Genomic DNA, 72,089 nt, shown 5'->3' with positions numbered 1-72,089 from the left:
CAGCTGGGGCGACCATGTATTCTGTATAATGGAAATACGTCATCAATAAAGAGAGATTTCAGAGATACTCGGCTCGTTTACGATTGACTTGCATTCTTACTTAACTCGGGGTGACCACTATGCCCTACAAACGGAGCAATCGACTTAAGTCGACAACGACTTAAGGCGGTGCAACATGCTCACGCTTACTTAATTCGGGGTGACCACTATGCCCTACAAACGGAGCAATCGACTTAAGTCGGCAACGACTTAAGGCGGTGCGACATGCTCACGCTTACTTAACTCGGGGTGACCACTATGCCCTACAAACGGAGCAATCGACTTAAGTCGACAACGACTTAAGGCGGTGCAACATGCTCACGCTTACTTAACTCGGGGTGACCACTATGCCCTACAAACGGAGCAATCGACTTAAGTCGGCAACGACTTAAGGCGGTGCGACATGCTCACGCTTACTTAACTCGGGGTGACCACTATGCCCTACAAACGGAGCAATCGACTTAAGTCGGCAACGACTTAAGGCGGTGCGACATGCTCACGCTTACTTAACTTAGGGTGATCACTATGCCCTACAAACGGAGCAATCGACTTAAGTCGGCAACGACTTAAGGCGGTGCAACATGCTCACGCTTACTTAACCCAGGGTGACCACTATACCCTACTAACGGAGCTATCGGCTAAAGTCAGTGGTGGCTCAAGCCGGTGCAGCTTACTCGCGCTTACGCAACTCAGGGGATGACTTCCATATCCCGAAAACAAACTTCATAATCATCATGCAGCGTACCACAAATTTGCAAATTAATAAATTCTGTGATCATGTCATTCGAATGATAAGCCGATAACCCCTAACAAGTACCTGATCATGCTAACCGCGCACTCATAGCACGCGAAATGTTTCTCTATCTTAAAATGTCTTTCTCAGGAACGACTGACGAAGAAGGGCGATTCGAAGAATCGGGGGCAGCATTCACATCGGCTCTTATGTCTTCAGGGACAACCACGCCGGGTCTTCTCATCAAGATTCGTCCTGCCCGAATAGCCTTGTCCAGGGCTTTATCACGCTGAGCTTTGAGAGTAATAGCAGTTTCCTCGACAACTTTAGCAGCCAGCTGAGCAGTTTCTAACTCCTGAGCAATGGATTTCTTAGAAGTTCGGAGTCCCTTGATGGTGGCATCCTTTGCTGATATCAATTGCGTGAGGCGGGTCACTTCATCTGTAGATTCTTGCAGCCTGCAACGCTGATTGTCCAGTTCTTCCATCGTAAAACGGTGGCTCCTCTCCAAGATGGTTAGCGAGTTGCTAGAGTCTCGATACAATCTATCCAGATTGTCACGAGAGGCAGCAAGGATACGTTTTTCTTCCTACAAACAAAAATCAACTCATTCAGAATCCAAGCATGTAATAAGGCAAAGCACGGTTTTGTAAGTTACCTTTTCAGAGTCAAGCCGAGCATGAAGAGAAGAACTCAGAGCGTTGGCGTCATCCAAAGCAGCGGAGACCTGATTCAGTTCAGTCTGGCTCTGAGAATACTTCTCTTCGAAGTCAGCACACCGTTGAGCCATTTTAGCTTGATCTCGGGAATGTTTTTCCTCAAGAACTGCAATCTGTCGAGTCACTCCTATCAAGAGGTAATCAAACGAAATGAGGTCAGAAGGTAAAACAATCCACGAATAAAGGCAAGGAAGAAGAGGAAGAGCACCAACCCGCATTAGTCGCCTCCAACTCGGATACACGACGATGAAGCGACGCCGGATTCCAACGCTCAAGAGATGAAGCCACTTCTGGGATGGAAGCACCCTGCGATTTCAGCTGGCTGGCCATCCCATCCACCAAAGCCTGATGAGAAGAAGCGGATGAGCATAATGACAAAAATTCATGCAACGTAAAGAACAAGCTAAAGTACAGCACAGTACCTGGAGATTGGAAAAGAACGAAGGGATCCCTAAGTCAGGAGAAATCAGCTGATAACCAGGTGCCAGACCACCACCCGAAGCAGCTTGCAGCGGACCAGCAGGAACGAGCTCAATACATTCAACAGAGCCTAACGCCAGACCAGTGGGGATGATACCCTCTAAAGCGACCCCCTGATCCAGAGTTTGGGCCACCACTATACCGCCAGAGTGTGGAGGTGAACCCGCATGAACATCCATGGAAGTGCAGGAAGGAGACTTTGCTCGGACACCCTCGGGGGCTGGGTCACAGTTGGCACTACCCACTTGAGCCGGATCATCCCCGGCAACACCCTCGGGGGCTGGGCAGTGGCTTATACTCTTCACCCAAGCTAAGTCTTCCCCAGCGACATCCTCGGGGGCTGGGCGCGTGTCAGCACTATTCAAGGGGTCCAAGCTCTCTGCCGTAACCACCTCTAAGGTTGACGGGCCTTCAGCTACTTCCATGGGACCAGGACAATCCAAGTCAGCATCCCGACCCTCGAGATCATGCTCTAAGGTCGACGAGGCACGAGATGACCTCAACCCAGCATCGGGCACGACAGCACAAGTCTCTGTTGCATCAACATCCACAGGCTCTGATAGCAAATCCTCTGGGACCATATCCTCTAGAGTTTGATCAAAGTTGGCCATGGACAGTTCTTGCAGACCAATAAGGGCAGACAAAGCAGGAGAAGGAACTCCACTACTTCCACCGCTGGCGATGAACTGCCGACTGTTTTTCCGAGTTAAGGGAGCTTCATCTTCTTCCTCTTCATCCTCCACAGCGGCAACACAAGCAGCACACCCATTGGGATCAGCAATAGTTTGGGCACACCCATCGGGATTAGCGTCAGTAAGACCAGTTGCAGGCACTTCTTCAGCAGCAGGAGCTAAGGCACCGGCGTCCTCATCAAAACTGGATACTCGCCGGAGGCGTCTTCTCTTTTTCTTTTGCTCATCAGCAGAAGGCTCATTCTGACTGGTTCGGCTAGGGCGCCTCGGGCGAGTGCTGATAGGTTTTGGGACATCCAAAGTTGTATCAACCTCTGGAAGGGGCACCACTGCCAACGTACCATCAGGAGCAGCATCGGATGAATCCTCAGCTAACAGATCAAGCATATCATTTATGTCGGCATCACTAGGGTTCAGAGGCACTTCAAAATAAACCTGTCGTTCATCATCAGGGATTGTCCCGAGCGAAGCGACCAAAGTATTGACTTCTTCAGCAGAGGGTCACACTCTAAGGCCCAAATTGCTGTCAGTCACAGGCGGATTTGACACAAAAAGGGTGAAAGCTTTGGGAGGGGGTAGGTTCCAAGCCGAGTATGCCACTGGAGCACCAACATTTGAAACTTTACCCCTGAGGATCATTTCAAGTCGGCTTACCAAATCAACAGAAGGAATTCTCCTATTGGTAACCCGAGTTGAGTCGGCCAGCCCTCGATACAGATATGCCGGGTAGGCCCTGTCTTTCAGTGGCTGAATGTTCTTGAAAACAAAATCAGTGACCACAGCTTCGGCAGTCAGACCTCTCTCTTTCAGTAATCCGACTTCAGTAAGCAGCACGCCTGCCTCGGCCACTTCCTGATCTGTGGGAGACTCAGTCCAACTCGGAGTACGAACGTCTGGCTGTCTTCCTGACCGAGAGGGGAGAGAATTTCCATAATTATCAACTATAAACCACTCCAGACGCCACCCTTTAATGCTATCTTTGAGGGGAATCTCAAGATACTCGGTTTTCCGCCCACGGCGCATCTCCAAACTGGCACCTCCGACCAGCTGGTGTTGCCCCCCGGCCATCCCAGGGCGACAATGATACAGATACTTCCACAAACCGAAATGCGGCAGCACACCGAGGTAGGCTTCGCATAGGTGAACGAAGATGGAGATTTGGAGAATGGAATTAGGGTTCAAATGGGTCAAGTTGATATGATAAAAGTCAAGAAGGCCACAGAAAAAAGGAGAGATGGGAAGGCCGAGGCCGCGGAGAAGAAAAGGAGCATAAACTACTGACTCGTGGGTATCTTCGGTTGGGACAGTAGTCCCGTGGCAAATCCGCCAAGAACAGAGTTCCTGCGGAGGAAGAACCCCGATGGAGACGAGGCGGAGAAGCTCAGCTTCGGAAATAACAGACATGTGGTTACCTGCGAAGGGTAACTGACTGTTGGGGTCGATTGCGGGGATCACTGCAGCAGACGAGTTCGCAGTTTTCCTCTTGGGCGCCATCTTGCTTCTCACTGGCGAACAGAGTAGGGGGCGAGTGGCAGAGAAGATTCAGATGTGGGAATGCAAGAACTAGGGCACGGAAAGCAAAGGCGGCTAAAAGCGCAACTCTTATGGGATATTCTTGAGCCAGATACCCTTTCAAAAAGTGCCCAGTCATCACCCGACGGTTATTTCCAAAATCCCAGCATGCCATGTGGACATCCGACAGTTATTTCCAAAAAAGCCGGCGCGCCACTTCATCACTCGGCGTTATCTCTAAAACGCTGACCTCGCGTTCAGTCGCTCGGCATTACTTCTAAAATGCCGACGCCGACCTTCAATCACTCGGCGTTATCTCTAAAACGCTGACCTCGCGTTCAGTCGCTCGGCATTACTTCTAAAATGCCGACGCCGACCTTCAATCACTCAGCGTTGCCTCTATAACGCCGACCTCGTGTTCAAATCGCTTGGCATTACTTCTAAAATGCCGACGTCGACCTTCAAGTCACTCGGCGTTGCCTCCAAAACGACGAACTTGTATTCTATTGCTCGGCATTATCTCTAAAATGCCGACGCCGACCTTCAATCACTCGGCGTTGCCTCTAAAACGCCGACCTCGTGTTCAAATCGCTTGGCATTACTTCTAAAATGCCGATGTCGATCTTCACTGACTCGGCATTGCCTCTAGAACGTTGATTTCGTGTTCGATTGCTCGGTGTTGCCTCTAAAAACACTGATGTCAACCTTCAATCGCTCGGCGTTGCTTCTAAAACGCCGAAACCGACTAAAATATCACTCGACAGCTACTTCTGGAGGCGTCAATGTGATGTGCAAGTTATTCATCAACTATATCAAAAGAATCAGTTCAACATCCAGAGAAAGCGAGTCATCGAAAAGGGGGTCAACGACAGTTCTTCATTAAGGGGAAGTTAATAAGTTTACAAACCAACTCTTCGCGAGTTGGTGCTTCCCTACTTCTACTCTACATTACTACCACTACTAAACTACACTATGCTACTCTACATTACTACTACATTATTTTAACTACACTATACTAATATCTAAAGACCAGTGGCGTTTAGCCACTGGCCTTGCCGCTGCTGCCTGTGCTGCTGCCGCCTCTGGTGCTGCCCTTGTCGCCGCCGCCTCCGCCGCCGTTGCCGCCGTCACCGTCGCCGTCTCCACCGTCGTCGTCGTCGCCGCCGTCGTCGTCGTCATCTTTGTCCTCGCCGCCGTCCGAGTCCTCCTCGTCCGAGGGGAACTCAGACTCATCCGAGCCCTCGAGCCCGGAGCGCTCGACGGCCCGGATGTACGTCCAGACCTCCGCCGCAAGCCCCTGGGAGTCGTCTGAGTCATCAGACGACGCCGGGGGAGAGGCGGGAGCCGGAGATCCCTCGGACTCGGAGGAGAACTCCTCCTCCGAGTATTCCGAGTCACCGAAATCCTCCGACGGAGGAGTCGGCTCACGCTTGCGTTTGTGACCCTTGCCCATGGCGAAAGCAGATAGAAGGGAGGAGAAGGATGCAGTAAAGAACAGCGAAGAGATGTGAAAAAACCAGAGGAGCAAGGGCGTTATTTATAGAAGGGAAAGGCAACCGCTCACTTCCAACCGCGGTCACTGAACAGTCGCAAAGCATTCAATAAGCACTCCCACCCATCTGAAGACACGTCAGACGGCTGACGCCGTTTCATGCAACACTACACCCATTGGGACTCCAGTCAACAGCGCAAAGGATATGATTACACTAGCCGTCCCATCACATTACTACTCAGAAGCAGCCGGCTAAAACACTCAGCGTACCAAGCCGTCCCTTGCCCACACCCATTGGGGGGGGGACGCCCAGGAATTATCAGTATATTTTTCAAAACGGTCACATCCGTGCAGGGCATGCAGTAAATACCTCAAGACAAAAATGAGATACCAGTAAGGATCAGAGGAAAGCCAAATATAGCCAGCAAAGTACAAGATATGACCGACAGAAGCGATGTGAGGACTAGACAGAGAACGTCCATCAAACGTCCAATCAAGTCGCAGAAGCAAATAAATTGCAAGATATGGATGGATTGCAAACTCGGCTGCTAAAGACAAGATATATGCTGACCTCTGCAGCAAAATGTTGATGACATAATGCTGACCTCCAAAGCATAATGCAAATAGCTTTATGCCAGTTTTTACAAGCAAAAGGAAGACCTTCGAATGGATTATCTTTAAAAAAATCCATTTGAAGGTCGGGGGCTACACCCATTGGGTGCACCTCCGGTGCACCCCATGGACTATCATTCCAAACCGAGATAATGCCGACTTCTAAGGCGTGGGACAAGATTAAAAAGACCAATCCTCAACCGAGATGCAGGAGCGCGAATGGAGATAATTTCTGGTGAAGACCTTCGAGTAGATTATCTTCTAAAAAAATCCACTCAAAGGTCGGGGGCTACACCCATTGGGTGCACTTTCGGTGCACCCAATGAAGTTCAGAATCCTACAAACCAAAATGCCGACTTCTAAGGCACAAGCACAAAACTAAACTTCGGTCGAACGAGTGATCGGAGCAAAAGAAGACAGCAGGAAGCCATTTTCTGGACCTTGGATCTTTGGGTTGATTACCTCTAAATCAACCCAAAGATCGGGGGCTTGTGGGGGATAGATATCCCCTAGGTCCACTAAAGGAGTAAAAGACCTCGCGGAAGGCCCAAGGGCCTAATAAATCGCAAGGTCATTCCTTCGTGGGCCTGAGGAGAAACGACCAACAAAGCAGAGAAGACGTAAGACCGGATTGATGCAAACCCGGACGGCCCACAACATCGAGCGAGTAAATCACAACGGAGACCCGACTTTCCCGCGCTGGAGCCCTCATGCTACGGAGCCATGCGAGGATAAGTCGGCGAAGGTTATGTAGGGATAAACTCGGGAGGTTCACTACCTTTTAGCTACTTGTTGTTATCATATCCACGTGTACTGCCCCACGGTCGAGTATATAAGGCCTAGGGGGCACCCCTTCAGATCGATCGACCCTACTTTACTTAGCCCCCCACGTAAACTCTCTGTGCCTCCGTTCCAGAGAGCCCTCTTGTAACCGCCCTCAAATACTCATCAGGACGTAGGGTGTTGCGCATCTCTAAGCGGCCCGAACCTGCAAATCTTGTCCACTGTCCCTCGTGCAATCGGCACGAACCATTTTGCTACAGTCGTTGACACCGTCCTACTCCTAAAAACACCTTGAGGGGTAACCCCAGGTGTGCGGTCGGACCCAAAACACCGACATATTTAGACACACAAAATTTAGACTATATATATATATAGGGCAGGTATAACGGGAGCCCTGGGCTTCGGATATTAAAGGAAGCCCAGGTCGGTTCCCGAGGTCTGGCCGATGGAACAGGCGCGCCTGTGTTTTAACGTGGGGCTGAGAGCAGGCATGCAGGACAGACGGCGCCGTGACGCGGTTGTTTGAATGGTAAGGAAATTGCGCGGAATTAAAGGGAATATATGTCACATGCAAACGTGATTACTGGGATACGTGGGCGCGTAAATTATGGATCTTGCATGGTAAGTAATGTGCGGAAGGTAAAAAAACATGAAGCATAAGATGTTGAAAGATATGGCATAAAACCGAAGCGGCATAATAGATGCATAAACATTATATACCGAATGGCGTAAAATGTTGTGTTATTGTGCGTAAATTTTATATTATGAATTTTAGTTTGACAAAGACGTCGCCATAATATCGGGACGGTTTCCGAAAATAATGGGGAGACCCTGTAAACGTGGATGCGGTTACTTTTATAGTATCCGAGATTTGCTTTCATTCAGAAAAAAAGACCACTAAGACTGCATAACTAATCGGAGTTGGAGATGGCCGGCTCTGGAGGGTCGCCGACGATGGAAGGAGATGGCGTTCGTCTTGATCCAGAGACAGAGGGAGGAGTTGGTGGTAACTCACTGGTGACACCACCGCCTGCTCTAATGGGTCCTGCGATCGCCGAGATGAGCATAGGGGAAGAAGGAGAACAAAGGGTTCGACCTCCTATGTCCAATATTAGCTCCAGGGAGATGGATACGCCACAGATACTGCGTTCACATGTAAGTCCAGTCGTTGTATTTGATTATCGATTGATTATATTGTTGTGAACATATTCAATGGTACAAACAACAATGACAATGAAATAGCAGGCAAAAAACATTGATCCAACTATAGTGCCAACGGTAGGGATGACTTTCAAGGATGTTGATGATGCATATAAATTCTATAAAAGGTATGCATATGAAGTTGGATTTCCACTGAAGAAATACAGAGAGAAGACATTCAGTAAGTGGATAAATTGTTCACGTGAAGGTAAAAGTGCAGCAAAATCAAATGATACACCTAGGATGAGGAATAGATCATCGGGGCGTACACAATGCAAAGCTGGAATAAAATTAAAAAAAATATATGATGATGAAAACAAAATGGTTGTAGCTACAAAAATTGAACTGGTAAACTTGGAGCATAACCATGAGTTCATAACTGACGAAGCAGAGAAACAACATTTACGTTGCAACAAAATTAGGGATGCTGAGTTCATAAATTTTGTGGATGCAATGCATGATAGCCGAGTGCCGCAGCATTGCATAGTTGATTTCATATCAGAAATGCATGATGGGCCGGAGAACGTACCGGTAACTGCTCAAGATCTGAAAAATATGTAAGCAATACTTTTTTGTTACATGTGTATATATCAATAGCCAGGAATTTTACTATAGTAAATGTTTGTGTAACAATTTTTTGTTCAAACAAATGTAGGAGGGCAGCCAGGAGAAGAGAAAACTGCTCAAATGATGTAGCCAAACTTTTGGCTTTCTTTAGAGAATGCAAAAAACAGAATCCACAATTTTTTTGTGATTTCCAGCTAGACGATGATGGGAAAATAGTTAGTATTTTTTGGTCACACGCAAGCATGCAGGGGGAATACGCAGATTATGGTGATGCTGTGACATTTGATACAACACACAAGACAAATATATATGATAAACCACTGGGCATGTTTGTTGGAGCTAACAGCCATCTGCAGTGTACAGTGTTTGGATTTGTTTTGTTGGGAGATGAAACAGTACAGACTTTTGAATGGGCTTTCAATTCATTCAAAACATGTATGGGAGGCGAGGGTCCAAGAGTTATGCTTACAGGTATGTGATATATAAATTTGTTATGCAAAACAATGAATTAATTTATTGTGAAAATAACTGAATAATCTGTGAACAATTACAGATCAAGATCCTGCAATGCCAATTGCTCTGAGAACTGTATTTCCAAAAACAATTCACAGACTGTGCTTATGGCATGTACAGAACAGATTTATGCCATTCCTGAATGAGATATATGCCAGGTTTGCTGTTAAGGATTTTAAAACAACATTCCAGTCTATTATACATCATCCATTAACTCCTCATGAGTTTGAATGTGCCTGGGAAATGATGCTAGAGGAGTTCAATCTTCATGAAGATATAACTCTACGCAAATTATATGAAATAAGAAAAGAATGGATACCTGCATTTTTTAAAAATGACTTCTGTGGGGTAATGGTATCTACACAACGAAGTGAGAGCATGAACAGATTAGTGAAGCAATCACATGTAGATGCGAACACCCCACTGCATGAGTTCGCTAAACAAATGATGAAAATGTTGCACAGCAGGAAAATGAAAGAATCAAAGGAGGCATTGGTGAGCAAGGTATGTCGTGCTTGTTAGCAATAACAGTTTGCATATAATTATGTAAATAATTTGTTTAATTATGATAATAATGTGTTATAGGCACCAAGGACAACAGATACATTATATAGGTTCGAAGTGAGAGTCTCTAGAGCATACACCAGAGCTGTTATGAATAGATTCGAGGAATCAATGAAATACGCCACTGCATACAAAATATTAAAGGACCCAGACGGATGTGATAATGAATGGATCGTACAGCATACAAAATGGTCTAATAAAATTGTGTGGGGACAACATCAATTCAAGATATCAGCAGACATAGAAGCTGGGGAGTATACATGCGAGTGCAAACAGTGGGAACATACAGGTTTGTACGTATTATGTTGGTTAGCATAAAAAATTTGCATACTAGAGAATTTGATGATTGTAGTACAATTAATGTATATTTTTGAAATAATGGTTCGTTTTCATGTTTTCAGGTCTATTGTGTGTTCATCTTTTAAGAGCCTTCATGCATCTTCAAGTTGAAAAGATACCTTCAAAGTATATATTGCAAAGGTACACTGTCTCATCAAGAAAAGATGTTCCGTTTGAAAGAATTGATAAGAGCTTCAGGGGGGGACGATGGAGTTACTAAATCATACAGACAGAAAATGTTGTTAACGAAAACTATGAAAGTAGTTCGTCAGGCGTGTATGTCAAAAGCAGGGTACGATAAGGCGATGGATGTGTTGGATGAGCTCGATGTCGTTCTAAGCCGATTGGAGCTAGATATTGGATGTAATGAGTCAACAGATGTTAGTGATAATGAGGAAGACAAGGTAATAATATTGCAGATGTTTTAGTGTTATACTATTTGTAACATAAATTATGCATAAGTAACATGTTATTTTGTACCAGGAAGAAGAGTTGAATAAAATTAATGCTAGCGATGGGATGGAAGATGACAATACAATTACATGTCATAATAAGGTATGTAAAAGATATATATATATAAGCTTGCATGAAGTATTGTATATAATGAATATATAATATCAATGTAATAAGCAAATAATATTTTGTAGGATTCGCATAACACCAGGACTGGATGTGAACATGCATTAACAATAATAACAACTGGTAACCAGGTACATATTAAAATAATATTGTTTATTTGTCTAAAATGAAAATATAATTTTATGCTGCATGTAAATGTTGATGTATTTGGGTTGGGCTTTAAAGGAGGACAACATGAGATTTTCACATGAGGTTGGTGATACAAGTTCTCCGTGTCACGTAGCACATGAACAAATGGAAAATATTGCTGCATCGTCAGAAGCTAAAAAGGTGAGCATTGATAAATGATTTTACTGATTGGTATAAATATATGTAAATATGCATATACTAAATAGTAACGTCTATTATTATGCAGAGGTTGAATTTTAATGTGGATGTTATAAATCTGAGTATGCCGGATCGTGCAAGACCAAAGGGACGGACAATCAAAAATTCAGAAGATAGGATTATGAGACTAGGTGCGAAAGGAGAGAAAAAGAAGAATAGGAGATGCCATTTGTGTGGAATAGCAGATGGGCATAACAGCAGAACATGTCTGTCTGTGGAAGAGAACAGGGCAAGGCTAGCAAAACTGTCTAATCGAAAGAGAGGACGGCCAGCCAGATCAAGACTAAACAATAAAACAACTGCTCCACAGTGGAATGAAACATCGACTGCAAAAAAACATCGTATTGATGAAGAAGTGGAAAATGAAGAAGCCGATGAGCATATGGATTTGGGCGAATAATTTGAAGTGTGACTAACGAGTGGTCGATTTAGAAGAAACTTGTAATATCACAATGACTTATGCTTTATTTTGTTCGAAATTCAGTAGTTTGCATGAAAGGGTTATATAATGCTGTAACACCCTGAATTTGGGGGTATAAAATTTCTTTTCTAATATCCACCAAATTCAGGTGTTACTCTCTCAGTTCTTCGCTTTCCTTTCTATTTTCCCTAAAAATGGAGAATCATTTTGTTTTATATTAGCGTAAACCTAGTGGAATGAGCCCTAGAGGCCCTTTGGTTGTTGCATTCATGTCGTTGCATGGTGTTTCTAAGTGCAAAATGTGTTTGAAACATGTTAACATATCTTATAGAAGCGCTCGGTAAATTTTCATATTTTTCGGAATATTTTTCTATTTTCCGGAAACCAAAATCCATTTATTTGTGGAACCTAAAAATGTTTTTAGAAACTCTAATTATGTTTTTTGAGTTCATTAGGTGCCAAAACATTTATAGGAATTTTTCTGGAATTTTTGAAAGTATCTATAATATTTTGAGCACAAAATATGGATTTCTAGGCTTTTTCGAATTTTAAAAATAGTAAAATCCGAATTTTAACTGAATTTTTATCTCGTCCAAACCCTAGGTATATATACATGTCCGGCTTCATCTCGTCGAGCCCGTTCCAGAACACCAAACGTTTCCCCCAAATCCAATCCCTAGCTCCCGGTATTGCTCGCCGAAGTTCGGGGCGGTTCCAACTCCGGCGAGCAATTACTCCCAATCCGTGCATCGTCTGCGGAATCCGAGGGTACCGCTGCGTTCGTCTCGTCGAAGGCTTCGTCGCAGCGCGTTCGGTTCATCGATTGGATCCCCAAATCTCCGGCAATCGACGGATTTCTCCTCGGCTCCGGCGAGGGTCTTCTTCCCCGGTGAGAAACCTCCATTGTTGCACCTAGGGTTTCTTCGTTTCTTCGTTTTCCCGTCCGTGCAGAGCCTCTCCCACTCTCCCCTCACCTTCCCCGGTGGCGACGCCCCTCCCCCGTCCGTTTCCCCTCCTCGACGGCGCCCCTTTCTCCCTCCCCGGCGGCGGCGGCGGTGGCCGGCGGTGGCGCCCGCGTCACGTGCTCCCGCGCCCGCGCGCACCCCTCCCCGGCGGCTGTGGCCGCGCCCCGCGCGCCCGGTGCGGCCGCACCCGCCCCCGGCCGGCCCGGTCTCGTCCTCCCCTGCGCAGCCTCCTTCCCCTCCTCTCTCTTCCATGGATGGGAGGAAGAAGATGAGGAGAGGAAGAAGAAGATGACAGTTCTGTAAATTAGGACGCGCGAATTACAGTATGGTTTAAAACATTCATAACTTTTGCGTTTTAAATCCGATTCGATCCATTCAAGTTGCGTTAGATTCGTATTAAAATAATCTTAATTTAGAAATATTTATCCTATTTTTGCACATTTTATTTAATTTAGTTAGACATTTGTTTAATCAGTGGCTACTAGAACGACATTTTAATTTAAAAATCTAATTTAGGAATTCGATTTGTGCATTTATAATTAGTCACCAATATGATTAACCTTAACTGAAATATTAGTTATTAATAATTATTTAGTTTAATCACGTTGTTTAATTATTAGTTTCGCATATCGGTCCGCGTGTGTCGCGGTGCTGTTTCGCGCACGTCGTCGCGTGTCGTTCGCGAGTGTTGCGCGTGTTGTTCGCACGCGTTGTCGTGTGCCGTTCGCGTGTGTCGCGCGCCTTGCCGCGTGCCGTTCGCGCGTATCACGCGTTGTCCGCGCGCTAAGTCGTTTGTGTCCACGCGTTGCGCACATCGTGTTTGCACGTCGTGCGTCCTTAATTCGTCTCGCTTAGAATCGCTCATATTCATTAAGTTACTTACTTAACTGTCAACTATTAAAATAGTAAGTTAGTCAAAACTAAGTAGTAGTATTAATTTATATTTGATTAATATCAATTAATATAATTATGTTGAATTAGATGTTCTAATTAGTACTTGTTTAACGTAAACGTACTAACCCCTCGACCATAGCTTCGTCTATCATGGTTCTTTTTCTCGCGTAACCGTAGAAGCGCTCTCTATTTTATATTGCTCGCTTTTATAACATTTTATCTTGTATGGTGTAATGTTCTTATGCATATATATGTTTGTTTGCTTGTGTCTGTTTGTCTTCGCTTCGCGTTGCGATTGGATCGCGATTCGTTTCCGAACTTTGAGGAATCGACGGTCAAGCTTCGGCGACCAAGTGATCTAGCTCTTTGGGTTCCACGAAGTTGAAGACTCTGAGCATCTGTTTGGTGAAGGCAAGTGTCCTCTGACCCATTATGTCCCATTTACTTTATAATACACTGTCCCGCATACTATGAACAACCTAAGGATTTACTAGCTTTCTATTTACCTGGTCCTTGATTACCTTTTGGGCTACTATGGTTAGCTTCATGCTAGCGCTTTACTTTAATCAATGAACATGATGAGATACAATGAAGATACTATGGTTTTATTCTGGATATGATGATTTACTTGTGACATTTAAGGGGGCTCGGGCTGTTTCCCGAGTACCTCTCCGTAAGGACCTGTTCGTTGAGAGACCACCCGGGATAACAGTGCAACCATGAGGGTGAAATGGGATGCCCTTAGCTAATTAATTAGAGGAACTAGAGGTGTAGTTGCTTCGCCGTCGTGCCGTTAATGGGGTCCAGGCACAGTGCTTGCTCTGCCGAGGCGGGGTGCCGAGGTCCTTTCGTTTTGCTTTTGTTAGTCACCCTCCTGCGGGGAGGAGTACTGTGTTTATCAAACTGGAGAAACCTAACGGGCGACTATGACCTCTAGGGAATCTTTGTAAAAGCTACGTAGTGATACCCTGCCGGACCACCTAGGAAGTGATCAATGGGGAGTCATGATCCCCAGGCAAAACGGGAATCACGACTCATGGGTAAAGTGTGCGACCTCTGCAGAGGGTAGTGAAACTGATATATCAGTCGTGCTCACGGTTAAGAGCGGCCTTGGGATCCTCTTTGATTAGAGATACAGATGGTTCAATATACAATGGTTCTATTTATGGTTTTGGCTCGATGATGATAATGATGTTCCTCGAGGAGGAAATGGTTCACGGGTTGGCTATTACTAAAACTTGGCTTCCACTAATAATAAATATCTGACCAACTAAAAGCAACTGCTTGAGCTTAACCCCACATAAAGCTAGTCCACTACAGCCAAACGGGACATTTGCTGAGTACGTTGATGTGTACTCACCCTTGCTTTCACAAAACACCAGGTTGCCTTTGGTGTAATCTATGCTCAGGTAAAGAAGAAGTCGTCGAGGCGGATCTCCAGGAGTTCTAGGACTTCGATGAGTTCGAGGATTAGGCTAGCGACCTCCCCCAGTCAGCTGCCTGTGGTGGGTTGTTTACGTTGGCTACGTTTCGATTCTGTGTACTTTGATTTATATTATGTAAATGGCTCTAGTCTGTAATATTATTACTTACTCTTTATTGTAATCCGAAGCATTGTGCTATGATGAGTCATTTATGTAATCGCTGTGTACGTGAATTACTGATCCTGGCACGTACATGGTTCGCATTCGGTTTACCTTCAAAACCGGGTGTGACATAAGTGGTATCAAAGCCATGCTGACTGTAGGACCGCTGACCTAGAGTAGCATTGGCCGTTTTAAGGACTTATTGATTATTACTTCACCCCATCCTTGATTCTGCTTCAAAATATTAGTCAGCTTGACTAATTCTATGTTGTTCTCCTATATGCCCCCTTGCCAAAAGTATTTTATTCTAGTATGGTCTATACTTCTCTCAATCTATTAGATCTGATCTCACTCTTATGCTTGCGACATCTTTGTTGATGCCCCCTGACCATGGCCTTAGTCTTTTGGGACTCTTTCCTCATCCATTATTAAATTGCTACAATTTGACCATCTCTATTCCATTTTGTTATTGACATGCTCGTATCCTTGCATTTTTAATACCCTTATCCCTTAATCTAAAGCACTTACCCTTGTACCTCTACTGCCTATTTAAACATTTCAGTTATATGTCCATGATCTTACTGTCTTTTGAGACCCTTTCCTATTCTCTTGTTAAGTCTCTATCTTTTTGGCAAATTGTACTTTCTTGGTCTTGGTATGCTCGTACCATTGGAATCTTGCATACTCCTATTTTTATATATGCTTACCTTTATATCCCAATATCTGTTTGAAATATTTCGGTTAACATGCCCTTGACCACCCTTGTTTCCTAATGATCCATGAGTGATCATTTTATTTTGCGCACCTGTGGTAATCTCGTTGTTTCCTTGTAACTTCCTTCGGTAATGAATTTTTACTTCAACTCTTCTGTCGGAACCTCACTTATCTTATCCTTGATTGTTTTCTCCACCTTGCCATTTGGTGAGTCTTGCCTTGACTCTGTCCATGGATTATGCTTTTCATCATTATCACATTTACCCTTATCGCCTCTACATCTTACCTTGATGTTTATATTATACCCGGCCTTTAAAACCTTCTCTCTTCCATCTCAATTTTATAGTTGTATTTTACCTATTTTCCCTTGGTCGTATGCTATTCCTTGTCGCTTGCAAGTTTTAACTCCATCCTTGGTCGTGCTCCAGTTGAGTATTACCTTTACCTTTCTCATCTTTTAATCTTACCTTGGAGATCAAACTATGTCCGTTCTCTAAGATCTTCAATCTCCTATCCCAGTTTGGGAGCTGTGAGTTACCTATCTCTCCCTTGATTTCTTTTCACTTCTTGTCGCCTTACAAGTTTTGTGTTAATTCCATCTCTTGCTATGTTTTTATTTGCTATCACCCTCACCTTGTCGTCCATCGATCTTGCCTGGATACTCATCTTTATTCCTACTTCTTAAAAACCCCCTCTCTTCCACCTCAATTTCAGAGTGATAGTTTACCTATCGGGCCCTTGGACGTATCCTCTTCTTTTCCACTTGCAGATCTTGTCTGAACTTCATCCTTTGTGGTACTTATATCCTTGGTTCTTATGCACATTTACTTCCTCTCTTACATTCTTGTTCGGTACCACCTTTAGCCCTTGTAATATTCATACCCTTACCTTCATGCTTACTTTGAACCTCCCTTTAAAAGCCTTCTCTTTTCCATCCTTGTTCGAGGATAATGTCTTACCTATTTCGCCATTGACCGCTCCCCCTTCTTTGACGCCTTGCAAGTCTTGTCTAAAATACATTCTTTATTGTGTGTTTGTCCATTATCACCTTAACACTTGTCATCCCTCGATTTTTACCTTGATGCTTATCTTGCACCTGCATTTTAAAGCCTCCTCTCTCATTTCATTTCAAGAGTGACGTCTTGCCTATCCCGCTCTTGTTCATTCCCTTTTTCCTCTGTCGCGTTGCAAGTCTTGTCCTAACTCTATCTTTTGGTGTGTTTTTGCCTTTCACCTCCCTTACCTTTGTAATCTCTAGATCTTTCCATGATGTTATCTTATGCCTACCTTTTGAAATATCATCTTTTCCATCTCGATTTGAGAATGGTGTTTTACCTATCCTGACCTTGGTTGCATTCTCTCCCTTGTCAGTTACAATCATTGCTTTAGCTCCATCCTTTATTATGCTCATGCCCCTACCCTCCATGTCTCATTATTCCCCTTGCCTTTTGTTGGCCTTAGAGTAGTTTCCCTTTTCAAGGAAAGACCACCATTTAATTAAAAGGAACGTATAGCAATGAGATGTTTGTTGATGTGTGCTCATGATGTTTGTCCTTCTGCTATGACTGATTTGCTTCTTTGGAATGAGTGTTGATGTGTTGTGGCCCTTGGACCGTAATGGAATCTGTTTACTAGGTGAGTGCCATAGAGTTAAGTAGTTGGGTTCTCCCCCTCCTCTCTCTAATCTGTATATACTTACCTTTTCTCGTTATTCTTTCCTCTTGCACCTGTCCTTTTGGCAACCTCAACTCCTCCAAATCAGTCAAGATCAGAGTCGGCAACATCTTCATCAAGTGTGTATCAATGCTCTTGTTAAGGGGGTTAGCCGCTAACCCCAATGAAGACAATGCAATCAACATCAACCAACAAGATCAGATTGGCGCAGCGAAAGCGTGTGTGGGTCCTAACCCACAGGTCCATGAGATCCTCAAGAATTGCATCAATCGGTCTCAAGCATCTGATGGTCAAAGCAACCAATCCACAAGTCAAGCTGGCGGAGTCAAAGTTGAGTTAGAAAAAGCTATGAAAGACTAATGAACCAATCTCATTTTCCTGCTAGCCTCTTCTTGAATCTCGAGGACGAGATTCTGTTAAGAGGGTTAGATTTGTAACACCCTGAATTTGAGGGTATAAAATTTCTTTTCTAATATCCACCAAATTCAGGTGTTACTCTCTCAGTTCTTCGCTTTCCTTTCTCTTTTCCCTAAAAATGGAGAATCATTTTGTTTTATATTAGCGTAAACCTAGTGGAATGAGCCCTAGAGGCCCTTTGGTTGTTGCATTCATGCCGTTGCATGGTGTTTCTAAGTGCAAAATGTGTTTGAAACATGTTAACATATCTTATAGAAGCGCTCGGTAAATTTTCATATTTTTCGGAATATTTTTCTATTTTCCGGAAACCAAAATCCATTTATTTGTGGAACCTAAAAATGTTTTTAGAAACTCTAATTATGTTTTTTGAGTTCATTAGGTGCCAAAACATTTATAGGAATTTTTCTGGAATTTTTGAAAGTATCTATAATATTTTGAGCACAAAATATGGATTTCTAGGCTTTTTCGAATTTTAAAAATAGTAAAATCCGAATTTTAACTGAATTTTTATCTCGTCCAAACCCTAGGTATATATACATGTCCGGCTTCATCTCGTCGAGCCCGTTCCAGAACACCAAACGTTTCCCCCAAATCCAATCCCTAGCTCCCGGTATTGCTCGCCGAAGTTCGGGGCGGTTCCAACTCCGGCGAGCAATTACTCCCAATCCGTGCATCGTCTGCGGAATCCGAGGGTACCGCTGCGTTCGTCTCGTCGAAGGCTTCGTCGCAGCGTGTTCGGTTCATCGATTGGATCCCCAAATCTCCGGCAATCGACGGATTTCTCCTCGGCTCCGGCGAGGGTCTTCTTCCCCGGTGAGAAACCTCCATTGTTGCATTTAGGGTTTCTTCGTTTCTTCGTTTTCCCGTCCGTGCAGAGCCTCTCCCACTCTCCCCTCACCTTCCCCGGTAGCGGCGCCCCTCCCCCGTCCGTTTCCCCTCCTCGACGGCGCCCCTTTCTCCCTCCCCGGCGGCGGCGGCGGTGGCCGGTGGTGGCGCCCGCGTCACGTGCTCCCGCGCCAGCGCGCACCCCTCCCCGGCGGCTGTGGCCGCGCCCCGCGCGCCCGGTGCGGCCGCACCCGCCCCCGGCCGGCCCGGTCTCGTCCTCCCCTGCGCAGCCTCCTTCCCCTCCTCTCTCTTCCATGGATGGGAGGAAGAAGATGAGGAGAGGAAAAAGAAGATGGCAGTTCTGTAAATTAGGACGCGCGAATTACAGTATGGTTTAAAAGATTCATAACTTTTGCGTTTTAAATCCGATTCGATCCATTCAAGTTGCGTTAGATTCGTATTAAAATAATCTTAATTTAGAAATATTATCCTAATTTTTGCACATTTTATTTAATTTAGTTAGACATTTGTTTAATAAGTGGCTACTAGAACGACATTTTAATTTAAAAATCTAATTTAGGAATTCGATTTGTGCATTTATAATTAGTCACCAATATGATTAACCTTAACTGAAATATTAGTTATTAATAATTATTTAGTTTAATCACGTTGTTTAATTATTAGTTTCGCATATCGGTCCGCGTGTGTCGCGGTGCTGTTTCGCGCACGTCGTCGCGTGTCGTTCGCGAGTGTTGCGCGTGTTGTTCGCACGCGTTGTCGTGTGCCGTTCGCGTGTGTCGCGCGCCTTGCCGCGTGCCGTTCACGCGTATCACGCGTTGTCCGCGCGCTAAGTCGTTTGTGTCCACGCGTTGCGCACATCGTGTTTGCACGTCGTGCGTCCTTAATTCGTCTCGCTTAGAATCGCTCATATTCATTAAGTTACTTGCTTAACTGTCAACTATTAAAATAGTAAGTTAGTCAAAACTAAGTAGTAGTATTAATTTATATTTGATTAATATCAATTAATATAATTATGTTGAATTAGATGTTCTAATTAGTACTTGTTTAACGTAAACGTACTAACCCCTCGACCATAGCTTCGTCTATCATGGTTCTTTTTCTCGCGTAACCGTAGAAGCGCTCTCTATTTTATATTGCTCGCTTTTATAACATTTTATCTTGTATGGTGTAATGTTCTTATGCATATATATGTTTGTTTGCTTGTGTCTGTTTGTCTTCGCTTCGCGTTGCGATTGGATCGCGATTCGTTTCCGAACTTTGAGGAATCGACGGTCAAGCTTCGGCGACCAAGTGATCTAGCTCTTTGGGTTCCACGAAGTTGAAGACTCTGAGCATCTGTTTGGTGAAGGCAAGTGTCCTCTGACCCATTATGTCCCATTTACTTTATAATACACTGTCCCGCATACTATGAACAACCTAAGGATTTACTAGCTTTCTATTTACCTGGTCCTTGATTACCTTTTGGGCTACTATGGTTAGCTTCATGCTAGCGCTTTACTTTAATCAATGAACATGATGAGATACAATGAAGATACTATGGTTTTATTCTGGATATGATGATTTACTTGTGACATTTAAGGGGGCTCGGGCTGTTTCCCGAGTACCTCTCCGTAAGGACCTGTTCGTTGAGAGACCACCCGGGATAACAGTGCAACCATGAGGGTGAAATGGGATGCCCTTAGCTAATTAATTAGAGGAACTAGAGGTGTAGTTGCTTCGCCGTCGTGCCGTTAATGGGGTCCAGGCACAGTGCTTGCTCTGCCGAGGCGGGGTGCCGAGGTCCTTTCGTTTTGCTTTTGTTAGTCACCCTCCTGCGGGGAGGAGTACTGTGTTTATCAAACTGGAGAAACCTAACGGGCGACTATGACCTCTAGGGAATCTTTGTAAAAGCTACGTAGTGATACCCTGCCGGACCACCTAGGAAGTGATCAATGGGGAGTCATGATCCCCAGGCAAAACGGGAATCACGACTCATGGGTAAAGTGTGCGACCTCTGCAGAGGGTAGTGAAACTGATATATCAGTCGTGCTCACGGTTAAGAGCGGCCTTGGGATCCTCTTTGATTAGAGATACAGATGGTTCAATATACAATGGTTCTATTTATGGTTTTGGCTCGATGATGATAATGATGTTCCTCGAGGAGGAAATGGTTCACGGGTTGGCTATTACTAAAACTTGGCTTCCACTAATAATAAATATCTGACCAACTAAAAGCAACTGCTTGAGCTTAACCCCACATAAAGCTAGTCCACTACAGCCAAACGGGACATTTGCTGAGTACGTTGATGTGTACTCACCCTTGCTTTCACAAAACACCAGGTTGCCTTTGGTGTAATCTATGCTCAGGTAAAGAAGAAGTCGTCGAGGCGGATCTCCAGGAGTTCTAGGACTTCGATGAGTTCGAGGATTAGGCTAGCGACCTCCCCCAGTCAGCTGCCTGTGGTGGGTTGTTTACGTTGGCTACGTTTCGATTCTGTGTACTTTGATTTATATTATGTAAATGGCTCTAGTCTGTAATATTATTACTTACTCTTTATTGTAATCCGAAGCATTGTGCTATGATGAGTCATTTATGTAATCGCTGTGTACGTGAATTACTGATCCTGGCACGTACATGGTTCGCATTCGGTTTACCTTCAAAACCGGGTGTGACATAAGTGGTATCAAAGCCATGCTGACTGTAGGACCGCTGACCTAGAGTAGCATTGGCCGTTTTAAGGACTTATTGATTATTACTTCACCCCATCCTTGATTCTGCTTCAAAATATTAGTCAGCTTGACTAATTCTATGTTGTTCTCCTATATGCCCCCTTGCCAAAAGTATTTTATTCTAGTATGGTCTATACTTCTCTCAATCTATTAGATCTGATCTCACTCTTATGCTTGCGACATCTTTGTTGATGCCCCCTGACCATGGCCTTAGTCTTTTGGGACTCTTTCCTCATCCATTATTAAATTGCTACAATTTGACCATCTCTATTCCATTTTGTTATTGACATGCTCGTATCCTTGCATTTTTAATACCCTTATCCCTTAATCTAAAGCACTTACCCTTGTACCTCTACTGCCTATTTAAACATTTCAGTTATATGTCCATGATCTTACTGTCTTTTGAGACCCTTTCCTATTCTCTTGTTAAGTCTCTATCTTTTTGGCAAATTGTACTTTCTTGGTCTTGGTATGCTCGTACCATTGGAATCTTGCATACTCCTATTTTTATATATGCTTACCTTTATATCCCAATATCTGTTTGAAATATTTCGGTTAACATGCCCTTGACCACCCTTGTTTCCTAATGATCCATGAGTGATCATTTTATTTTGCGCACCTGTGGTAATCTCGTTGTTTCCTTGTAACTTCCTTCGGTAATGAATTTTTACTTCAACTCTTCTGTCGGAACCTCACTTATCTTATCCTTGATTGTTTTCTCCACCTTGCCATTTGGTGAGTCTTGCCTTGACTCTGTCCATGGATTATGCTTTTCATCATTATCACATTTACCCTTATCGCCTCTACATCTTACCTTGATGTTTATATTATACCCGGCCTTTAAAACCTTCTCTCTTCCATCTCAATTTTATAGTTGTATTTTACCTATTTTCCCTTGGTCGTATGCTATTCCTTGTCGCTTGCAAGTTTTAACTCCATCCTTGGTCGTGCTCCAGTTGAGTATTACCTTTACCTTTCTCATCTTTTAATCTTACCTTGGAGATCAAACTATGTCCGTTCTCTAAGATCTTCAATCTCCTATCCCAGTTTGGGAGCTGTGAGTTACCTATCTCTCCCTTGATTTCTTTTCACTTCTTGTCGCCTTACAAGTTTTGTGTTAATTCCATCTCTTGCTATGTTTTTATTTGCTATCACCCTCACCTTGTCGTCCATCGATCTTGCCTGGATACTCATCTTTATTCCTACTTCTTAAAAACCCCCTCTCTTCCACCTCAATTTCAGAGTGATAGTTTACCTATCGGGCCCTTGGACGTATCCTCTTCTTTTCCACTTGCAGATCTTGTCTGAACTTCATCCTTTGTGGTACTTATATCCTTGGTTCTTATGCACATTTACTTCCTCTCTTACATTCTTGTTCGGTACCACCTTTAGCCCTTGTAATATTCATACCCTTACCTTCATGCTTACTTTGAACCTCCCTTTAAAAGCCTTCTCTTTTCCATCCTTGTTCGAGGATAATGTCTTACCTATTTCGCCATTGACCGCTCCCCCTTCTTTGACGCCTTGCAAGTCTTGTCTAAAATACATTCTTTATTGTGTGTTTGTCCATTATCACCTTAACACTTGTCATCCCTCGATTTTTACCTTGATGCTTATCTTGCACCTGCATTTTAAAGCCTCCTCTCTCATTTCATTTCAAGAGTGACGTCTTGCCTATCCCGCTCTTGTTCATTCCCTTTTTCCTCTGTCGCGTTGCAAGTCTTGTCCTAACTCTATCTTTTGGTGTGTTTTTGCCTTTCACCTCCCTTACCTTTGTAATCTCTAGATCTTTCCATGATGTTATCTTATGCCTACCTTTTGAAATATCATCTTTTCCATCTCGATTTGAGAATGGTGTTTTACCTATCCTGACCTTGGTTGCATTCTCTCCCTTGTCAGTTACAATCATTGCTTTAGCTCCATCCTTTATTATGCTCATGCCCCTACCCTCCATGTCTCATTATTCCCCTTGCCTTTTGTTGGCCTTAGAGTAGTTTCCCTTTTCAAGGAAAGACCACCATTTAATTAAAAGGAACGTATAGCAATGAGATGTTTGTTGATGTGTGCTCATGATGTTTGTCCTTCTGCTATGACTGATTTGCTTCTTTGGAATGAGTGTTGATGTGTTGTGGCCCTTGGACCGTAATGGAATCTGTTTACTAGGTGAGTGCCATAGAGTTAAGTAGTTGGGTTCTCCCCCTCCTCTCTCTAATCTGTATATACTTACCTTTTCTCGTTATTCTTTCCTCTTGCACCTGTCCTTTTGGCAACCTCAACTCCTCCAAATCAGTCAAGATCAGAGTCGGCAACATCTTCATCAAGTGTGTATCAATGCTCTTGTTAAGGGGGTTAGCCGCTAACCCCAATGAAGACAATGCAATCAACATCAACCAACAAGATCAGATTGGCGCAGCGAAAGCGTGTGTGGGTCCTAACCCACAGGTCCATGAGATCCTCAAGAATTGCATCAATCGGTCTCAAGCATCTGATGGTCAAAGCAACCAATCCACAAGTCAAGCTGGCGGAGTCAAAGTTGAGTTAGAAAAAGCTATGAAAGACTAATGAACCAATCTCATTTTCCTGCTAGCCTCTTCTTGAATCTCGAGGACGAGATTCTGTTAAGAGGGTTAGATTTGTAACACCCTGAATTTGAGGGTATAAAATTTCTTTTCTAATATCCACCAAATTCAGGTGTTACTCTCTCAGTTCTTCGCTTTCCTTTCTCTTTTCCCTAAAAATGGAGAATCATTTTGTTTTATATTAGCGTAAACCTAGTGGAATGAGCCCTAGAGGCCCTTTGGTTGTTGCATTCATGCCGTTGCATGGTGTTTCTAAGTGCAAAATGTGTTTGAAACATGTTAACATATCTTATAGAAGCGCTCGGTAAATTTTCATATTTTTCGGAATATTTTTCTATTTTCCGGAAACCAAAATCCATTTATTTGTGGAACCTAAAAATGTTTTTAGAAACTCTAATTATGTTTTTTGAGTTCATTAGGTGCCAAAACATTTATAGGAATTTTTCTGGAATTTTTGAAAGTATCTATAATATTTTGAGCACAAAATATGGATTTCTAGGCTTTTTCGAATTTTAAAAATAGTAAAATCCGAATTTTAACTGAATTTTTATCTCGTCCAAACCCTAGGTATATATACATGTCCGGCTTCATCTCGTCGAGCCCGTTCCAGAACACCAAACGTTTCCCCCAAATCCAATCCCTAGCTCCCGGTATTGCTCGCCGAAGTTCGGGGCGGTTCCAACTCCGGCGAGCAATTACTCCCAATCCGTGCATCGTCTGCGGAATCCGAGGGTACCGCTGCGTTCGTCTCGTCGAAGGCTTCGTCGCAGCGTGTTCGGTTCATCGATTGGATCCCCAAATCTCCGGCAATCGACGGATTTCTCCTCGGCTCCGGCGAGGGTCTTCTTCCCCGGTGAGAAACCTCCATTGTTGCATTTAGGGTTTCTTCGTTTCTTCGTTTTCCCGTCCGTGCAGAGCCTCTCCCACTCTCCCCTCACCTTCCCCGGTAGCGGCGCCCCTCCCCCGTCCGTTTCCCCTCCTCGACGGCGCCCCTTTCTCCCTCCCCGGCGGCGGCGGCGGTGGCCGGTGGTGGCGCCCGCGTCACGTGCTCCCGCGCCAGCGCGCACCCCTCCCCGGCGGCTGTGGCCGCGCCCCGCGCGCCCGGTGCGGCCGCACCCGCCCCCGGCCGGCCCGGTCTCGTCCTCCCCTGCGCAGCCTCCTTCCCCTCCTCTCTCTTCCATGGATGGGAGGAAGAAGATGAGGAGAGGAAAAAGAAGATGGCAGTTCTGTAAATTAGGACGCGCGAATTACAGTATGGTTTAAAAGATTCATAACTTTTGCGTTTTAAATCCGATTCGATCCATTCAAGTTGCGTTAGATTCGTATTAAAATAATCTTAATTTAGAAATATTATCCTAATTTTTGCACATTTTATTTAATTTAGTTAGACATTTGTTTAATAAGTGGCTACTAGAACGACATTTTAATTTAAAAATCTAATTTAGGAATTCGATTTGTGCATTTATAATTAGTCACCAATATGATTAACCTTAACTGAAATATTAGTTATTAATAATTATTTAGTTTAATCACGTTGTTTAATTATTAGTTTCGCATATCGGTCCGCGTGTGTCGCGGTGCTGTTTCGCGCACGTCGTCGCGTGTCGTTCGCGAGTGTTGCGCGTGTTGTTCGCACGCGTTGTCGTGTGCCGTTCGCGTGTGTCGCGCGCCTTGCCGCGTGCCGTTCACGCGTATCACGCGTTGTCCGCGCGCTAAGTCGTTTGTGTCCACGCGTTGCGCACATCGTGTTTGCACGTCGTGCGTCCTTAATTCGTCTCGCTTAGAATCGCTCATATTCATTAAGTTACTTGCTTAACTGTCAACTATTAAAATAGTAAGTTAGTCAAAACTAAGTAGTAGTATTAATTTATATTTGATTAATATCAATTAATATAATTATGTTGAATTAGATGTTCTAATTAGTACTTGTTTAACGTAAACGTACTAACCCCTCGACCATAGCTTCGTCTATCATGGTTCTTTTTCTCGCGTAACCGTAGAAGCGCTCTCTATTTTATATTGCTCGCTTTTATAACATTTTATCTTGTATGGTGTAATGTTCTTATGCATATATATGTTTGTTTGCTTGTGTCTGTTTGTCTTCGCTTCGCGTTGCGATTGGATCGCGATTCGTTTCCGAACTTCGAGGAATCGACGGTCAAGCTTCGGCGACCAAGTGATCTAGCTCTTTGGGTTCCACGAAGTTGAAGACTCTGAGCATCTGTTTGGTGAAGGCAAGTGTCCTCTGACCCATTATGTCCTATTTACTTTATAATACACTGTCCCGCATACTATGAACAACCTAAGGATTTACTAGCTTTCTATTTACCTGGTCCTTGATTACCTTTTGGGCTACTATGGTTAGCTTCATGCTAGCGCTTTACTTTAATCAATGAACATGATGAGATACAATGAAGATACTATGGTTTTATTCTGGATATGATGATTTACTTGTGACATTTAAGGGGGCTCGGGCTGTTTCCCGAGTACCTCTCCGTAAGGACCTGTTCGTTGAGAGACCACCCGGGATAACAGTGCAACCATGAGGGTGAAATGGGATGCCCTTAGCTAATTAATTAGAGGAACTAGAGGTGTAGTTGCTTCGCCGTCGTGCCGTTAATGGGGTCCAGGCACAGTGCTTGCTCTGCCGAGGCGGGGTGCCGAGGTCCTTTCGTTTTGCTTTTGTTAGTCACCCTCCTGCGGGGAGGAGTACTGTGTTTATCAAACTGGAGAAACCTAACGGGCGACTATGACCTCTAGGGAATCTTTGTAAAAGCTACATAGTGATACCCTGCCGGACCACCTAGGAAGTGATCAATGGGGAGTCATGATCCCCAGGCAAAACGGGAATCACGACTCATGGGTAAAGTGTGCGACCTCTGCAGAGGGTAGTGAAACTGATATATCAGCCGTGCTCACGGTTAAGAGCGGCCTTGGGATCCTCTTTGATTAGAGATACAGATGGTTCAATATACAATGGTTCTATTTATGGTTTTGGCTCGATGATGATAATGATGTTCCTCGAGGAGGAAATGGTTCACGGGTTGGCTATTACTAAAACATGGCTTCCACTAATAATAAATATCTGACCAACTAAAAGCAACTGCTTGAGCTTAACCCCACATAAAGCTAGTCCACTACAGCCAAACGGGACATTTGCTGAGTACGTTGATGTGTACTCACCCTTGCTTTCACAAAACACCAGGTTGCCTTTGGTGTAATCTATGCTCAGGTAAAGAAGAAGTCGTCGAGGCGGATCTCCAGGAGTTCTAGGACTTCGATGAGTTCGAGGATTAGGCTAGCGACCTCCCCCAGTCAGCTGCCTGTGGTGGGTTGTTTACGTTGGCTACGTTTCGATTCTGTGTACTTTGATTTATATTATGTAAATGGCTCTAGTCTGTAATATTATTACTTACTCTTTATTGTAATCCGAAGCATTGTGCTATGATGAGTCATTTATGTAATCGCTGTGTACGTGAATTACTGATCCTGGCACGTACATGGTTCGCATTCGGTTTACCTTCAAAACCGGGTGTGACAAATGCGTAGATATAAAACTATAAAATGCTGCGTAAATATAGACAATTACACAAATTATGTAACTGAATATGCATCACAACAAATTGGCATTGAACGTTTAGCAATCGGAAGGTCTGGACATTAATGTTATATAAAATTGTATACACTTAACAATACTAATCGAATGGGAGTGCATACGTCGGTTTCACACTTCAAATACAACAAACATGATATAGCATAAACACTTGTTACGATTAGCATAATTAGCGTGAAAAATGTATAAAAGATGAACCTAGTGTATATAAAATAAGGAAGTATATATTATGCATAAAACTTGAATATTGAAACAATATGATAATACAAATAAGCCAAACCTTGGAAGCAAAAAGATTAACCAACTCACAAACTGGAGATGAACTAACATAGAATTTGTTAACAGATAACATAAATAGCCATTCTGGTAACAATTATGTTTGACACACTTCAGATAAAAACTGATGCGAAGTAGCATAGACATTAGCCACATTGAACATAAGTGGCACACAGAGTATCAAACACATTATCAGAGGCCTGACATAAGTGACTTAACAAGTAACATAAACAGTTTTGTGCATCGCACAGGGAATCATGTTCAGCTATGCTATCTAAGTCTTGGCTTTCAAACAACGGCGTCTCCTTGGAGAATACTTGAAAGGCAGCAGTTCTGCAGGAAGGGGGGCAACCATGTTGTTGCGATGAAAGGTAAGGTAATGCAGAACAAAGGCACGTTGGTCCAATGGTTCATCCTGAAATAGCCATAATATCAATTTAATGGTAGAATAAAATCTAAAGGAGTAATATATGCAAGATTAGAAAACTAATTTAGTGACATACCGGAGTATAAAATTCTGATAAGTCGCCATCATCAAAATCGTAGTAGCGGAGGAAGTTTGCGACAAAAAAACCACAATCATTTGACCCTGGTGTCATGGTTGGACAATTGGGAAGAAGCCCAATCTTGTAGTTGCCAAACTTTGGTACAGTTGACTCAGGTCGAGCTTCATGTAAGGCAATGCTAAGTCTTCTCATTATTAGTCTGGACCAAGGTATCTTCGTTCCATTTATCATCATTTGATCATTATGGATTTGTTTCCATGTAGTGCCTCCAAGCAATGTACCATAAGGGTTTGAATCTAAGATGTCTATTCGACGACGTTCAAAATTGATTGCATAAAGGGTCCAGTGGCTTCGGCGTAGCATAGGAACCAGGATCTGTTAAATATATATGTAAAATTATGAATGATTTATACTATGCATATGAAAAATTAAAACTAATACAACATAAAACTAGTAACCAAAAGTACACTCTAACATTTGTACAAATGAAACTGATTAGAACTCACCAATTTAATCTGGTTAAGAACATCATCTGAAGGTAGGGTCGGTTCAAGATGTTCTTTAAGAAGTGATGTTGTGAAGGGCTGTGGATTTGAACTGTGTTGTTCAAACTCCTCAATATTCAAAACGGTCTGGACAAAGAAAATAACTTGATTGGTATTATATATTTATAAAGTAAGTGTTGCAATAAGATACAAAGTTGTGGAGAAACAATTACCCCAACGTTGACGTTCAGTATTAGAGTGTTGATTACAAAATCTGGATTGTATAATACATCATCCTGACGAATACAGTCGATAAATCCCTGCATGAAAGTATTCTCAAGACATTTGTTGGGACCAAACGACTGGACAACATCAAGGACAGACCCTCCAAATCCTCCAAAATTAATGATAGACCTGGGGAAAAAACTTTGATTACAATCCTTCTAATTATACTTAATTGGAATTTGAATAACGAATACATACATGCTCGGATCTAGTTTTCCTAACAAAATGAACTTAAGCAGGTTGCGAGCACAGTCTTCACGTGACACGTGGGGATGTTCAGCGACTGCAGCTTTACAGGAACTATCCTTTGCAACCAGGTCAGTAGTTGCCTAATATATGAATAAATGTTAGTAAACAGTTGCATAAATATGTATGTCTTATTGTATAAATAGGAAAAATATGAAAATTACAACATGTCTTACATCTGTCAATGGGGTTTTATCGAACAGAGGTGCACCAGATACAGGAGTATCATGTGTAACAGATTTTTGTCCTTCCTGTAACCAATAAATTTATTAATATAAACGTAATGAAACATAGGGAAAAATTAATATTAGCATAATATGATGAAGGTGTAAATACTTACACTATTTATATTTGGTGTTAACTTAGGATCAGCAGGCTTGTCTGTTGTGGGAGCCTGGGAAGTTAAAAAAATAAAGCATGCATATATATTAATGTTACTTGCATACATTGTAACTGAAATAATGATAATAATGATATAAGGAAGTCAAACATTAGATTTTGGAGTCTTGTCAAAAATAGGATCATCCATAGCTTCAGCTTTTTTGCAGACGTTCCCACTGACAATCTATAATGGAAACAACTGAGATTTGAATAAACGGTAACTTGTATGCAGAATAGAATATATGCATAGTATATATAGTTTGTATGAGAAAACTTACATCATCTGATACTTTGATATGATCAGTAGGAACATGGCTTTCCTGATCATGTTGTTGTTTATCAGGTGTTGGAACAGTTGGTGTGGATACTGGATCATTTGTTGGAGGCATTGAGGGAGTGGGGGGGTTATCTACATTTGGAACATATAATAATATATTAGTTGTTACTGAATATAACAGCATTATAAATGTATCGTTATAAAAAAATGGTTTAAAATACAAATTTGCAAACTACATCAGTATACTATCAGGATGCATAAATAAAATACAGTTTTCATAAATGAAATACACTAGAAAAATATGTTGCTGCTTGTATGAGTATAAATTAATATATATATTATTTTCCGGAAATAATTCGTGAACTTGATTAGTTTAAAAAAAATAAACATAAATACTAAAACCTTCTGGTTGTGAATCGCGCTGCGTTGCAGCTCTCAAAACTTCATCGATCATTTCACCAAATGTTTCAGAGAGTTCAATCTGCTTCGAAACAATCATCTGATGGCTCAGCTGTAGGGAATCACAGTATTTATCCACCTCTTTGTCATGAGCATCAAACAATGATTGAAACATTGGACGCTGCTGGGAGGGCAAACATTGCAACTTGTTGCCAATCAAATTCTTGATACGTGGCACATATATGTTGAAAACGGCAGAAGCAGGCCGTTCTGGAGCAATGACGTAACACGTTTCTGAACGGCTACGAAACTGTATAAAATCAAATAGAATAGTTAGCAGTAATAATATTTTAACATCTGCATAACAGGACAAAAAAATTGTTTGTGTCTAACCTCTGCATATCCGAATGGCTCACCAGTTTTACGGGGGGGGCGTCTGTCACCTCGAGCCAACTCTCTTATGGTCTCATTATCAAAAAACTTAATGCGTGGAGTACCATATTTGTTATCCGGAGCAGCAGGGTGATGTAGGTGATCAAGATAGTAAATCTGAAAAAAGGAATGCACAAATATATAAAATTAGTACATAACAAATATTTGCATACCATATATATGCACAATAAACAAGAGAAAATTACTTACTAAAACAATGAGTGAGCATCCATATATTGTTGCTGTGATGTTTGTTTTATTCCTTTTATGCCAACGTGCGGCAGCATCGCACAAATCCGTGTAAACTAGTTGACACCAGTCAATATCAGCCATTCGGGCCATGTTTGAAGTCATGAGTACCTCATTGTTTGTAATGCCCCAAGAAGCAGAAGGAAACAGAAGTCGATTGAATAGAATGAGAAAAAACATCTAATTGATAGCTCATCATCGTTGCCAAGCACTATCTTATCTTGAAGCTTGACAACATCAAATTCTTCTTTACAGACATTGAGATGACGTCTCAGATTAGCAGCAGCAGCATCGATTTCACCGTACCAATCAGTAAACTCTCTACCTCCTCCGGCACATGGCAACCCCAAAATCAGATGAACCGTATCTTTTGTTATCTTAAGTTCTTTGCCAGCCCCTGGGCGTATGGTCATGTCATTTGGATCTAATTTGTCCATCAACCACCTGATAAGTGATCTGCTCTCCAATGCATCAGTTCGCAAATCAAGTATGCTAGAAAATCCCAACCTAGCGACGGCATCACGCTGCCGATCGCTCATTATCCATGATGATACAATAACATCAAAGGGAATGCATCGGATATTCAATTTCTGGAAGCATAAATGAATATGCATTAATACAGAAAGTATATATATAGGTAGAACTAATGATACTATATTTATTACAGGCTTGTAAATAACTAGTCTACAACACTAAAAAAAGTAAACACCATATTTGTTGATAATAATATACATAAATGTAAAGTGGGGGAAAATTCAAAATTGATTGGGCACCATGATTAACACATGAATAAACATAAAATATATAAATATTACCTGTGATTTGACAGGAGACTTCTTTTTAGGAGAGTTTTTTTTGCAATGATATTATACTTTGGGCTTCTTTTCACGGTCGGAACTTGAGGAGAAGGTACTTTTAACTTCTTTGAGCTGATTTGGTCTGGAGGAGAAGGTGATGCAGATCTGAATTGACGCTTTAACGATGGAGCATCCATGAAGTCGTCGTCAGAGAGAGCGGCTGGAGCAGGAGGTTTTCTTTTTAAACGACAAGCTAAAGCCTTTCTGCGAACACGATGGATTGGGCTGGCTGTGGCTCATTCTGTTCCTGATTTTGAGGAATATCATCTTGGTGAGCTGAGCTGCTGGATCTTGTACGTCTGGAAATGTCAATTGAAAAAACCTCCTGACTGGATTCAATAGTTAATCTTTTTGGATTACTGGGCGGGCGATCAACAGACTTCATGACTAAATACTGAATAAATCTGTAGAAAAAGGAAGTTGTTTTTAAATACTTTGATTTATGCAAGAATATATGCCAGAAAAAAACTAATTTTTACTATAACTATCTGAAATGCATACTATATAATGCTAAATGGAATTACATGACTTAAACTACCTTTTACATTTATGCGAGATCATTTAATGAGCAATTGTTATATACAAGCATGAAGATTGATTTAATATTTCATATAATTGTAAATGGATCAGGCTAAAATAAGAGCCTTTATGCATCAACTAACTATACAACATATTTTAATAACTGGTTCGTAGTAATAAAAACATTTAGCTCAAATAACATGAATATTTAAATAACATTTTCTTAAATAACAGTATCTGTATGTATTTATATATAATGAACAGGAGTGTAAACTAATTATGCAAGTAAATAGAACAATTCAAATATGCTTAATATATGTTCACAAACTTGTGTATGAATGAGCATACACATTACTGCCAATATGCATATATATCAAATCCAATGGGTATATTTTATATATAATAAAACAGATGTGTACACAAAATGATTTAATTGAATGGGCATAAAAAGTAATGAGGATATGCATATAAATGATATACAATAAGCATATTAGATAATTAAATGGATGTGAAAACAAATCGTTAGAGTAAATGTGCATAAAGAATACTGACTATATGCATGTATAATAAAACAAATGTTTAAACAAATGACTCAAGTGAATGTGCATAAACAGTACTGAGGATATGCATATATATCAAATACAAATAAGCATATTTGATAATAAAATATATGTGAAAACAAATCATTAAAGTAAATATGCATAAAGAGTACTGACTATATGCATATATAATAAACCAAATATGTAAACAAATGACTCAGGTGAATGTGCATAAACAGAACTGAAGATATGCATATATATTACATACAAACAGCATATATATATTACTTGGGTTGTATAAAAGTACTATCTGCTAACTAATCAGTAAATACCTAATCCACAGCCTTTGCCTAAATACAGAATGTCGGGCGATAGTAGGAATACAGAATAAATACACATACCCTAATATCGGGGCTCCTAAACAAAAAACAGATGCAATGCGCGATGCAATGACCCGATTATAGTGATGTATAAGCGGATACAAATCACACATTTAGCTGGATAATAAGGGTTACCATCAAATCCACTTCAAATCGACCGATAGGGCTCAAAAAATCGACGGCAAACTCGGGGTATTTCAATGTTGGATTACCTGGAACTTCTTGAATCGGCTCCAATGCTGGGAGATTGAAGGATGTAAGGAGTAATGGAATGGCGTTGGATTGGAGCGGCGGTGGATTGGCGCTCCGCTGGTTTGGAGGCGCTGAAATCGCCTGGGGAGTCGCCTCCCACGAAAGGAAAATCTGCGCGGCTGGGGTTTTCTTCAAATGGACGCTGGTTTATCTCCGTTGAATGCGCGAGTACGGTTTTAGAAACAGGAAACGTGGGAGAGGTGGCTGGTTGACGGGGGTAACGGCGCCGTGACTATGCCCAGTTGACTCGGTGTGGTTCAACCAAAATGCCCATGTTGACTAGCCTGGGCTTCCTTTATTATTGGAAGCCCAGGGCTCTTAATATATAAACTATATATATATATATATATTAAGGCTGCAAGAGTAGTCGGCCATTCTGTGTTCTGCCACCATTCATGTTCTGCCATTCCCGTTCTGCTACCATTCCCATTCCTTGTTTTTCATTCCCATGTTTTCTCATGTTCTGTCATCCTCATTCTTTGTTATGTCTTTCTCATTCCCCCTCCCTGTAAAGCCCATTCTCATTCCCCCGTACAACCCACGTCTAGCTAAAATTAAAAAAACACACATGTCCTCAAGGGGATTTGAACCCGTGACCTCTCAAGCAAAGGCCAAGAGTAGCTACCGCTACACCACATGTGTGTTTATGTCTACATCTATGACAGGAAACACATCTACTACATCTCTCACCAAGCTCATTTGCTACCCTTGCACAATGTGTAGTAGTAAATAAGTATCACCGAGATTCTTGAATTATATTTTTGGATGGAGGTAATATTATTTATAGAAGAGCTTTGCATGCAATTTCTTTTGTTTGAATAACGTTTTATACTTGAATTCCCTTTTTTGCATGCGTGACATTTTTTCTTTGTAATATTTTTTCCATGGATCAGACTTGTGAGTCATTTTCATAAACCAACGCCAAGCATGAATCCATGTTTCTTACATGAAACCCCGAACAAACATCATGAGCAGGAGGCACTCGAGTTGGCGTCGCTCATCGATGACGAGAAGAAGCTTGGCGACTGTCAGTTCGACCTCTAGAAGCAGTCCTACATGGTCGCATGCGCCGCTGTATACGACAAGCTCCTGCGAAGCCGCCGCTTGGACGCGGTCCAGAGCAGCTGCACCGCGCTGTCCATCGTTAAGCAGGGGGCTCATGGTTGTAGCCAACGTCAACGACTCTCGGGTTTGTTCTAGACACCGCATCCGACGACGACGCCATCACGCCGTCCAGCTCATCGTCCACCTGAAGCCCAGCCTGCCACGTAAGTCGCTACTGACCGGACATGAATTCTTGTGTGTTGAGATGATGGACGTTGCTGACGTTGTGTGAGTATCCTCGAACATGATGTATGTTAGTGGAGTAGCGTATCCAGTGGTGCAACGGCCAGGGGTACTACCTCGCTGATGAGCCCGGGGTGCACTTCGTTTGGCAGCCCAACCAAGAGTCATCGGTACTCTCATCATGTCGCGCGCGTTCGACGACTACTATATCGAGGATTATGGCGTCATCTTGGCGCCGGAGCCTGGAGGTGACGTAGAGGAGGATCGACAACAGTGACCAGTTCGTCATCCTCGCCACCGTCAGGGTAGCTTTTGTGCCGGTCTGCCTTTAATTCTCTTCGCAAACACACACACTTACCTTTTTGTTTAAGTAAGAGCGTATGGTGGTGCGTGTCTGATGACTAACGATGTACGAGGGAATTTCTTCCGGCATGTGTGGAATATGCTCTCCAATGATGAGACCATACAGATCGTGGCATATATCGAAGTCTACATGATACTGATGGTTGCAATGTAGTGGTGAAACAACTAAATTAAAATAACAAAATTTATGTATGGCTAGGATCACAAATTGATTATGAAACATTTTCTCATAACAGTATAACACATATTTTGTATATAAGTTATCGTAGTATACTGGTATTATATATTTCCGTCGCAACGCATGGGCACTCAGCTAGTATATATATATATATATATATATATATATATATATATATATATATATATATATATATATATATATATATATATATATATACTAGTACGATGCCCGTGCGTTGCAACGGCACACAATCATGGAGTGGGTCAGTTCACTTTTAATGGTTGTGGAATTTGGAGCATATACAACATTTTAAACAAAAATGCATTTCATTTAAATCATGTAGATCTAATCCACCATTCAAAACAGAGCAATCTCAAAAATGTTGGATGCACATATGCATCCTGAACTCGATATATTTCTTAGAGTTCATTTGCATGTTAGGCTCTGGAGGCGTTCTCATTTACATTTCTTGAGTTCTTTTGTTATAGGGTTTGCGAGTTGACAGCACCTTTTACCTTATTAGCAGTCATGTTCAAATTTTAACTCATAATTAGCTCGTATAAAATTCTACCGCCCACTTTCAAATTTAACACTCAAAAAATTGCATACAAAATATAAACATAATGCCTTGTCGTATATTACAAATTTGGAATTCGTAGTTAAACATGATTGCATACAAAATATAAACATAATACTCCCATTTTAACTCGTAGTTGAAGTCATGAAAAGATATGTTGAACCATAGTCACATGATTCCAAGAAAGTATCTTCTGACGAAGCTAAATATGTTACTCTACCAAACAATCCATCAACCACACATCTTTCTAGCTGATTAAAATACATGTCTAGACAGTCTAAACATAATGACCTGCATATATATTAAAATAGTCACATGATATGAGCATTATCTGATTGGGCTGCATGCCCTAGACCATCTGGCTTCGGCCTTTACTCTTGTTCTATCAAGTCACATATTGCATTGGAACACAGCTCATAGATTGTGTCCAACATATATAATTACCAGCTTGTCCTCATGAGCCTTTTGGTCATCCTTTTCATTCGAGTCGCACAAGAGCATGTGATATTGCATTGGGGCCACTGGTGGGACAAAACATTTAAGCACGTGGTTTGCACTTTCACTGTATTGGAAACGACACATGGACACCTTAGTTGCAACCCTGGATGCAAGCACAACTCATGAACACTTCACATTACAAGATTCAATCAAAAAATTTAATGGTCTCATATCTCATCAGCACAACAGCAAAGATCACAGATTGGACACGGCCCCATTGCTAATAATTATCTAATTATTATGGTATTGTTGTGATTCTGCAAAGGAAGAAAAAAATGGTAGCACCAAAATTTAATGGCGACGCGGCGTTCTCGCTGGTGAGGCGGCAGCTGGAGTCGCTGAGCGTGGACAACATGCTGCTCCGGCGCGCCGTGGAGGTCCTCCGCGCGGAGGTCCGTAGCAGCAACAGCAGGGCCGCGCGGCCCGCTGCTTCTGCGGCGGGGGCCCGTGGCTTGGGCAGGGTGGCGGCGACCGCGCCACAAACGCATACGCAGCCTTACCACGTGACAAAGCCGGACCACCGCCCCCGAGGCGCCGCGAGGGAGGCTGCGGCCGCGCCGGACGACGTTGGCGAGGAGCTGAAGAAGGCGTTGGAGGCCCGCCTGCACTGAGCAGCCAGCCTTGGCTGCCAGGCTGCGTCGCGTGCGAGCCCGGCAGCTCACCGGCACCACTCGAGTGAAGGTGAAGTCCTACTGTCGCTCTCAGGCGTTGTAATCTGTTGGTGTCAGCAACAATTTGGAGCTGCTGATTTCTCCCTGTTGCTTGCTTAGGTCGTAAATCGCTGGGAAGAAGGGGATCGGACTTGTCTTGCCATTCCATTCTGTGCTGGATCAGGGACTTGATCAACTAAGAAGCGCAAAAGAACCAACTTTATTAAAGCTAATCTGAAACCAGTCCAAACCAAATGGCAAAACATCCTCTAGAACATCACGGAGAATGCTCTGTCATGGAGCCTTGAACCTTCATCACCATTCACCACGGCCGAGCACACACAGGCTCAGCACAACACAGCACAGCCTCCGTATCGTTGTGGCGGCCCGTCACCTGCTTGACGTACTTCTTCCGCCCCACCTGGTCCATCCGCTTGCCGGAGTTGGAGAGCACCAGTACCAGCGCAGCGGCAGCCGCGGCGGTCGGCGACGGCGACGGATGCGAGCTGTCAAGATGATTGCTGGAGCCTGACATGACCAGCATTGGCGCCTTCACTGGCGCCGGCGACGACGCCGAGGAGGACTGGTCCAGCCGGTTGCTGGAGCGGGACATGACGAGCACCGGGTGCGCGGGCGACTGGTCGAGGCGGTTGCTGGAGTGGGACATGACCAGCACCGGGCGCGACAGATCCGGGCGTCCTGGGGCGGGTTGCACTGGGAGCGCCAGATCCGGGCGTCGGCGTCGCCACGGCGGCGGTCGGCGCCTGGGGCGCCCGCGGGGCTGTCCGTGCTCGTCACGGGCACCGCGGGCTTCGTGGGCGCGCACTGCTCGCTGGCGCTCCGCAAACGCGGCGACGGCGTCGTCGGCATCGACAGCTTCAACTCCTACTACGACCCCTCGCTCAAGAAGGCGCAGCGCTGAGAGCACCTAGAGGGGGGGGTGAATAGGTGATCCTGTAAAACTTAAACTTATAGCCACAAAAACTTGTTAAGAGTTAGAGTAATAATGCCAAGTGGCTAGAGAAGGTCTTGCACAATACGATAACCACAAAAGATCAAACACAGAGAAGACACAGTGGTTTATCCCGTGGTTCGGCCAAGCACAAATACTTGCCTACTCCACGTTGTGGCGTCCCAACGGACGAGAGTTGCACTCAACTCCTCTCAAGTGATCCAATGATCAACTTGAATACCACAGTGTTATGCTTTTCTTTTCTTACCCCGTTTGCGAGGAATCTCCACAACTTGGAGCCTCTCGCCCTTACACTTTTGATGTTCACAAAGAATCACGGAGTAAGGAAGGGGATGAGCAACACACACAAGACTTCAAAAGATCAGAGCAACAGCACGCACACAAGTCGCAACAAGATCTCACAACACAACTCAAAGAGTTCACAACTCCACAAGAGCTCTATATGCTATCACAATGAAACAAATGCGCGAGATCGATGTCTTGGTGCTTAGGAGTGTTGTAGGAATGCTTGGTGTCCTCCTCCATGCGCCTAGGGGTCCCTTTTATAGCCCCAATGCAGCTAGGAGTCGTTGAGAACACATCTGGAAGGCTATCCTTGCCTTCTGTCGTCGGGCGCACCGGACAGTCCGGTGCACACCGGACAGTGTCCGGTGCCCGATTCCTTTCCTTAAATGGCGAAGCCGACCGTTGCAGATGCGGGAGCCGTTGGCGCACCGGACATGTCCGGTGCACACCGGACAGTCCGGTGCCCCCTTCCGACCGTTGGCTCGGCCACGTGTCCTGCGCTGATCGCGCGGCCGATCGTTGGTCCTGGCCGACCGTTGGCTCACCGGACAGTCCGGTGCACACCGGACAGTCCGGTGAATTTTAGCCGTACGCCGTCAGCAAATTCCCGAGAGCGGCCTCTTCGGCCGAGATAGCCTGGCGCACCGGACACTGTCCGGTGCACCACCGGACACTGTCCGGTGCACCACCGGACACTGTCCGGTGCACCACCGGACAGTCCGGTGCCCCAGACCGAAACAGCCTGTTGGCTGTACACAGCCAACTTTCTTCTCTTCTTCTTCTTCCTGTTTCTAATACTTAGACAAGTATATTAGTACACAAAACCAATGTACTAAGACTTAGAAACATACCTTTGCTCTAGATTTGCACTTTGTTCATCCATGGGTATTGATTCACATTTAAGCACTTGTGTTGACACTCAATCACCAAAATACTTAGAAATGGCCCAAGGGCACATTTCCCTTTCAATCTCCCCCTTTTTGGTGATTTATGCCAACACAACATAAAGCAACTAGAACAAGTGCAAAATCACTTCAAATAAAAACTCAAATTGGTTTTGATTCAATTTTGGCATATATGGATCATCCTTTGCCACCACTTGGTTTGTTTTTGCAAATCAAACTCAAATCTCTATTTCTATGTCAAACACACATGTTGAGGCATAAAGAGAGTCATTCCAAAAGAGATTGATCAAAGATTTCAAAAACTCCCCCTATTTCCCATAATCAACACTTCTCCCCACAAGAAGCCAACTTTTGACAATAGAGACAATACGAGAAAACAAAAAAACCTTTTGACACAACAAAAACTCTATTCTACTATTTTCAAAATCTCTCAAGTGGTAGCTGATCCATTTATCACTTTGGCCTTTATTTTCTCCCCCTTTGGCATCAAGCACCAAAACGGGATCAATCTTGGCCTTTTAACCCCATTGCCTTACCAAAGTCTTCAATTAAGAGCAAATGGCAATAAGATTTCATGAGATGAACTTGGAATTAGTTACCCTCTCATCGGAGTGCAGTGGAAGTCTTTCATGGTCCAAGTCCACCTTTTCCCTTTGAATCCTCCTTCGAGACTAAATTATCAAACTCAAGCACATGGTTAGTCTCAAAGGGTCAAGTTGTAGCACATCTCCCCCTAAACATGTGCATCACTTTGCAACGGACTTGTGAGGTCCAAGGAGTGTTTGTACAACTTGAGCACCATAATAAGTAACAAAATGCAAAAAGGAACATGATCAAAAGCATAAGTACATGTATGCTACAATTCAATCCAGGTTCCGCGAATCTATGACATTTAGTTCACTACGCAACCTGCAAAAGGTCTTCTCATCTAGAGGCTTAGTGAAGATATCGGCTAGCTGGTTCTCGGTGCTAACATGAAACACTTCGATATCTCCCTTTTGCTGGTGGTCTCTCAAAAAGTGATGCCGGATGTCTATGTGCTTTGTGCGGCTGTGCTCAACAGGATTCTCCGCCATGCGGATAGCACTCTCATTGTCACATAGGAGTGGGACTTTGCTCAGATTGTAGCCAAAGTCCCGGAGGGTTTGCCTCATCCAAAGTAGTTGCGCGCAACACTGACCTGCGGCAACGTACTCGGCCTCAGCGGTGGATAGGGCAACGGATGTTTGTTTCTTAGAGTTCCATGACACCAGGGACCTTCCTAAGAATTGGCATGTCCCCGATGTACTCTTCCTATCGACCTTACATCCAGCATAGTCGGAGTCTGAGTATCCAACTAAGTCAAAGGTAGACCCCTTTGGATACCAGAGCCCGAAGCAAGGCGTAGCAACCAAATATCTAAGAATTCGCTTCACCGCCACTAAGTGACACTCCTTAGGATCGGATTGAAATCTAGCACACATGCATACGCTAAGCATGATATCCGGTCTACTAGCACATAAGTAAAGCAAAGAACCTATCATTGACCGGTATGCTTTTTGATCAACGGACTTACCTCCTTTGTTGAGGTCGGTGTGTCCGTCGGTCCCCATCAGAGTCTTTGCGGGCTTGGCGTCCTTCATCCCAAACCGCTTTAGCAGATCTTGCGTGTACTTCGTTTGGGAGATGAAGGTGTCGTCCTTGAGTTGCTTCACTTGGAACCCAAGGAAGTAGTTCAACTCGCCCATCATCGACATCTCGAATTTCTGCATCATCACCCTGCTAAACTCTTCACAAGACTTTTGGTTAGTAGAACCAAATATTATGTCATCGACATAAATTTGGCACACAAACAAATCACCATCACATGTCTTTGTAAAAAGAGTTGGATCGGCCTTCCCAACCTTGAAAGCATTAGCAAGTAAAAAGTCTCTAAGGCATTCATACCATGCTCTTGGGGCTTGCTTAAGTCCATAGAGCGCCTTAGAGAGCTTACACACATGGTCGGGGTACCGTTCATCCTCGAAGCCAGGGGGTTGCTCCACGTACACTTCCTCCTTGATTGGCCCGTTGAGGAAAGCGCTCTTCACATCCATTTGGTACAACCTGAAAGAATGGTGAGCGGCATATGCTAGCAAGATACGAATGGACTCTAGTCTAGCCACAGGAGCGAAAGTCTCCTCAAAGTCCAAACCTGCGACTTGGGCATAACCTTTTGCCACAAGTCGAGCCTTGTTCCTCGTCACCACCCCGTGCTCGTCCTGTTTGTTGCGGAACACCCACTTGGTTCCCACAACATTTTGCTTCGGACGAGGCACCAGTGTCCAAACTTCATTGCGCTTGAAGTTGTTGAGCTCCTCCTGCATGGCCAATACCCAATCCGGATCTAGCAAGGCCTCCTCTACCCTGAAAGGCTCAATAGAAGAGACAAAGGAGTAATGCTCACAAAAATTAACTAATCGAGATCGAGTAGTTACTCCCTTGCTAATGTCACCCAGAATTTGATCGACGGGATGATCCCTTTGAATCATCGCTCGAACTTGGGTTGGAGGTGCCGGTTGCGCTTCTTCCTCCATCACTTGATCATCTTGTGCTCCCCCTTGATCAAGCGCCTCCACTTGAGGTACCTGTTCTTCATCTTCGGTTGGGGGATGCACCATAGTTGAGGAAGAAGGTTGATCTCGTTCATCTTGTTCCTGTGGCCGTACTTCTCCAATCGCCATGGTCCGTATAGCGGTCGTCGGAACATCTTCTTCATCTACATCATCACAATCAACAACTTGCTCTCTTGGAGAGCCATTAGTCTCGTCAAATACAACGTCGCTAGAGACTTCAATCAAACCCGATGATTTGTTGAAGACTCTATACGCCTTTGTATTTGAGTCATAACCTAATAAAAACCCTTCTACAGCTTTGGGAGCAAACTTAGAATTTCTACCCTTCTTCACTAGAATGTAGCATTTACTCCCAAATACACGAAAGTACGATACATTAGGTTTGTTACCGGTTAGTAGCTCATACGACGTCTTCTTGAGGAGGCGATGAAGGTAGACCCTGTTGATGGCGTGGCAAGCAGTGTTAACGGCTTCCGTCCAAAAGCACTCGGGGGTCTTGAACTCTCCTAGCATCGTCCTCGCCATATCGATGAGCGTCCTGTTCTTCCTCTCTACCACACCATTTTGCTGTGGTGTGTAGGGAGCGGAGAACTCGTGCTTGATCCCTTCCTCTTCAAGGAACTCCTCCACTTGAAGGTTCTTGAACTCGGATCCGTTGTCGCTCCTTATCTTCTTCACTTTGAGCTCAAACTCATTTTGAGCTCTCCTGAGGAAGCGTTTGAGAGTCCCTTGGGTTTCGGACTTTTCCTGCAAAAAGAACACCCAAGTGAAGCGGGAAAAGTCATCAACAATAACTAAACCATACTTACTTCCTCCTATGCTCAGATAGGCGACGGGTCCAAAAAGGTCCATATGCAGCATCTCCAAGGGTCTTGATGTCGTCATCACATTTTTGGTGTGATGAGAGCCTCCCACCTGTTTCCCTGCTTGACAAGCTAAACCTTTTACCTTGCCTTGATTCCCATCACCGAATATAATTGAATCTTGGGAATCTTTATTCTTGACGTAGGAGGTGAACATCTTCTTCTCCCCCGTCATATGGTTTGTGCATCCGCTGTCGATAATCCAGCTTGAACCCCCGGATGCATAAACCTGCAAGGCAAATTTAGGCTTGGGACTTAGGTACCCAACTCTTGTTGGGTCCTACAAGGTTAGTCACAATTTCCTTAGGGACCCAAATGCAAGTTTTATCACCTTTGCATTTTGCCCCTAACTTTCTAGCAATTACTTTTCTATCCTTTCTACAAATTGCAAATGAAGCATTCAAAGCACAATAAATTGTAGAGGGTTCATTCACTACTTTTCTATGAACATTTGCAACATTTCTTTTAGGAACAACATTTCTCCTAGTAACATTTCTATGATACACATAAGAAGAACTAGGAGCAAACATGGCATGAGAATCATAAACATATGAATCAAAAGCATCATAACTTCTATTTCTAGTTTGTCTTTTATCATGATACAAAAAGGCATGGTTCCTTTTAGCACTAGTAGCCATAGGGGCCTTCCCTTTCTCCTTGGCGGGAATGGGAGCCTTATGGCTTGTTAAGTTCTTGGCTTCCCTCTTGAAGCCAAGTCCATCCTTAATTGAGGGGTGTCTACCAACCGTGTAGGCATCCCTAGCAAATTTTAGTTTTTCAAAATCACTTTTGCTAGTATTAAGTTGAGCATTAAGACTAGCCACTTCATCACTCAATTTTGAAATGGAAAGTAAGTGTTCACTACAAGCATTAATATCAACATCCTTACACCTAGTGCAAATTTCAACATGTTCAACACAAGAGTTGGATTTTTGTGCTTTTACTAGTTTAGCATTTAAGTCATCATTGATGCTCTTTAATTTTGAAATTGAATCATGGCATGTAGACAATTCACAAGTAAGCATTTCATTTCTCTTAATTTCTAATGCAAGGGATTTTTGAGCCTCTACAAACTTATCATGTTCTTCGTACAAGAGATCCTCTTGCTTTTCTAGTAGCCTATTCTTCTCATTTAAAGCATCAATCAATTCATTAATTTTGTCAATCTTAGATCTATCTAACCCTTTAAATAAGCATGAATAGTCTATTTCATCATCACTAGACTCATCCTCACTGGAAGAAGCATAAGTAGAGTTTCGAGTACTTACTTTCTTCTCCTTAGCCATGAGGCACGTGTGATGCTCGTTGGGGAAGAGGGATGACTTGTTGAAGGCGGTGGCGGTGAGTCCTTCGTTGTCGGAGTCGGACGAGGAGCAATCCGAATCCCACTCCTTTCCAATATGAGCCTCGCCCTTTGCCTTCTTGTAATTCTTCTTCTTTTCCCATTTCCCACTCTTCTTTTCCTGGTCACTATCATTATCGGGACAATTAGCAATAAAGTGACCAATCTTACCACACTTGAAGCATGAGCGCTTCCCCTTCGTCTTGGTCTTGTTGGGATGCTCCTTGCGACCCCTTAACGCCGTCTTGAAGCGCTTAATGATGAGAGCCATTTCTTCATCATTAAGCCCGGCCACCTCAATTTGCGCCACCCTGCTTGGTAGTGCCTCCTTGCTTCTCGATGCCTTGAGAGCAATGGGTTGAGGCTCGTGGATTGGACCGTTCAACGCGTCATCGACGTACCTTGCCTCCTTGATCATCATCCGCCCGCTTACAAATTTTCCAAGAATTTCTTCGGGCGACATTTTGGTGTACCTGGGATTCTCACGAATATTATTCACCAAATGAGGATCAAGAACGGTAAAGGACCTTAGCATTAGGCGGACGACGTCGTGGTCCGTCCATCGCGTGCTTCCATAGCTCCTTATCTTGTTGACAAGGGTTTTGAGCCGGTTGTATGTTTTGGTTGGCTCCTCCCCCCTTATCATAGCAAATCTTCCAAGTTCGCCCTCTACCAACTCCATCTTGGTGAGCATGGTGACGTCGTTGCCCTCGTGAGAGATCTTGAGGGTGTCCCATATCTGCTTGGCATTGTCCAAGCCGCTCACCTTATTGTATTCTTCCCTGCACAAAGATGCTAAAAGAACAGTAGTAGCTTGTGCATTTCTATGGATTTGTTCATTTATAAGCATAGGACTATCCGAGCTATCAAATTTTATTCCATTCTCTACAATCTCCCATATGCTTGGATGAAGAGAGAATAAGTGACTACGCATTTTGTGACTCCAAAATCCGTAGTCCTCCCCATCAAAGTGTGGAGGTTTGCCGAGAGGAATGGAAAGCAAATGCGAATTCGAACTATGTGGAATATGAGAATAATCAAATGAAAAGTTCGAATTGACCGTCTTCCTGTAGTCGTTGTCGTCGTCCTTTTGGGAAGAAGAGGATTCGTCGCTGTCGTAGTAGACGATCTCCTTGATGCGCCTTGTCTTCTTCTTCTTCCCATCTTTACGTCTGTGGCCCGAGCCAGAGTCGTTGGATTTATCATCTTTTGGCTCGTTGACGAAGGACTCCTTTTCCTTGTCGTTGATCACGATTCCCTTCCCTTTAGGATCCATCTCTTCGGGCGGTTAGTCCCTTTCTTGAAGAGAACGGCTCCGATACCAATTGAGAGCACCTAGAGGGGGGGGTGAATAGGTGATCCTGTAAAACTTAAACTTATAGCCACAAAAACTTGTTAAGAGTTAGAGTAATAATGCCAAGTGGCTAGAGAAGGTCTTGCACAATACGATAACCACAAAAGATCAAACACAGAGAAGACACAATGGTTTATCCCGTGGTTCGGCCAAGCACAAATACTTGCCTACTCCACGTTGTGGCGTCCCAACGGACGAGAGTTGCACTCAACTCCTCTCAAGTGATCCAATGATCAACTTGAATACCACAGTGTTATGCTTTTCTTTTCTTACCCCGTTTGCGAGGAATCTCCACAACTTGGAGCCTCTCGCCCTTACACTTTTGATGTTCACAAAGAATCACGGAGTAAGGAAGGGGATGAGCAACACACACAAGACTTCAAAAGATCAGAGCAACAGCACGCACACAAGTCGCAACAAGATCTCACAACACAACTCAAAGAGTTCACAACTCCACAAGAGCTCTATATGCTATCACAATGAAACAAATGCGCGAGATCGATGTCTTGGTGCTTAGGAGTGTTGTAGGAATGCTTGGTGTCCTCCTCCATGCGCCTAGGGGTCCCTTTTATAGCCCCAATGCAGCTAGGAGCCGTTGAGAACACATCTGGAAGGTTATCCTTGCCTTCTGTCGTCGGGCGCACCGGACAGTCCGGTGCACACCGGACAGTGTCCGGTGCCCGATTCCTTTCCTTAAATGGCGAAGCCGACCGTTGCAGATGCGGGAGCCGTTGGCGCACCGGACATGTCCGGTGCACACCGGACAGTCCGGTGCCCCCTTCCGACCGTTGGCTCGGCCACGTGTCCTGCGCTGATCGCGCGGCCGACCGTTGGTCCTGGCCGACCGTTGGCTCACCGGACAGTCCGGTGCACACCGGACAGTCCGGTGAATTTTAGCCGTACGCCGTCAGCAAATTCCCGAGAGCGGCCTCTTCGGCCGAGATAGCCTGGCGCACCGGACACTGTCCGGTGCACCACCGGACAATGTCCGGTGCACCACCGGACAGTCCGGTGCCCCAGACCGAAACAGCCTGTTGGCTGTACACAGCCAACTTTCTTCTCTTCTTCTTCTTCCTGTTTCTAATACTTAGACAAGTATATTAGTACACAAAACCAATGTACTAAGACTTAGAAACATACCTTTGCTCTAGATTTGCACTTTGTTCATCCATGGGTATTGATTCACATTTAAGCACTTGTGTTGACACTCAATCACCAAAATACTTAGAAATGGCCCAAGGGCACATTTCCCTTTCAAGCGCGCGCTGCTGGGCAGCCACGGCGAGTTTCGTCGTGGAGGGCGACATCAACGACGGCCGCCTCCTGGCCAAGCTCTTCGACGTCGTGCCCTTCACCCACGTGCTCCACCTCGCGGCGCGGGCCGACGTGCGCTATGCCATGGAGAACCCGGCGGCGTACGTCCACTCCAACGTCGCCGGCCTCGTCTCCCTCCTCGAGGCCTGCAAGGACGCCGACCCGCAGTCGGCCGTCGTCTGGGCCTCCTCCTCCTCCGTCTACGGCCTCAACGACCGCGTCCCCTTCTCGGGGCTCAGGGGGCGGGGGCATCGCGGGAGGTCGCGGGCGGGGGCACGGAGCCGGGATCCGGGGCCGCCCCACCCACCGCCCTCGCGGATCCACCATCAACGCCGATCCCGTCGATGGAAGGTGAGCGGGGCGGCCACGTTGATGGCGGGGAGCAGAGATCGAGGAGCGTTGATGGCGGGGAGCGTAGATTGCGGATCGAGGATCTCGGATCGAGGGTGCATCGGCCGCGCTGCTGGGGCTCCGGTTCGCAGGATCGACGTTGATGGCGGCTCGGCGTCGCGTGGATGGCGGGCAGCAGAGAGACGGTGGGTGGGCAGAGGGAACCGGCAGAACAAGCACCTGTGCACGCCTACACTACACAATTAAGTAGTAGTAGAGATATATATATTCTTGTCTATGTTGCAGCCTTGAGAGAGGCCATGGCCCCTGGCTCCGCCCCTGCCCCCTATCATCTTGCATGCTGTGTAGGTTGTCGAAGGACTTGGGCCTAGGGTCCATAGGTCGTAAGTGGAGCTCAGACTAGAACACGTAAGCCATGAGTGGGAGACGGACCGGCTCTCTTCCACGGCACAGATCAACGCTACACGTAGCTAATGCGACATGTATGCACAATATTGATGACGAGAGTAGTCCTTCGGTCAGATGTGAAATCCACTTCGGTAGCTCCCTAACGTATCATCTGACGACTCTGGTCTAGGTTGCACCTAGTCCGATCCCATGCACGGTATGGGAGTCATTCGGAGGCTGATTTAGGTCTTGTTCGTTTCTACCGGATTGATGGGTCAGAACGATTCCTAACCGGATTGATTCTCTAATTTATATAAACTTTGACTAGGTGGAACGATTACAGGTGCAATCCGACGGAAACGAACAAGGCCTTACCGGGGCGGGTTCCTCCCGATATCCTCTCAGACTCGTTGGCTCTTAATTAGGAACCCGGTGTTCCGCCTCCTGACACTGGCGAGCTAGCGCGGCTGTGCAGTCTTTGTCGATAGCGGCTTCCTCTACGTCGTCGACCTCGCCAACGTTCTCGCGCGCCGCCGTGGCTGCCGCTGACTGCGTCGCCGGTGCGGCAGCACCCGCTGCATTGCCGTCGCCTGTGTCAAGCATGAGCACCCGCCCGCCGAGGCCACCAAGATAGACTGCGCCGTCTAGACGGTGTACCCGCGCAAGAACTGGTCATCCATGGTGCTCTGCAACTGTGCCCACCCCAAGAACGTGGCCGCGCTCACCCTGGAGGGCGTAGTCTTCCATCTTTTGTCCTCGACACCAATGCAGTGTTCCATCGATCTGTTACTGCTGATGATGCCAGGGAGATTAGGATTATTGGTAGGCTTGTATGGAGTAAGAAGGAATAATGTCAGAAGGAGACATGCATCTAATGGTTATTGTTTAAGGATGATGACTGATGAAGGCTTTATTAATTACCACATCTCTGTTAATATGTCAAAGATGTAACGTCACCGTCTAATTTGAGGATTTGAGGACAGCATTGCATACACAGAAGAGATGTACCTATCAGCCAGAGGATCCATCTGATTTTGTTTTGTTTTGTTTTGTTTTGTATTATATAAGTTCCAGTTTGGTAAATATTAAATATAGATGGCATATGCCCTCCAGCAGGGAAGATAATAATGTCTCAAATTTAAGTGCTGAATGCATGTTTTGTGGGAGATGTAATACACGTACGGTCTTCTGATTTTGTCATCCAAAACTGCAAGAGTGAACAAATATAGAGGGCGTACGTATCAAGCATCAGGTGCATACATTGCTCCGTACGTAGCTCCTATTAAAGCGTACGTGCGGTATATATTAATTGCTCCACCTCTTGCACTCTCTCTCTCACCACGGTGGCATGCATGTCTCATACGGCAATCCTAAATCAGCTACTCCCTTCTTTCTAAGTTACAAGATGTTTTTTATTTTTTTGAATACATTATTTTATACTATATCCAACCCTGCATAGAAATATTTCATGCCTAAAAAAATAAAAACATCTTATAAATTACGATGGATAGAGTACTTCATCGACCGACCTTTGCAACGGGAGCAATTGTTACATCTTATAAATTACATATGGCGGGTTTTGATGAGTTTGGGTCTCAAAACTTGGCGCCAACGGTTCTAGAGGGAATCAGTGGCGGCACGTGGCGTCACAGCGAAGGGTACGTTAAGGCGAAGCAACTTCGTGTAGAGCGTGTGGCCATCACATCGAAAACTTAGGAGTTGGTCTAATTTTTCTATGGCGGAGTAGATAGACTCTATGTAAATAGTGGTAGTTTAGGAAATAAAAGTAACCATCTATAAATAGAGGAGAGAGCTGGTTAGTTGAGTATCTCTTTGGCTCTTGTTTTAGAACTCATAGTTTTCCTCTCTAGGTTTTCATCAGTTTTAGGCGGAAGATCCACAACGATTTTGTTCTATCGATTGTGTCTTGTAATCTACAACGATTAATCTGAAGAAGGGTCGCTGGTTTTGCCCATAGGTTTTGGTTGGCTTCAATCTCAGTTTGTTCCTTTGCTGAATTTTTGAAGTCTTGTGTTCTCTTAAGTTCTTCGCTTCTCTTCTCTTGAGGATTTGTGGAGAACCTTAGAGTTCTTGTGTTCTGGGTGCTGTTGCGATTTATTGGTGGGTGATATATACTCCTATTATCACTTCTTACTCCCTTTGGTGCAGTTTGTGGTTATGATCTTAACTGATTTTGTTTTGAGTTCGTTCTAGAAAACCCCAATTCTGTTCGTATTTTCAGATCTGCGATTGATTCACAAGTCCGATTAGCTCAAAAATTGTGAAGACCTTGGAAACATATTTTTCTAGGCGTGTGCAAAATTTCATTTTAATCGGAGTTCATTTGGTTCAGTTTCGAATCTGACAACTGAATTTCGTGCTGCTGAAATCAACTCTTGTTCCCGATACATTTTGGACCGTGTAGGACTTTTCGGTATACGATTTGCGATAAGTTTATTTTGCTGATCTCGTGTGTGTATTAGGAACATTTCGAAATTATGAGATCGCTGGTTTGCTGATATGATTTCTGGTTGAGCATTTTTTTTCATCTCGATTGAAGTGAAGTGTTCACATTCAATTTTTAGCAGCAAAATTCGATTGGCTCCCATTCACCTCACTGGTTCTTCAGATTGTTATCATCCAGGTATTTGTTGGAACTAACAGAATCTGTTTTATAACTAAAAGCATGCCACAGGCTGTCCATACGTTCGTTATTTTGGGAACCGTACACGTTATTCAATAAGAGAAAGTAAAGTTTAAAAAGGTAAAAATCTCACAATTCATCTTAGGATCAACATATCAATCCCAAAACACATGGAGCAGTGTCACACCCGTTTCCAAAGGGGCAGAGCCGAGTGCATAGCATATGTGTGCCAGGATCTATTTCCACACATATGTTGACGTCACAAGTGTAATATATCAAAAGGACAATGCATAAAAGCTTAAATAACGATTATATTAACATATTACACTTCGAACAGACATAATGTCTTAACCTTTATTCATCAAAGTACAGCGAAACATGGACATCCATCCACAGGAAGATGACCGGTGGTATCACTAGACTTAGCATCCATGGAGTTCAGCATCATATCTTCATCTGCAACTTCTGATCAAAATTAAGCAAGGGTGAGCTCACTTATGGTCGGGGCTCAGCAAGTGGGGGAAAAACTAAGGCAAGGTAACAAGGTGAGGCTGAGGTTGAGCAGTAAGCATTTTAGTTGGTCAACATTTTATTATCAACACATGTCTTACTAATAAGTGTGAATCCCAAGTATTCCCATTAAACAAAGGTATAAGAGTATATCAAAAATACTTAAGTGAAACCACTTAAGCAAAACCATTGGCAGATCATCGGATCTCGATTTATTTCCATCTTCAAGTTCAATTATCATGTGAGGAGTCCAGGCTGCTCATAACCGTGAGCACGGCTGATATATCAGTTTTACACTCTACAGAGGTGGTGCATCTTTACCCATGGGTCGCGATTCCCTTCTAGCCTGGGTTAGCTAGACCCGTATTCACTTCCGAGGTGAATGGCCAGGGTCTCACTACGAGGCTTCTCCATAGAGTCCTCATTACGCAAATGCTGGAAATGGTCAAACTGCATAAGGCACACCTACCGTAACCAACTTATAGTCCAGACTACAGGGTAAAGCTTTAGGAACTATGCCCGTATCCAATCTGCCTGAGCCAGAACTATAAGAGCTTGCTAGATGCCCCCGTGCTGGTCGACCACGACCAGCACCCAACATAAGACTTCCCTAGTTATTTAGCCAAGACCAGAGCCATGATAGTTCTCATGGTAGCACTGTTTTCCCGGGTGGTCACTCCATGTTCCAATTAATATGCAATAATCTTGTTTAACCATCGGGTTAACAACAATAATGAAAACTTACCATTTTGGAACATTAATATCATAAGCGGGAGTGACTGCATAAAGTTAAGTTGTAGCAATAGCATAGCTACTAATGTAAAGTATAATTCCCAGGTTTGATCAAGGAATAAGGTTGGAAAGGTTATCTAAATAGGTAACCCGTCAAATTATGCATATATATCCAAAAGAATAAACTTTATTAAATGTATTGTTTGGGATCAAACAGAGTATGCAGAGAGAGAAGTCCACTTGCCTTGCTTATTGAAAACTTGAGGTTCTTCCACGGATAGGAATAGATCTTGATTCTTAACTACTAGATCAACCACTGAATATCACACAAACAAACAAGAAGAACAAACACCATTCAATAACATACAACATTCACCATACGTAAAGCTAAAAGAAAGCATAACGAAAAGAGCGTTCGCTTTTCAAAAACGTCGTAAGTAATGGTTATAGCAAGAAGGTATTCCTTTCAAAAATGTGTGATCTATAATTTATAAAACAAGACATGAGCTTAAAAATATCTTAATTAAAATATACAAATATTGGGTTCATCAATTTTAATCTTTTATAAAACGCCATATGTGATACGTCTAAGATAAAGGATTTATAAGATGATAAAACACGTTATAACAATATTAAACCTTAGAAAAGATATATGTTATATCTAATGTTAATGGGCTACTAATCACGGTATTAATTGTAGAAGCATTATGAAGCATATTATTAATCATTCACTTATGACAAATTAAGATATAAGTCTAAATAGGTTTTATGTGAAAAGATCATTATTATTAAACACCTATTTATGGAAAGTTATGATATATGATTTAATGAACTTTTTATGAAAAAGACAATGAACAACAATTATATTTTATTTTTATTAGAAAGTACATGTCCTATATTTTATTAAGAAAGCTATATACAAAACAATATACAAACTAACATTATTATTAAAGAACATGAACACTAATTTCCTTAGTTTATTCTTTAAGAAAAACTAAGTGACACATATATAAATAATATGAACTAATTTTGATTAAATAATTAAGCCTATATAACCAGTTGTAAACAAATATAAATCTAATTAACTAGGTTATGAGAGGACATAATTACTCTATTATTTATCTTTATATTTAGTTTAAAAACATATGACCTAGATATTTAAAATGAATATTATATTCATTGGTAAGTTATTAACTATTGTTTTAGTTATAACGACGTGAGCACTTAATTAAGCCATTATATAATAATTAGAAAAGTCATATGACATATTACTATTTAGTACGGCTATACTTAAACACCTATAATAAATCTTATTAAATCAAAATCATGATGTCTATTAAAAAGGGCATTTTAAAGTTAGAAACAAATTATCTAATTCTTTAGTAAGAAACCTATATTTATCAACATATTATCATTTTCTTTATTAGGAAAGTATAAGTGCCTAGTTAAGTCATTTTAACATTATTATAAATTCTACTCTTTCGATTTCTCCTTTCTTTTCTAAATAGAATTTATACGTATATCTAAAAAATATTTATTTATAATTCTTCTAACATTAATATATTAGAATTAATTGTAAATTACTAAATGAGACTTTTAATAACCTATTCATGGTTAATATGATATAAATGAACATTTTACTATTCTAAGTAATTAGGTGCTATACTTATGGATACATTTATTATGAACAGTAAAATATATATATTTTCATTCGACCAAAAATACGTGGCTTAATTCCCATTTTAATTTCTAAAATTATACTTATATTAATACTAACCAATTATCGCTCCATACACTAAAGCGAAATTAATTATAAACATTTCTAGTATGAAAACCACTGAAGTAATAAATAGTGACTCTGTTCATTTTTAGAATTATAAAATTATATGCATATTCAAAATAGTGCCACGGGGTTTGATTTCGGTTATACGTATACATCGCAACTCTCTAAAATCGTACACGTGAATCGCTAAATCATCTCAAAATTACAACAGTAATTCACAAAATTCATAACTTCAAACATGATAAAAATAAACTCAAGTTGTTTTGGGTTGTCTCCAACCTTGGATGAACGGCGAATGGCTCAACGGGCAGGGAACGACGAGGTTTGACGGGGTTTGGACACGTCTCCGACGAGACACGATAGCGAGGCACGATGGCGAGCAGGTCGCTACTCCGGCCTCCGTCCACAACGGCGTTGACAGTGAGCGAGCACAGTGGCAGACACCGGCGAGGGGCGTGGACAGTCCAACGAATCGGCGAAGGCGCGGGCAACGGGACGTGCTCCACTGCGAGAAGGAGGAAGGCATGAGGAGAGAGAGCAAGCTTGGGCAGGGAGAAGGAGAGGGCTCGACGTCGGATTTTATAGAGGAGAGGGAGAGAAGTGAAGGGTCGGTCTTCATGGCTGCCATTAATGGCATCCGCATCAATGGAGGCGGTAACGACGGCATTGAAGCTCCCTTAATGAAGGAGAAACGGACGCGGGCTTCGGGGCTTCACTCGGGCGCGGCTGGCACGGGACACGGCGCGCGGGGTCTTCGTCGGGGCGGTCCTTGGCTCGGCGTCGGGCTTCAGGGGCACAGGTGGCTATGCGAGGCTGGGGCGGTCCTTGGGCGGGTGCGCGGTCGACTCGGCAGCTGGGCGCGGGCTCCATGGGCGGTTGGTGCAGGGGCTCGAGCACGGGCTCGGTCGGCTCCAGGCGGGGACGCGCTCGGCGGCGTCAGGTCTGGCTGGGGCGGCTTGGCGCGCAGGGCTTGGGTGGCTCTCGGCGGCCCGAGGGAGAGGGAGCAGGGTAGTGGGAGGCGCGGTTAGGGTAGGAGCGGCGGCTGATCCTTGCTGGGCCCTGGTGGGCCGAGGACGGTTAGGGTTTAGTTTAGTTTAGGGTTTTTTCCTTTTTCGAAATATAACTCTAAATAATCTCTAAAATTTATAAAAATTATCCCAAAATTATTTATAAATATAATATTTATTTTTGACTAATAATTATATTGTTTTTGTGAATTTTTCATTTAAGAAGAAATGTTATTAAATATTCAAAAACCAATCGTGCACCATCAAAATTATTCCAAATGCAAATAAATGACACACAATTAAATGAAAAACTTATTACCCTGATTACCATTATAAACTAAAATTATTAATATACATATTTTCCGAAAACCTTATTTTCGCAATTCATTATTATTTTATAAAATGAGATTTTCTTTACAAGATCAAATCTATAAATTGGATTTGCAAATCATTTCAAACAAAACATATGATTCGGCATGAGTGCAACAAACACTTGGAAAAATTTTTATCTATTCAAGAATTGTTCAAATTATTTATATTACCATTTTTTTCCTTTCTATTGAAAAATAATAATATAAACTAAGTTATCTTCAATTGATGGATTTAGAGTGTTACAAGCAGCGAGAGAAGGTGCAATAACCCTCGGTCTCAACATCCCAACAAACTAAACCCATGACAGAAGACATCAACGCAGTGGTAGCTTACAGAGTAGTGAAACCGCGGTAGCTTACACAGTGGTAGCTTACAGAGTGGTGGCGAAACTCCGATCCCACTGAAAGAAAATGAGACAAGCTTCCAACGGTAGTGGCAGCAAAGCATCGGACATACAAAAGACCAAAAGCGACCTCGATGGCAAAGCGTCCAGAGCCAAGTATCCACCAAGATGAGAGGCAACGACAAATCAAGAAGTCTGCAACGACAAAGTTTCCGCCCAATGCATCAGAACCAACGACATCGGTTGCAAAGCATCCACCGTGAGGAGTAATAGAATGTTGGCGACAAAGCACCCACCGGAGAAGCGACAAGAAAAAATGGCAAAACTTCCACAAGAATTCCAAGACCGCTATATTAATTACAAACAAAGGTGTTGATTGATATAATTAAAGAACATACAGGCGTAACAAAGAGCTCCCTCTTCCAATCCCGTAATTATCAGTGATCTTCTCTTTTAGTAGCCAGCAGGGTTTACAATTTTGGACTGAAATTTCCGAAATTTCCTGGATTTCGCTCGGTCCGAAAAATATATGTTTCCGAAATTAATATTTTTAATATAATTTATATCCTTTTTGTTTTTTAAAAAATAAATCTATTTGATTTTGACCTAGAATTTCCAAAATTTCGAAAATTTCCTATTTTTCGCTGGGGACTGAATTTTTTTCTTTTTCGAAACTGTAAACGACCCTGGTAGCCAGGGGTATAGGCCAAGATCCAACGAAGCTAACGATAGAATCTAATTTTTATTTGAACAATGCATTGAGAATAAGCAAGCCAACAAAAAAGGTCCGTCATTACAAGAATGAAACTTCCTAACTAGAATACAGAGTGTTTATTCTTAAGCCTCACCAATTAGCAGCGTACGTGATGAGCATCTCCTATGAACTGGTGCAAGCACCTGCTCCTCGCCTCTTTAGCCGCATGCTTCGCTGAACCATATTTCCATCTGCTCAGACTACAGTGGCGACACACCCTACTGTTGAGGCTATCATGTCGCATCGCAGGCTAGTCATCCCAAAACCTACGAGTAGGCCTACTGATACCCAACACTACAGGAAAATGCAATTTTTCCGACGGCCGATACTATTTCCGACGGTTCCTAGGGTACCGTCGGAAATAGCGCTATTTCCGACGGCCCACGGCCAGCCGACGGAAATAACTCTATTTCCGACGGCCCAGGTAGTGGCCGTCGGAAATAAGTGGAGGCCCCTAACGGCCATTACCCGCGCGGCCCCCCGGACGCACACACACACAACGCACACACGCACACACGCGTACAGCGCCGCCGCCGTGCCCCTGGCCTGGAGCCGCCGCCCAGTTTGCCGCTAGAGCCGCCGCCGCCCGGCCGGGGCTCGCCAGAGCCGCCGTCGCCCGGGGCTGCCAGAGCCGCCGCGCGGACGTCCCCGCCGCCCGGTTTGCCCGCCGCCGCCGCCCGGCCGGGGCTCGCCAGAGCCGCCGCCGCCCGGGGCTGCCAGAGCCGCCGCGCGGACGTCCCCGCGCGACGCCTGCCGCTGCCCCTCGAGCCGCCCGCCGCCGCCCGGGCCCGTCGCCCCCGCGCGGACGTCCCCGCGCGACGCCTGCCGCTGCCCCTCGAGCCGCCCGCGCCCGGTTTGCCCGCCGCCGCCGCCCGGGCCCGTCGTCCCAGCGCGACGCCTGCCGCTGCGCCACCCGTCTCAGGTTTGCGCCCCCATCACATAATCTTACTAGGTAAATATAATAGTTTAAAGTAGTCGTATATTAAAACACTGATGGACAATTAAAATCATAAAATACGTACCGAGAAATACAGGATGCAATTTTTAAGAGGGCTTTACGGAGCTCTATGAGCGATAGGGGGGGGGGGCTTCAGCTGGTGGTGCATAAAATAGTTTTAGTAATAGGTCTATAGGCGATACTTAACTAAAATAGGTCTAAACTTATGCGTCACCCGTTTCGGTCCAACACATTGCTTAATAAAGTAGTGTGTTGTACCGAAATTGTCCCTTTTTGGACAGCCTTAGAGTGAACGACATATCAAATAGGATTTATGATGAGTCAATGAGTTTGAGCGAGATTTTGACAGCATAACCCTCTTGTTCTCTGTTGCACCATTACGGGCGTGCAATGGAGAACAATAGGGTTATGCTGCCGAAATTTCGTTCAAACTCATTGACTTATCATAAATCTGTGATATGTCGTTCACTCTTAGGTGGGTTTAGGACCTATCCTTTCCTATAATTGTAGGACCACCGGCTGATAATATATCTAGAAATTAATGAACTTGTCTTGATCTTTAATTAGTCGAACGATGGGTGATAGTCGTCGCTGGATGTATGAAGGCTGGCGAAAAAATGGCCCTTCGCTTGAGTGGATACAGAAAACCGAAGATTTTATCAATCGTGTTTTTTCTTCGTCAAGAAATGGTCGAGTGTGGTGCCCATGCAGTGTTTGCAAAAATTATCAACGTCAAACCAAGAAAGAGATATCTGGTCATCTTTGCAAAAATGGCTACGTGCCAAATTATGAAGTTTGGGTGCATCATGGTGAGGAGCTTCCCCGTGGATATGCTCCAGAAGGTCAAGACGATTTTGACCCGGATTTAGACCGAATGGAGGAGATGGTTCAGGATTTAAGAGAGGATCCTGATTTAGTGTTTCCAGATAATCCTGAGGATCCTCAACCGCCGGAAGTTAAAAAATTCTTTGAACTTCTCAAGGCAGCAGAAGAGCCGTTGCACGAACACACGAGAGTAACCATTCTTGCTTTTGTGACGCGACTTATGGCTATCAAGTCTAAGTTCGCATTCTCCATCAACTGCTTAAATGAACTTTTGAATTTGATCAGCGACGTATTACCACCAAATCACAAAATGCCCAAAGACGTGTATCCGTCAAGAAAGTTACTCTCTGGCTTAGGTATGGAGTATCAAAAAATTGATGTTTGTCCAGATAACTGTATGCTTTTCTGGAAGGAAAATGAAAAATTAGACAAATGTTTGAGATGCAGCAAATCAAGGTTCGTTGAGGTCGTAAATGAAGATGGAGAAAAAATGACAACAGAAGTAGCAAAGAAGCAACTTCGTTACATGCCTCTCACGCCTCGTGTAAAACGGTTGTTTCTCTCAAAAAACACCGCTAAGCAGATGAGATGGCACAAAGAACGTGAACGCGAGAACCCTCAAGTTATGATGCACCCATCTGATAGTGATGCGTGGAAGGCACTTGATGATTTTGATTCGGATTTTGCTAGTGAAGCTAGAAATATTCGAATCGGGTTGGCGACGGACGGGTTCTCACCTTTCAATATGACCGCATCACCGTATTCTTGTTGGCCTGTATTTGCAGTTCCATATAATCTTCCACCTCACCTTTGCATGAAATACGATTACATGTTTCTGTGTCTAATCATTCCTGGACTAGAACACCCTGGAAAACATCTCAATGTAATGTTGGAACCTTTAGTCGATGAGTTGAAAAAATTGTGGGAAGGAGTCGAAGCTTACGATTGCTACAAGAAAGAGAGATTCAATCTTCGAGTTGCGTACTTGTGGTCGATTCATGATTTCATGGCCTACGGTATTTTTGCTGGATGGAGTTGTCATGGAAAGTTGACATGTCCAATATGTGGTAAGGATACAGATTGTTTTCGTCTTGAGTTTGGTGGGAAGATCTCAGGTGAGGCCTGAAAGGTCTCGCCCATCGAGGTCGTCTAGCCGTGGTCCTCGCTCTAGTACCCAAGGAAACGCCGAGCTGATCCGGGTGCAGGAAGCTTTGAGGCGGCAGGAGGAGTATAACAAGCAACAACAAGAGTACTGGGCTGCTCAATTTGCACGACAGCAGGAGATGATGCAGGTAATTAGATCCTCGTGAGCCTCTACTATAATTGGAGCACATATTTTCTAATATATCCTCGTAACATAGCTTTCAATTTCTTTCAGCAAATAGCACTAGGACAACGTCCAGATTTTTCAGCGATGACTATGCCACCTCCTCCACCTATCCCGCAGTTTGTACCGACTCCACAATTTAGTTGGCCCACACCTGCACCTCAGGTTATATTACTTGGCTTTTTCTTTTGACGTTGCATAACAAGAATTTAACTACTAACACATTTTTTTGAATGTTGTAGGTCCCTCCAGGAAACTTGCTAACTCCGGGAAATGAGGACTCTGAAGATGCAGTCGCTTCTTTTGTGGACGGTCTTCTAAACAGCGGAGGAGCTAGCGGATCAAATCAACCCCATCCATTTGATCAACCTCCTCCATTTGAGTAGCTTGTCTCCTTGTGTTTTTCTCGTACTATGGACTTGTGAACTTGTGGTATTGTGAACTTGTGCTATTGTGAACTTGTGAACTTATGAACATGTGAACTTGTGAACTTGTGCTTTAATTTGTGGACGGGTGAACATTTTGTGAATTTAATTGTGTGTTTCATGTGAAACGATGAATTATGGATATTTGTGGTATTGTATGTGATTCTGGATGAATTATTGGAAACTGGATATTGATTGAATTTGTGTGATTGTTTGTAAAATAAAAAGCAGGCAAATTCTGTTTCTCTATTTTTTTTAATTACTTCTGACGGCCTCTTATTTCCGACGGGGCCGTCGAAAATAAGCTGTGACGGCGTCAGGCGCCGGCGGCCGGCCGTCTGCGGGGCCCACCTCACTTTATTTCCGACGGTCCCACGCTGGCCGTCGGAAATAAACTTACTTCCGACGGCCCCGTCGGAAACGCGGATACTTCCGACTGGGTATCCCCTACGGCGTTACTTCCGATGGGACCTGCCTTAAGCCGTCGAAAGTAACTACTTCCGACGGTTCAGAGCTTATTTCCGACGGTTTAGGCCGTCGGAAACTGGACGTTTTCCTGTAGTGCAACGGAATCATATATAATACAAGTGCTCATGTTGCTTCCTACTCCTACGCATAATTTACATAGCAAGATCTATCATTCGGCCGATCGTAAACACAAAAACAGTGGCTTTCCGCTCTTGTCTCTATTATATATACGCAGGCTAGAGAGACAAGCAGTTCACTCAGATGTAGTCTGATTCCATGTACTTATTACTCATATGAATGACTCACCAACTAACCATTTTCTTGAAATATAGTCGGACAGTAAATGTTAAATCAATTCTTGTACCAGCAGACATCTCTCACTCTAGAGGGGAGAACGTGCAAACTGAACTCGTGCCTTATTAGGATGGGTTCGTTGGCCTACTTTAATTTCTAACCAACATGTAAATTAAGTTCAGGCTAATTAACCCAAGATGATCACTCAATATCCAAGTTTTTTTACCTTGTCACTAAGCATTTCTTTCATGAAAAGAGTACTTGTATGGTTTGGGACCGACATAATTAAATCCACCAAACTTCAATCTAGTCGACAATCTTGATGTGCAAGCATGCAATATTTAATTTGATTGGTGGAACACAATCATATCCAACGTAATCAATCCATCTAAATTATGCACATGCATTTACAATGTCTGGAGTGTACCATCCACTCAAATTCAGAAAAAGAATGTGCACAAGAGTAAATTTCTAACTATTTCCTTACAAGATGCTAGATGGTCATTCTATTAAATTAGATCAAACAAAACAGGCATGCAAAGCCAGCTGCACATACACACTCATGCATAATCTATGGCCCTGATCATCTTCCCTGACTATCATGTCGAATTAGATAATTGAGGCTGCATGGCAGCACAAGGTAACATTGACCATGCTTGTTAGAACATACTTATCCCTATAGACTCGATGCATGGTAATCCTCCGCTGTAAAAAGAGCATTCCTAGTGTCTCCCGAGCCTACTAGGACAAGAGTGGCCATGCCTCTAGGAATACTATTGAAACATTCATCTATCTTGGACCAAAAAAGCATAATGAAGCAAAAGCTGACACTGAGGAACCTGGATGCTGCTATGGTGTTTTCTTCTCCCCCAGCCCATGGATCTTTTATGGACTCCAGTCGTCCACTCACGAAAGGTAGCACATTAAACAATAATGTATTAATCTTTAGTACTTGGATTCAGTATGTTAGGCCATATCCTGCGGATCATTTATGAGCGTGCAAAACACTATTTTACATTGTAGACTACACTGTTTACATAGTGAAGTTTGAATAGAGAGTGAGATTGAGAGTGAGATAGTGAGGATGATGGAGATAACCTTAACAACTTTAGTAGGGCTCCTGATGGGGTTCTCGGCCCACTTGCCTGAATAACTATTTAACTGTCCGTCTACCTCATTTCAAAAGCACACATGTTTTTCTCATTTTTTTGGAGTCCGACCTAGATGGCCTTCAATCACCTGCACCAGTGGCAACTAGAGGCGAGGTAGACCGAGAGTCCTAGACCATTTGCTGCCCTTTCTCACTCCGACACTCCCCAGTCCTCAATTTTTAGTCCTTTTCTTCCTCTCTTCCAAGTAGCAGCGACAGTAGTGGAGGACTAGAACAGTAGTACAAAGAAAGGCGGTTCATAACTCATTTTTATTAGCGTTTTTGAAAACCGCCAGCGGTAGGGGTCAGTTGAAATATTTATTTTCATAGACGGTTAATTAAGAACCGCAAGTGGAAATCTATTTTCACTGGCGGTTTAGTGAAGACATCCACCATTGAAAAATCGATTTATACTAACGGTTGAGTTAAGAAAACCGCCGCTACAATTTGTTTTCAGAAAATATAAACCGGGTTTTAAAAATAGCAAAACAAATTATTTTAATTAGGAGAGGCCCCACAGGCCCGTCTTAGCAAGTTAAAATTATTTTAAAAATAGCAAAGTTGCAACATTTTTTACACAAAATTCACGTGCTACGCGGCCGGTGGCAATCGAACCTCCAAACATCACCCTCGCACATAGCCTTTTCTACCAATACTCTACCCATCACTTACTTGTAATCTAAATAGACGTTTTGTTACCAATATATTATAATAAACCAAGTGTAAATTGATTGTTTGGGGCCGTAAACGAATTCAAACGAAAAAGTTGTCAACTACAATGTTGAATAACCTTTTAAGTTCTACAACTTTTATTTTGATACATTTTTTCCATTTGAGGTCATTTGCAAAATTTGCATTTTAAATTTAAAAAATTCAAGATGCAATTTTGAGAGTCCAAATGATTTCGAACGAAAAGGTTGTCAACTGCGAAGTTTCATAACTTTTAGACAAGTACAACTTTTATTTTGGAGGTTTTTTCATACAAGGACATTTGAAAAACTCAAAAAAATCAATTTCAAATAATTAATTTGTATTGGCGGTTACTTAGGAAAACTGCCAGTAGAAATGCACGATTTGCACCAGCGGTTTTTTAAAAAAACTGCTAGTGAAAAGGTATTTCCATTCATAGTTCTTGAGTCGGACCGGCCAATTTATTTTCACTAGCATTCGATAACCGAAACTGCCTGTAAAATTAAACCTCACCGTAGGCATAGAGCTTTTTTTACTAATGGCAGTCTACCATGTCTCAGCAACAACAAAAAAAAATCATGCATGTGTTCTTCATTTCTTCTCATGTTCCACACAGATTCAAATGTTTCTAATGTGGACTTAGGGTTTTGGTTGATCTTGTGAATATGTTAGGCTATTGGAAGCACCTAAGAGAGTTAGTCAGGGAGCCAAATGCCCATTTTTTTTCTTTTTTCATGTGCAATTAGCGAATAGAATTGGTATTAGTAATGTAGTATATAAATTGTAAACGCAATTAGAAAGTGCCAACAGTATGGCGATGTATGCTTTTGGTATATGAAATTACTTTCTTAGGCAGTGTGCATACAATTCTAATTTCAATATAGAGAACTTAACATCATGCTTCATCCTCATGTACCAATCTGAAATGACGCTTTTTGTGTTTGCAATCTACATAGGTAACCCATCAAGTGCCGCCTCTATACCTAATCCAGCATCACAAGATGTTATCAACTCGAACGATCCTACATGGGCTAATTGTTCTTGCCCTAGGTGCAACCAAGAAGCATTGGCTGATGTGCTAGTACCGTGTCAGGATCTGCAAAGCTGGGATTACAAGAATTAAGTATAATCTTGCTGGCTTTGAAGGCTGTAATTTTACGAAATGTTTGAAAGTTCCCGATGATGTCAAGGAAGAGATATATGCTTTGCTTACAAAATATATATATATATATATATATATATATATATATATATATATATATATATATATATATATATATATATATATATATATATATATATATATATATATATATATATATATATATATAGAGGAAAAGGATTAGAAAGCCAAAGGAGAAACATAGCTTGTGTTTATTATTTTACTCATAGATTCATACAAAGAAGAGGAACAAACCACTTCATGATAGGATGAGAGATTTTCTGTTTGCAAAATTTAACTCAAAACTAAGGAACAATGGGGAAAGAATTGGTAGAGATTCTTTAGAGAGGGAAGCAGATGATGTCGTGGCTGGTGGTGAAAATGAGTTTACCGTACCACTAGTAATATATATTCAGTAAATGCGGTTGCTGAAGTACAAGATGGAGAGCATCACGTTAAGAACCAACATAAGCACAAGTTCAAGTAAGCAAAAAGCGAGAGGCATGTGCGCCCTAGGAAGTAGTTAAGGAGCCTGCGGTCTTTGCTACATGATGTTGCAGAGCAGCAGTCCTCATCAGATTTAGACGATGAAAATGGTATGGCGACATTGAAATGCAATGCTCCTAGTGATACGTCTCCCAGCGCCTCTCATTCTGACTGCTAGAATTTTATGCTAATGTGATGAATTGACAGTAATGTTTATGTGAAGTACTATCGGTTTGATTGGTCGCCACATCATCTTGTTCTGGGCCATCGAGTGTGTTGACTTTATGCAAGCGTATGTTTGATTGATTGTATAAGAAAGACACGACCTGTATGAGCGGATATAAAAAAAGTCATTTTTGGCTTGATTGGTTGCCCACATTATCTTGTCTTAGTTCACTGCGTGTGTTAACTTTGTGTAAGCGTGTGTTTGGTTGGCTGTATAAGTAAGATCTAGCCTGTATGAGCAGATACAAAATAAGTCATTTTAAGACTATTTGAGTATATCTATCGATACGGCGGAATCTGGCATACCCGGCCTGCCAAGCTCCCGCGAGCGGGCTCGGCGTGCTCAGTCATCCAATCAGGTGGTATGTAATTGTGTTTAGACACACACCGTCCGCTCTCCCCACAAACCCGAGTGAGTCTGGCATGAATGCTATCCTTCAGTTTGGCGCCATTTCGGAATCTCCGAGAACTACCGAGAGAGAGAGAGTTTGTCTGATTTGGTGCCACTGGCCCACTGCTTACTTGTATCAAACTTCCATCTGACAGAGTAGTAATGCATCTGCTTCTGATGCTTCCTACGCCTATATATATACACAATACTTTCCATAGCGAGGTCACTGGGTGACCAGAATCACCGGCTCTCTTCTCTATTCCCTGCTGTTTTACACGCAAGCTAGAGAGAACGATTGAAATAGTTCAATCTAATTCCACACACTTATCACTCATGTAAATGAGTCACCAACTAACCATGCAGTGACAATAAATGTTACAACAGTTCTAGTACTCCTTCCGTTTTTTTATTTGTCGTGTTTTAGTAAAAAATGAACTAGCACAAATATTCGAAAACGGAGTAAGTACGGTACAAGCAGACACCTTTGAAGGGCCATGCAAGCACAAATGGTGCCTTATTAGCTAATGTTCACCGTTCACTAGCCTATTATGTTTCGAACAATATATATAAATCAAGTCCTACTGGCTAACCGATGGTGATCGATGAACATCCATGTCCACTAGAGGTCTAACATGTTTTTTTTTATCTTTTTATGAAAACTCCCCTTCATAAAAAATAGAATAGTTGGCTAGTTTAATTTGGGATGAGGTTGCTCATCAGTTCAGTTTTAGGTTAAGACTTAAAAAGGCATGCACATACATGTCATGCATATTAGTCTTCCTTCATGATATTAGTCTACCAACATCCTCATAATATTAGTCATCATGTCATGCATATTAGTCTACCAACATCCTCATATTAGTCTTCCTTCGTGATATTAGCCTTCATGATATTAGTCTACATGTCATGCAAATTACTCTACCAACATTTTAGACGACGACACATGGTCTTCCTTCATGATATTAGTCTTTCTTGCTGGCTAGAGACGGAGGCAGCGATGGGGCGGGCGCCGGGCGGGGCTCGAGCCCCTCCTACCGCTGCCGAGTCCATGGAGCCTCACTAGAGTCTCTCCTAAGATTTTTAGCATACATATACAATGTAGAAGGAACTTCTATACTACACTAGTTTAGTTCAGCCCTTCTAAAATATTTTCTGGCTCCGTCCCTGTTCACTACCGGAATCCGAGGCTTTACCGAGTGTCGGCCTCTTTGTCGAGTGCCTTTTGTCGGGCACTCGGCAAAGACGGCTTTGCCGAGAGCCGCACTCGGTAAAGTTAAGCTCTCGGCAACGAGCCTCTTTACCGAGTGCTGGACACTCGGCACAGGACCCCACTCGGTAAAGACACATTTACCGAGTGTTTAACACTCGGCAAAGGCAGCGCTCGGCAAAGGGCCGTCAGCGGCCGTCCTAGAGCTGACGGCCGTCAGTCTTTGCTGAGAGCCGTGGGTTGACACTCGGCAAAGAGTCTTCTTTGCCGAGTGCCAACTTGTAGGCACTCGGCAAAGGACTCTTTGTCGAGTGTCTTCTCTAGACACTCGGCAAAGTATATTTTTGTTTTTTTTATTTTGTCTCCCAAACTTTTTGTGGTATGTTCCTACACTATGTAGACCTACATGTATCATTTGTGGACAATTATAACTGTGTTTGCAATATCTAGTAGATTTAGTTCGTTTATTTAAATTTCTTCGAAAAATTCATATTTGAACTGTAGGTCACTCGAAACTTGGAAAAACGTGCATGCAAAAATGATATTCATGTTACTTACCATAAGTTACGACCGATTCCAGGAGCGTACCGGAAACTTCGAGCAACATGCTCACTAAACATAGCCGTGAACTTGTCATCCACATGTTTAAAAATTATATAAAACACAAACAAAGTCAGAAAATCATGAAACTTGTCCACGTGTCATGATATCATATGTACAGGCTATGATAAAAATTGTAGAATGTTTGGAGAAAGTTGTGAGACACAATGTGTAGAAACCTAAGAGATCTACATTGAAACTCTATGATTTCATGTGTCACACTCGGTAAAGCCTTTGCCGAGTGTTTTTAAGGCTTTGCCGAGTGTTTCGGGCACTCGGCAAAGGGCTCGTTTCCGGTAGTGGTTGCTGGCAACATCCTCATAACCACATGCTCATCCATGCCTAACCATCCTAGTGCCACCCGACTCTACTAAAGAGTGGACTAACCTCTAGAAAATATCGAATTAAACATCCATCTATCTTGCCAAAAGAACGAAGTTTACGCTCTCATGCTCATGATTCCTGTTGGGGACTTGTTCTCAAATGCTATGAATTAAGAACAAGACAACATAAAATGTTAAATATTAATGCTCTTCATCCGCTGAAGCATTATCTCCCCAAGGATTTAATGAACTTCGGACGAAGACCATGAGTAGAATATCACGAAGGTCACACCTTCGTGATCAGACTTACAAAATAATATGAAATAAAATATAAAACATGAAACATTAGAGAAAGATGTACCAAAAATAGATAACATTATTCACATATTTTATTATATGAATTTAAATATCAAAACATAATGTTTAGGTACATGTATACCTTCGCCTTGGCAGAAAATAATAATTCTCGAGCAATGCGTTTGCAATTACAGGATTGCGTGAACAGTAAAGGAATACTGTTCACTATTTATAGGCACAGGACACAGCCTGTAAGGAATTACAATCATACCCCTTATAAAAGTTTACAACAATGACTCAGACCCTTATGGACTAAAAGATCATTCCATCTTTAAGTCGGTTTGATCCTTCATCTTCGGATACGCTATAACACCGAAGCTTCATGAGTGATAGCTTCGGCATCACGTATAAATAGCTTTTGTCGAAGCTGTTTCTTCCTGCAGGACCTTCAGCGACGAAGCATGGTCCCAATAGTAGCCCCTTCGTGGTGCTAGATCGTTTTTCGTAACGAGCTTGATCCGTGAAAAAAGTCTCTTAGGCTTCGGGAAGCCGAAGGTCCGAAAAACACCTTCCCTGAGCTCGTTGCCGAGAAACGATACAGTTTCCGAGCGCGGAGCGGTCCCACCATGCAGGTTCACTTTCTCGGTTTTTGCGGCCCACCGTTCAGTGGGTGCGAGCGACTGTTTGTCCGGTGTAAAAATCTTGACGATTCACCTTCTTACCTGCAGCACTATATAAACAGACATGTAGGTGTGAAGTTACCACAACATTCATTGCTATTGCACTGTTTTGTTGCCAAAAATTTAACCATAGCCAAAGCTTGACTTTTGCATTCAAACGAAGCTCCAGTTTGGATTCTGCTTCGTCACAAGAAGAGCTTCGGAAAAAAGGTTATTAATTTCCAAGGAATTTTCAAGAAATTTAAAATCAAATGGCCAGAGTACGCTCCACTGCTAGGGTTGAGCGTGATGGAGATGAGACCGAAGCCGCTGAAACTGTTCCGATTTCCGAAGCTATGAGGCGTTCTGGGCTGGTTTCATTAGAGGACACACCTGCTGCCGAAGCAACACAAGCTGATGTTGAAGAAGTTGGTTACGAAGATGAGTACATCTGCGGGGTGCCAAGTAAACCTAGTCATTTGGACTTTGGAAAGTCCACCATTTCTGAAGCTGATCTTCCTAAAATGGTGAAGATGGGTTATTTTAGTGAAGCCAAAAAGGAATTAATTCATTTTGGTGGTGAGGAAACTATCCCAAAGCTAGGAAAGGACGAGGTAGTAGTCTTCAAAAATTTTCTTAAAGCAGGTCTAAGGTTCCCCCTAAACAAGATGATTGCTATTATACTGAAGAAGTTTGGGATTTACCTTCATCAGCTGACCCCCAATGCTATTGTTAGATTAAGTGTTTACATTTTGGCTCTTCGTAGCCAGGGGGTGGAACCGTTCGGTGAGGGTTTCTGCCGAGTTCATGAATTACACTACCAGACTAAAGCCAGAGGAGATGGTCTGCACGAAAATTTTGGCTGCTACAACTTTGCTTATCGCAAGACTACGAAGTTTCCAGTGATAAGCTACCGAAGCAAATGGCCAGCCGGATGGAAATCTGAATGGTTTTATGTTAAAGTTGATGAAGATGAAGATAAATTGGTCCAGAGTCCGCTAGAACTAACCTTCGGAGAAACGAGGCCCCGATGCAACATGATAATGGGGAGCCCGAGTCAGACTGCTTTGGCTGAATTTCGAGTGATTTCAGATCATATTGGCACTAGAGACCTAGTGCATGAATTTTTGGCTTTTAAGGTGTTCCCAACACTGAGGGAGTGGGAAATGCCGAAGCTAGTGGGAGAAAAGAAAAAGGGAGAACTTGTTCGATTGCCTTATCACTACAAGTTTAAGAAACATTTTAAAACACCCTGCCAAGAGTGGCTGAACACAATTGAAATTATGTGCAACGAGATCCTCGGCAATTACTCTAAGAAAGAAGATCAATTAATGATTGCAGCCTTCGGCATACGTCCGAAACGAAGATTGAATCGTGTGCTAGATGCCTTGAATTTTGATTACCTTGACTATGAGCAACTGGTCGGAGGTGCCGAAGGCTAGAAAAGAAAGAGGATTGCGAGCGCCCTTGACAAAGAGGGCACCAAATTGGCTAAAAAGGACAAGGAAATTTCTAAAAAACTGAGCCCTGAGCCGAAGATAGCTGCTCCGAAGAAAAGAAAAGCTGCATCCCCAAAACCAAAGACGTCGGCCCGAGAGGAGGAAGCTCCTGCAACACCTTCTGCTGCCGAAGTGGAAGAGATTCTAAAGGTAATGACTGAACCTTTGCCTATCAGGCTAAGTCCGCTGGCGCCGGAACTGACGAAGTTTTTTCAGAAGGACAAAGAAGCTTCGGCAACAGAAAGTCCCGCAAAGCCGACGAAGAATTATCCAAGTGGCCGATGTCATTCATCAGACACCGCCGCCGACATCGGCGTCAAAAATTGTCATTGCTGAAACCACAGCCACCGGAGCCGAAGCCTCCGAAGCTGAAACCACCGGAGCCGAAGCCACCGGAGCCGAAGCTACCGGAGCAACCACTGAAGCCGAAGCCACCGGAGCTGAAACCGGGACCACCGAAGATCCTAATCTAGAAACCACACTTGGTGATATTGACAATATACTTCTGAGAATGGCTGAAGAAGAAGCTGCTGCGGTTGCGGTGAATACGACAATTGAAAAAGGAAAAGAGCAAATTGAAGACACTTTGGAAGAAGAAAATTTTAATTTTCAAGATATACTTGGACAAGAGTTAACAGACACTGAAAAAGAAGAGCTAAAGAAATATGCTATATCCTGTGGATACAAACCAGGGTCTCTGCTATTTGGTGGAGTCAATGAAGGGAAGCTAAGATGCCTTCGGAATCGAACCGAGGCCAAGGTTGTTAGGACCTTCTCAAAAAGCGTTGGCCTGCCGAAGATAGAAGCGGACCTCTGCAGGTACCAGCGACACCATATTGCCGGTAGCTTGCTCTATGCTAATTTCAAGGTACAATCTCAACTTACGAAGGTTTCTGACGAAGGTTTTTTCTTTTTTAAATTAAGATGTTTTCTGACGAAGGTTGTTTTGGCAGAGTATACTACTAAGTAAAGTGTTGAGAATGCAACAAGATCTTGAAGAGGAGAAAACAAAGCTACCATCAAAGATCTAGAGAACAAAATCGAAAATTACGAAGCTACTCTGAAGAAAAAGGACTTCGTTATTCAAGACCTTGAAATCAAAGTTAAAGATCGCGAAGCCGCCTTGGAAAAGAAAGACTTCGTCATTCATTCTATGGAAGGTTCACTAGCTGAAGCCCAAGCCGAAAATGACAAATTAAACAATGAATTACTTATAAAATCAGAAAAATCCGAGCAGGAAAAGAAGAATCTCGAAACAAATCTCAAGACCGAAATCGAGAAGAATTCAAATTTGCAAAAATCATTGAAGGAGCTTCAGGAGAAATGCTTAGATTTTGGCAGCCGATGTGTGCAGCGGTTGAAGGATGTGTTTCACTCAATTGGAGCCAGCTCTGATAAGTTTACACCTTCAGTTGAAAACCTGCCAAACACCTTGGAATACATCGAGGGCGAAGTTGATGCACTTGACGAAGTTATTGCTGGGCATGCTGATTTCTGCGCCCTGCTAGCATCTCGAGGCACGGCTACCGCTTTCCTAAAGGCTGGCTGCACACATGGGAAAATTGTAAATAGGCCAAACTTCAGTTTGTCACCGGCAGATTTGGTTGCCCGAAGCATAGGAAACAGGTTTATGACCCAGATTTGGATAAACGGCGGGCGAAAAATGGCTGGTGACGAAGCTCGGAGCCACCTTAAGCCAGTGAGAAACTTATACTTATTACTTTTACCTTCTCCTTGAATTCTGCACCTTTCTCATTCCGTTTTAATATGTACAGGATGATGAAGCTGAAGAATGACGAGCTGAAGCTTAACAGTTGCTGCAAAAGACTTTTCTGCAAAAAATTCTAGAGAAATCTTTGTAATATAATTGTAGAGAAACTTATGTAAATTTGTGCATACCTTGTAATATATTTCCCTTTATCTGTGTACAATCTGCTTTGCTGTGGACGAAATTTTATTTTTGAGCCGAAGGCGAAAAACACCTTCCCTTCTTTTCGTACACATCGAAGCATGAAAATTCCTTCTTTCTCCGAAGTTTTTTCCTCATAGCCGAAGCATCTGCCTTTTCTGTATGATATGATGATAATGATCCTATGTATGTCTAAATGAATGTTTATGAATGCAAATGTCATGATGTAATGTATCGTGCAAATGAATATCCGAATGTATATTCGAAACCATAATCATAGCCTTCATTCCCTTGGGAATGACTCAAATCTTTTTTCGTTTATTTTTCGGCTTCACCGTTTACTTTTCGGTGTATCAGTGCTGACTTTTCGCTGTAAGCCTCCCTTAGGAGCTTCTTCGCCTTTTACTTTCGGCGGAATCAGCGTTTATTTTTCGCTGCAAGCCTCCCTTAGGAGCTTCTTTGCCTTTTACTTTCGGCGGAATCAGCGTTTATTTTTCGCTGCAAGCTCTGCATTCCCTTAGGAACGACTTTTGAGCTTCTCCCTGTTTTCTTTTCTTTTTCCTTTGCACTTGATGGTGCGTTCTCAGCTTTTACATTTACATCTTTGGGGGATATCGCTCTTATAGAATTGAAATAAGAAAAAGAAAAATTACATGTTGTGGCCCCATTAAAAACCTTTCTCCCCCTTTGGAAAGGAAAAGGGTGCCACACAAGAAAGAATAGAAAAAATTACATGAAGCTAAACATAATATCGCCGAAGCTCGTCCGCATTCCATGATCTAGGAATGTCGTTGCCGTCCATATCCTTCAGTCTGTAGGAACCGGGTCTTGACGAAGATACTACCAGAAAAGGTCCTTCCCACTTCAGCTGTAACTTGCCTACTGTCTCTGGGTTGGCTATTCTTCGAAGCACCAAATGTCCTGGTTCAATGTTCTTTAGCCAAACCTTTCTATCACGCCATTTTATTGTTTCAGCTTGGTATTTGTTGATGTTTTCCACAGCTTGAAGCCTGATCCCCTCTATAGCATCTTTTTCCACAGAGTAATTAGCTTCAGCTTCGTCTTCTGCCGAAGCTACTATTCTTATTGATCCTGCTTTGGCTTCTTCCGGAGTTATTGCTTCGTCACCAAACAATAGTTTGAATGGTGTAAAACCTGTTGATCTTGATATTGTTGTGTTGTGGCTCCACACCACATTGATTAATTCGTCTGGCCACTTTCCCCTAGGCTGATTGAAGATTAACTTCATTATTCCTGTCATTATGATGCCATTAGCCCTTTCAACAAGTCCATTTGACTCCGGATGCCGAACTGATGCAAAATGGATCTTCGTGCCAATTTGTTCACAAAAATTTCTGAAAGCTTCGGAATCAAACTGCGTTCCATTATCCACAGTAATAGCCTTCGGCACTC

The 72,089-nt window shown here is 43.2% G+C and overlaps 2 long non-coding RNA genes across 2 annotated transcripts; one reads left to right on the top strand and one right to left on the bottom strand.

Annotated features, from left to right (window-relative positions):
- Positions 1-28,083: 28,083 nt before the first annotated feature.
- LOC103640506 (uncharacterized) lies at positions 28,084-29,015 on the bottom strand. The gene is made up of 3 exons (XR_002266759.3): positions 28,918-29,015; positions 28,409-28,786; positions 28,084-28,320 (listed from the first exon to the last, which is right to left on the bottom strand). It is a non-coding gene; the product is annotated as an uncharacterized lncRNA (long non-coding RNA).
- Positions 29,016-58,691: 29,676 nt separating this feature from the next.
- LOC103645021 (uncharacterized) lies at positions 58,692-59,211 on the top strand. Its single transcript, XR_002266758.3, has 3 exons — positions 58,692-58,856; positions 58,943-59,056; positions 59,134-59,211. It is a non-coding gene; the product is annotated as an uncharacterized lncRNA (long non-coding RNA).
- The last annotated feature ends 12,878 nt before the right edge of the window (positions 59,212-72,089 follow it).

Source organism: Zea mays, chromosome 1, assembly GCF_902167145.1.
Source record: "Zea mays cultivar B73 chromosome 1, Zm-B73-REFERENCE-NAM-5.0, whole genome shotgun sequence".
Taxonomy (NCBI): Eukaryota; Viridiplantae; Streptophyta; class Magnoliopsida; order Poales; family Poaceae; genus Zea; species Zea mays.
This window is presented reverse-complemented; position numbering and strand designations above follow the sequence as displayed.